Source organism: Pinus tabuliformis, chromosome 3_2 (genome assembly GCF_031772625.1).
Source record: "Pinus tabuliformis cultivar Carrire ecotype Pingquan chromosome 3_2, CPIR1, whole genome shotgun sequence".
In the NCBI taxonomy this organism is placed as follows: domain Eukaryota; kingdom Viridiplantae; phylum Streptophyta; class Pinopsida; order Pinales; family Pinaceae; genus Pinus; species Pinus tabuliformis.
In genome coordinates, this window is record NC_142302.1 from 363,376,135 (window position 1) to 363,448,223 (window position 72,089).

The window sequence follows — 72,089 nt, forward strand, 5'->3', positions numbered from 1 at the left end:
ATAAATAGACATTACCAACCCTTAATGAGCCAATAGGGGGTCATTGTTCAAACAATAAACCCAAGCTCTAGCAGATTAAATGTTGGGTTTATGAAGGAGATCATAGATTCAGGGATTTTCCTCAAATAATGGGAAAGATGAGAGTTGTGCACAACATACAATCAACTAAGACAATGGAATATGTGGATAGAAGCATATGAAAAATATATGTAACACTAGATAACAGGTAGGCTAAGCACCAAGAACATGTGTTTGAAATTAAAGGTAAGCTAAACAATCAACCTATTACTATTTTAATTTATTCTTTAGCTAGTCATAATTACATTGATCCAAAATTGGTTGAGAAATTTAGTTTAAAGAAAACCTAGCATCATAAGGAATGGTTGGTTCAATTAGAAATATGTGCAAAGAGAAAAATAACAAAGTTGGTGAAGGGATGTCTCATTATCATGAATGGGTTGGACACAAGCATGGAATTAAATGTCATATCCTTGGGTTCTTATGACCTCCTAATTGGCATGGAATGGCTGGAAAAGGATCATGTAGTTTTGGACTTCTAAAGAAAATTCTTCATTTGTCTCAATGTTGAGGGATAATAGAGACAATTCTAGGGGATACAAAGGTTGATATCCATTAGGAAAATATCAGTTATGTAGTTGAAGAAAAATTTAGAAAGGGGTTTTAAATATTTCTAGCTCACTTAGAGGAACAAAATATGGATCAACATTCAAGTTTGGAGAATTACCTATTATTAAAGGAATTTGCAGATATGTTTGATGAGATTTTGGGATTACCTCCACGATGAGATATAGATTTCACCATTGATTTGGCACCAAGAACTATTATTGGGTCCCTCATTTTTTAGTCAATTTTGAGTAGAAAGAAGTCATGGAAAAAATAAATGGAGAGATTGAATAAGAATGTTTAAATTGATTAGAAATCAATGATGAAAAGAAGAAAGGAGGAAGAAAAAAATGATAGATGGACCAAGTGGTTATTTCGGAAATTGTCAAGTGAGTGTGAAAGAAGGATTCAAAACATCAAGGGGATATGAGTTATAACTAATCAAGTCAAAGACTAATTAAAAAAAATCATGCCAAGATGTGGGAGTTAAATCTAACCACATTAAGGGAGTGGATTGGTTGATAATATCAAACCAGCCAAAGTTATATAAGAAGATACAAGGAAAGTTGCACATGAGTGAGTTGTTGAAAAAGGGGCCAACATGCTATCAAAACACATACTGAGGTTCTGACCTTGTATTCTTGTATCTTTAATTGAGGCTTTAGTGGATGATCTATGAAATATCTAGTCATATTACTACAAATTTTTCATTGTAATACTTGTTTGGCCTGATATTAATAAAATGAGGCTATTTGCAGGGATATTCATTATGTAATGTATGTGTTTATGTGAGGTTACGCACTTATCTCAAATATTTACGCCGTAAGGCATTTCCTTTTGAAATGAATAGCCCCAGCCGCCACCGTGTCCTATTGTTCACTGTAGATTGGTGGTGTTAGACGATTGAACAAATTTTGATCGTTGATCGAAAACTGTAATAAAACTGAAATAAAAAAACGGGGAGAGAAGGGGCAGGTAAAGCGGTTCGGTATGACTCTGAGTCCCTTCATTGTGCGGGTTTGCATAGCTCTTACTAGGTATCGATTACCAGTTCGTGGAAGAGAATCTCAGAGCTAAGAGTGAGCTGCTCCTGAAATCGAACACTCTTCATTGTGCGGGTTCACATAGCTCTTGCTAGGTATCGATTACCAGTTCGCGGAAGAGAATCTCAGAGCTAAGAGCGAGCTACTCCTGAAATCGAACCCTGTTCGCAAGAATTCTCAAAGATCCATATGACTGAGCCATTGCTCGTTTCTGGGGTACCTTTGTAGACGATAAGGTAATTTAGTTCATTCTTAGTAATCGCCTGCATTCGTATCTCATCGATCCTTTCCTTATCTGCTATTCGTGTCTTGGAAAGTTAAAAATATTATTTTTCTATTCAATAACCAGTGCTTCGCAGGAAAACCGTATTTTGGAGGGGATCAGATCGGCTTGCTTGACATCGCATTGGGTGGTTTGTCAGCGATTATCAAAGGCCCAACCAGATCAGACCCAATTAGAAGTGAATAATATAGCTAAACTGAATTATTCACAAATTTTCAAATTTTTTGGCTTGTATTGCAACCAGATCAGATCCAATTAGAACTGAATAATACAACACTGAATTATTCACAAATTTTCAAATTTTTTGGCCTGTCGCAGCCAAAAATGTTAGCTATGCTTTAAAGTTTAACCCAAGCAGGATAACTATACCAGCAAACTTTGTTAAGCAATTACCCTTTTGATAAGCCTTCTCCATGGATGCCTTTGACCACCCAGGCTTGTAGGGCACCTACCTTACCCGGGAAGAAACAATTAGGATGAGTAGGTTAATGATAACAGAAACCCTCGTTAAGTGATCACCCTTTCAACTAGTTGATACAAATCTAATCGGGCCAAGCCTTATAGAAAGAGCAACATAACCGTTTATCTTCTGTGCAATAACACATGATCAGTTAATGATGTGGAAGTAAGTCATTGTAAAACATCTGGTTAACTGCAACTCCCATTCTGTACAAACTGTGTTTTTGATGGTTGATATAATAATATTTCTCTAGATTGTGTTGGTTGTTGATTTCAGACAGGAGTTGTTTATTTCCAGGGATGCAGTCTAGTCTTCCTTTCTTACTTCGTCATTAGGTTCTGTGAGTTGCATCTTTTATAGTTGGGGACTTTAATTAGTACAGGAATGATAATGCTGCTCAGATGACAAGAATATAAGCAAACATCAAAATATGCTTACCAGGATGACCTGTGTAAAATGGCCACAATACAGATTCCATTTTGTATAAGCAGCTTACTTTGAACATGATTCCTGCATGTTTTTGGTAATAATCAAGATGATAAAGAAATTACAAATGGTAATATTCCAGACATATGAAACAGTGGCAAGGCAACTCTCATTTTGCATGAGGTTCACCGTTCAGGAAATCCATCATCCCCACTGAAACCAGAAAGCCAATCCACAAATGCAACCATCACTATCAACCAGGAAGCATAGGAGAATCGAAAGAACTCCTTATTGAATGAATGGTTTGCAGTCTTCATCAACTCTACCCATAGCCTCTAATATTGAAGAATATGTAATAAAATTATATGAAAATCCTTTAGAAGTCATTTCCTTCATTAATTTGACTGCTTCATCAAACATGCCCGCATTGCTAAGTGCACTAAGAACTGCGTTGTAAGATACAGCATCTGGCTGAATCTCCAAATTTTTCATTTTCTCGAACATCTTAAAGGCCTCTGTTGGTCTACCTGCCTTAGACAAACGATTCAAAACTATATTATGGCTACTAATATCAGGTTTACATCCTCGATCCTGCAATTTTTTAAGCCATGAATGAGCTTCATCAACCATGCCTGCTCTTACCAGGCCAGACATTAATGCATTGTAGGAATACACATGAGGAATACATCCCTCACTTTGCATTTCTTCAAATAGTTTAATGGTTGCATCAATACGCCCTGCTTTACTAAGGTGTTTAATCATCACTGCATAGAGCCTTGAGCTGGAAGGAGTGTTGTTTTCTTTCATTTCCTTAAATAATTCCACTGTTGCATCATAACGGCGTGCCTTACCAAGTGCATCAATCAAACTACAATAGGCAGCAGGGCAAGGCGGAAAGCCCTTCTCGTCCATCTCTTCAAGAAGCATCAATGCCTTTTCCAATCTGTTCGCCTTGCATAAACCAGCAATTAGAATGGAATATGTAAACGAACTTGGAGCAATGCCTTTTCCATTCATTCTCTCAAACCAATGCAACGCCTCTGATGGATTGTTAGATTTGAAAAGAGCTTCCATGACACTGTTATATGTTACCACAGTAGGATTGCATCCTACAGTTTCCATCTGTCCAAATAGCTTCAGAGCATCATCAAGTAGGCCTGCATCACCCATCATATCGATCAGTTTTTTGAACATGACCACATCGGGAGAGCAACCATCTTTCTGCATATCTTGAAATATTCTGTATGCCTCTTGGAATCTCCCTGCTTTGCCTAGCCCATTTATTACTTCAGTGTATGTAAACACATTCGGTGTACAACGTGTATCCTTCATTTCCTCGAACAACTTCAAGGCCTCTATGCATCTGTTTGATTTAAACAAGCTTCCAACTAGGATCGTATAGATCTTCGCACTAGGTTGCAGACCATTCTCCTTCATTTCTTCAAAAAGCTTAATCGCAGAGTCCACATCTCCAAGTTTCCCAAAGTTGGAGATGAGCATAGTATAAGTTACCGTATCGGGAAAACATTTCCCTTCATTGCACATTTCCCTGTAAAGCTCTTGCACCTTATCATGACAATTTGCCTTCATCAGCACACTAAACATGCAATTATAAGCATAAACATTGGGTTTGCACTTCTTGCCTAGTATCCTAATAATTTCAGACAATATGCTAGGATTGATGCCACGGTCACTTTTCACCATCTTTTGCACTGTCTCCCACATTTCCCCCACTAGTCCCGCATGCGCTAAGCAACGGATGAGGGGCATATATGTGGTGGAATCATGCTTGAAATTCTTTTTCGTGGTAGCCCACTTGAAAAACTATAACTTTACACCAATTTCTACATCAAGCTTCAAAACCTCCCTAACCAATTTGTGATCCACCTTCAGCAGTAGGACTTCTATGGCCTTTTCAGCATCAGGTCCCCACTTGAAAATCTTCAGTATTTTCAAAAACCTCTCATCTAGGTCCCTCGTTGAAGGGTTTTTTCTGTTCATTCTAGCGATCCCCAGACCTAGTTTTAAGAGATGGATCTCTAAACATCTCCACTATCCCATCTTGGCTAGGGGCATCATTGCTGTTGTTGGATGCCGAGGTAATGAATCCACAAGTACCTGAGAAATTGTAAATGCCTGAATTTAGTAAATTTATTTACATGGGTTTTGCTCTACTACTCATCAGAATCGATTCTAAATATCCGCGAAGAAAGAAAAGAGGAAACGGGAAGATCCCCAATCTCTGATAAAATTCTTTCGTTCGCATAATTTTTAAGTTTGTTTATAGGTATCCAGGGTTTAAATTCTTTTCAAACAATGGAGAAAATGGTTACATCGTTTTAAGAAAGAGTTCATGGTGAGGTTTTAGTTATGACTGAGTGCCTCTGGATTATCTGTGGGAAGAAGAAATTACACAAATCTTTTCTATATGCAGGGGAAGTAGGAAGATTTCACAAAATTTTCCCCCAAAAATATATAGAGTTAAAAATTAATAGATTGGATCTCTGAAATTGCAGGTAAAGGTAGCAATCCCGAGTGGAATGAGCAATTTGTTTTCACTATAGCCGACGGAGTTACTGAACCCACCTTAAAAATAATGGACAGCGATAGTGGAAACGCGGATGACTTCGTTGGGGAAGCAAGGTGCAGATGAGTCTCCAGCATTATGATCTGGGTCATTTTTTCAGATCCTGCAGTCTTTCATCGTTTCTCAATATTTCTGTTTTCTGATCATATATCTTTATATTTCTGATTGTGGTGCACAACATTCCCCTAGAGGGAGTATTCATGGAAGGAAGCCTACCCCGACTTCCTACAATGTTGTCCTTCCTGACCAGAACAACTGTGGGGAGATAAAAGTTGGCCTCACATTCACTATTAAGGTAGATTCTATATATGCAGAGGCTCTTTATATCAGAAATGTTTTTTTGAATGGTAATAGGATGGATTCATATTAGCTCTGGATATTGACCAATCACTGTGAATTTCATTTTCAAATTTTGTTTTACAGATGTAAGAAGATAATTTCAATAAAAAGTTTAAACTTATTCCTTCTAGATCTTTTAAAGTTAAATATCTTTTTAGAATTTAATGGATTTAAGGATATAAAGGATGATGTATTGTAGATTTTGAGAATATTCAAGATATATGAATATAGAATTTGAGAATCTTAGGGAGCAATACAAAGTTTAAACTTTAAAGTTAAATACTTTTCTAGAATTTCATGGATCCATGAATATGGTAGGTTTTGAGTATATTCAAGATCCATGAATATTGTAGAATATGAGAATCTTAGAGAGATTACAAATAAGATTAAGGTGAAACAGGTCAAACAAATTGACCAGGCAGATTCTATCATATTCTCAAATTCTAAAATATTCCCAGAATTTTTGACCAGGCAGATTCTATCATATTCTCAAATTCTAAAATATTCCCAGAATTTATTATCAAATTAATTTCGATTCCATAACCCTAACATGTAATTGTGTTTTTTCATATAAATTCCCATCAAATTACTTCAATTCTATGAACTTAAATATGTTTTTTTTATATTATGGTGATTGGAAATTGCAGGAAGAAGAAGATTGCTGTGAGGAAGTAGCAACGGAGGAGGTCGGAGGGTGGAAAGAAAGCTCCTACTGGCCATTCCTTTCAATTGTTATGTTCAGTAGGTCAGATAACATAGAAAGCCTTCAAAGAAATCGAATGTACTGTCGCATCAAACGCAAGAAATTCTGAAATAGTGTTTATTGGGAGCATATATTTCTGAAATAATGTTTATTGTGAATAAATCTGCATCTTTCCTCGACTATGACTCTCTTTTAGTGTCGCATATAACACATAAATTCTGAAATATGTTTATTTGGAGTGTATCCACATCGTTCCTGGACTATGACTCTTTTTGTGTGGTTTGATGTTTATCTTTTCTACCAATTATTGAAACTCTTCATGGAAACGTTGTGATTTCTCTAGAAACTATACATAATGGATTTCCGCACTTTATGCCTTACGGCGTTTTCTTTGCAACATCTGGTGCAAATGCTAGTTTAAATTCCTATTAAGTTCATTCATGATGTCTCTTTGATTCGCTCTATAATAGTTTAATGGTTAGTGCTTTATATAACTAGAAAATGCATTCACTCACCTTCTAAAAACCCCAACAATACACTTAATTCCTGCCAACACGTAAGGTGAGACCTTCTTGCCTTGTGGAGGATGGAAAATGTTAGCAAAAGCTAGACTATAGTGGAACCATTTTGATGAACCCTAAAACAGAACCCTCATCTCTATAATATTTTTTACCAACAAATGGTCCCATTGCCAAGATTTCAAATTTAATTTGGACTTTGTGATAATGGCTAGTAGGATTTTAAAGAGGAGTATTCAGAGGTTTTGGGAGGAAAAGTGCAATACTTTTTTATGAGCCCTAGTATTGCATAAAGGATATTGAAATTCCTAAGGCTACCAACTTAAATTATCAACCCAGTGTTCATACAAACTTAGAGGTGACTGTGTTATATGCACAGTAGGTTAAGTTCTACTCATGTCACCCTTAGTCATTGGATCAGATAAAAGCATATATATACCACTCCTTAAGCTAAATACAAAGAGAATTTACATGAAAACATATCATAATTGCAAGGATATGAACATTATTCTAATTGTAGAAATGAAAGTACCATTCATTAAATGTAGAGGCTACTTGTAACTACAAGAAAGGAAAAGGATACACTAGTTGCAAAAATAAGCAATGCTACTTTATTTGAAAACTAATCAAATCAATTTTCTATTTATCTAAATCATTAAACTAATTTAAAATTGCTTGAGAGGAAGAAATTCAGTCTACAACGCATGACTATGGGCTTCAAAAAACTAATTCTAATCTACTTATTGTTTTGTGTTTGCAAGGGGGGAAGGATGGGCCTAGAGTGGCCCTAGAGTCTCCCTAATCATTGAATCAAAGCCTAGGGGGAATTATTCAAATTCAAAATGAAAAGTTCAAGATCATAGAGTAAATCTAGTTGAATTCAGATAGTACTACAAGAGTGCTACAAGGTGCTACAGGAGGATTTGTTTTGCTACAAGAGTGCATTGTTCTGCTACAAGAGTGGGTATGAAAGATTTCTAAGGGGAAAGAAGGTATTCTAAGGGTCAAGGAAGGTGGATGAGGATGAATGAAGGATGTTTGTGGTATTTTTCCAAACTTAGCACCCCTAGGAGGCCTATCTTGCACAAATGTTCATGGCCATGGTGTCTCTCTTTGGCCTTGAAAATATGATGTCAGCGGCATAGCTTGATAGAACTATGAGGTGTTCAAGGGGATAATGGAGATGCCTAAGTGGATTTGGATGAGTGTTCCAACCCCTTCAATACACTAGCAGACCCTGTAGACTAGCAATCAAGAACACACATCTACTAATAATTATTGCAATAAAATTAATCAAAGTGGAAAGGATGAGTTCAATTTTATTTCTTCAAGATCTATTCCATCCTACAAGATCCATCTAATATAATTTCCAAATAATTATACTAACTCATAATGTGTAGAAACCAAGACTTAAAATAATTTCAATCCAACCTTGCAATTTCCAAGAAATAATAAACACATATTTTTTCCTTGTTTTTGTAGAATTTTCAACCACACTTCCCACAAGATAGGTGGTGATCGAATCTACAACTACATTTTTTGCAATATAATGCCTACTTAAAAAAGGAAAGAAATATAATGAATTGAACAAGAACATGGAAGAATACAAGGGAGATACTAAAGCCTCTGGGTTGGGCCCTAACCCAAGGGTTCCAACCCTCTTAAGCTAACTTAGATGCAAATCTTTCATTAAAAGAAAATAGAGTGTAAATACATAGTCTCAAAATGAACATAACAATCTCAAGTACTCGACATCCAATAACTCTTCCTAGATCTAAAATTTTGAATGCTAATGAGCCCTTGGGCTTATTTATTTAAAAAAAAACGTTGATGAGCGGCAGCTCCCTTGAAAGGAGGGTGGATTCACTCCAAAATCTCAAAATTGGTGGATCTAGTTCCCTTGGGTCTTCACATGTACTTGATTTCGTTAGATGCCAGTGAACTTTGAGCTATTGGTGAGGAATCTTGGGACTCAAGTCAAGTTGGAGAGTTAATTTAGTGGACATGCATCCTATATTCTCTCTAGATGCCTCCAACGTGCCTCTACATAGTATATATATCCAAAATTGTTTCTTTTTTCTACATATTAACCACATTAGGACATGAAATATGACAAAAAATCTTTATTCTTCCTACTAAGCACATTATGGATATGAAATTTAAATTAATATTAGAAAAAAAGAGTTTAATGGCTATAGGATAGTATAATGGGCCTCAAATATACCAGTTGATGGGACCCATCACCACCCCCTATTGAAGGTGTTGTTCATCCTTTGAGCAACTCACTCATTGATATGAAGTTCATTCATGGCCCTGGTGGCCTCTACGAAATCCGAAGGAACATTAGATGGTTTCCTTTCCTATGGACAGAACCTTGCAGTTGCCTCTATGTTTGCCCACTCTTTTCTTTCTTCTGCCTAGTCTCTTCTCTCCTGTAGGCCCAACAGTAAGGGAGGACTAATTTTGTGCCTTATCTAGTTGATATTTAAATCTTTGAATGATCCTTTTTTAAAGTGGGTTTTTCTCAAGGGCATTCCTTAGTATTTTAGGAGAGTGATATTCTCTGATTTACAAACTATGAGGCAAAGCATGCCATATCCTTTGGAAACACTGTAGGCTCTCAATCGCCAACAACCTAAAGGTTTCCTTGAAATGGAGGATAACTTGTTCTTGTGTTGCCATGTATTAAGGAGCCAATTTGAGATCAATGGAGATGAGGCTATGGTTATTGATGAAATCCTTAGGGTCCACTAACTCTATTCTAATGTATAAAGTTTCACTTTCCTCCTTGGTCATTACCCTTTTCACTTATTTAGACCTTTTTCTACATGGGCCAACCAAGAGGCTAATGGAACCAATTCCATGTTCCCCAATATTGAGTTAGGGCCCCAAAGTTCATGTCTATGAGGATCATATTATGCATATAGAACTCAGGCATTTTGGCTTTATCCTCATTACTAACCTTCTAAATAAACTCAATGAACTTCTTGTAATCTTGGAATGGTAGAGAGACAAATTGTGATAATGTAGTATTTGATTTTCTAATTGTATTTGTTCTCTAATTCTTGACTCCCTCAAGTTTAGGTCATCCATTTCTCTACCCATTTGTTCCAATTTCTCCTCCATAAGACCCACATCCTCTACCTTCTTTGATTTTTCAATAAGCATCCATCTGTGAGTTCTGCCCCTCTCTTTTTCCAATTCGAATAAGAGGGGGACTACAAATTTCTTAGCCTCCCTCAATAAATTTATAGTGGGATCCAAGGTTAGCTTTTGGTTCAAGCTCTCATAGTTCTTGGAGACCTTCTTCTTCCCTTTTTGATGTGGCTTCCCTCTCCTATAACATTCCCTATTGCTCCTATAGCAGATCCATTCCTTCCTATAGGAACCTTTTTTTTGCCAATAGATCCTTTGCTTTGTGCTGTAGCTCCTATTCCTTCTCATGTATCTCCTCTACCTTCTCCTATATCTAGATAGCTTGTGCTTTTAGCTTCATAGATGTGACTACTCTAGTGGTGGGCCTCCTTATTGGTGGGAAAGGCTATTTACCCTTGACTTTAGCGGAGGTGACCTCCTCAATTTTCCCTTCAACAGGTCCCAATTCTCCTAGCCAGCCTCATCAATTTTGATTAGAACAATTGAAGGAGGTTTAGGTTTCCCTTTCTTTATCCTAGTTCTATTTCTCTTCTTAAATTACAAGGGTCCTTGCTTGGGTTTCCTTTTCTTGGGCTTGATAGTGTTGCTAAGTGTGGCCAAGGTAGAAACCACCTATTGTTATGTGTTCCCTAATGATAGGATTATTTGTTACCTCTCTTTTCTAACCTTTTGGGATATAAAGCGATCCTCAGGGGTCTCGTCTCTCATTTTTTTGTTCTCATCCTTCTTCCTCCTCTATCTTTTCTCTTCCCTTTTTCTCTTCTCCCTCCTCTTCCCCTTCTTTCCTACCTCCAACACTGGATTTTGGTGTCTCTTCTTGCTGTATTGAGGTAAGGGCTTGTGTATCAATGAAGGCCTCGCTATCCATGTCCATAAAGTCAACCCACAACACAAGGTTCTTCATGTGGCTTAAGGCATCCATGATAATGAGGTTGATGAGGCCATGATGGGAAATGTGTTGGTGCTTCCCTTCCCTCACTTTCTAGCTCATTTTAATGATGGATTGTAAGAGGAAATGTGGAACACTGAGCTTGTTTGGAATTGGCAACTCTATCTGGAACCTTAGCTCATAGAGCAACCTAAATTAATAAGAATGCACAATGCTCAAGCTCCCCTCACAATATATGTACTTGAGGATGTGATAGGCTACTTCATCCCAAGGGTAAGGGAGGCTCTCTCTTCTCACTCCATTTTTGTCTTCAACAAGCTTCTCTTTATGGAGGAAGAAGTTTTTCTTGGTTGTGACATTTATTGTCTTATCCTCTTTGCCCCATCGAACTCCTAAGGGTATGGTGGTCACTCTGCTAATGAGTTATGCGTTTATATGGATGGAAATTCCCCTAACAATAGTGGTAGCATTATCTTCTCCCTGAGAATTGAGGGCCATGGAAAACTCATGGGATACCTCATCATCATACCCCTTTAACTGCTCAAAGAACCCCATCCACTGATGTCTCAAAAAAATATCTCTAACAGGAGGATGCTGATGGATTCTTTTAGTGTCTGAGGGCTCTCTTCGATTGAAACCTCCCCCCATGGCTCCTACTACTCCTTCCTTGAATTATTCGAAGGGAATTATTCAAATTTTCTCTCTGAGTAGTCTAGGGTGTAGGGGTAGAGATAGGGTGGTTGATGCTTTTTTGATGAGAGAAGGAGAAAGATGATACCCTTTTACTTTAGTGAAAAACTCCCTCTTCTCTTTCCTTGCCTTTCTGATGTGAGAAAATGAATTTTTCAAAGGAATTGACTCTTACAAGGGTTTGCTACAAGATTCCTGTAGAAAGCAGAATTCTTTATGAAATTGTATGGAAAGTGAGGAGGGAGGATGCCACTTACCATTTTTAGGATGAATCCTTCATGTTCATGGGGGTTTGATGAAAATTCTTAGTGTTTTGGGCTCCTTTTCTCCCCTTAGTTCAATCCCATAGTACCTCCTCTGCATTCCTGTAGCAATTCTACCACTCCTATAACAGTGGTCTCCAATCCTATACCTCTTGTAGACCAAGTATATGGCTCTTCTGTATCACCTTAGGCAGCCTTTGGTAGCATCTAGCTCAACCTCTGATGTTTTGGTGGGATCTTCTAATTGTTTTCGGGAATGAGCATTGGTACGAGTGAAATTGAGCCTTGTCCTTTTATTCTTTTTGTGGTAATGATTCGACACACTTGGTTACTTGGAATTTTCCCATATTTTTCTCTTTTAGCTGTTGTCCCAGCTCCTCATAATTACCACTCCCCATTATTTGACTTTTCCATGTCGCATGGATGGTTAAGTAGACTGAAGTTTACTAATCGAATGTGGCAATTTTATTGGCCATCTCCTGCCCCTAAAAGCTCTATTCTCTCTCATTAAACACACTTTTTACCATTATGGGCATAGGGAAGAGGTGGAGGGTGTCATACTTGAGCCTACCTATGATGTCAAGTTGTTGGAGATGCATGCATGTTGTTGTTGTACTGATGGTCGATCAACTATCCTCTGGAGGTGTTTTCATCCATTTTCTTGCTTATGCACAAGTCATTATTAAATAAAACAATGTGATGATGTATCTGACTAAAACAATATATCTTTTATGCAGGTATTTTCCAGTGTTTGATCTACCACATGGAGTGGATTGATGACCTTACAGTTTCTCCTCGAGGATTGTGTGACTTCTCTAAGCCTTAGTGATGGCCTCTTAGTATTTTGGGGTGGCTAAATATTCATTTTGCAACTGCAACAATCCTTTGCTCATGATTTGGTTGGATATGTGCAGGCTACTACAAGAGTGATCTCTTTCCTGTAGTAGTCACACAGTTCTTCCCCAAAACCTCTTACTGCATGCATGGCCTTTGATAAACCATGGTGAGCCTAAGGAAAGTCACAAAAGTTTATGATGGTGGTGAAAGTGTGAAAAAGAGTCCTTTTTTTGTTTTTTTCCATGGTTAGAGGTGGAATATTGAGTATGGTATTAGCTAAATGGAGTGGAGGAGAGGTGAAGTAAGTTGAGTGGACCCCTCCTAACATTTTCCTAAGGAAAAACATGAATTTTTGTCCCATTTTCTATGTGGATCTCAATCCTATAGAATTTTGGGTTGATATTGTACCAATTTAGGGCAGTCTTATATCATTACAAGGTTGAGGCAAAATAGGGCGTAGTTCCTCATGAAGTGATGGAGATATGTAGGGAGGTGGAAAAATGATTTTGAAAATGTAGTGGTTGGGCTAAGGAGATGGAGAAATGGATTGTGGACTCTATTCCTTCAATTACTTCTTTCTTGATTGTTTGGAGCCTTACAAAGGGAAAAGATTAGAAGAATTTATGTATGGACTCCTCCTTGTAATTTTTTGTTTTCTTGAGACATGCATACTACCTTTGGAGAGGTTTTTAACTTGTATTCCTACCCTAGGCGCCTTATAGAAGGTTTTCACGTGGGGATATTTTCATCTTATTTCTCTTTTTGTTTTTCTCTTGGGTTACCTCATATAGGTTTTTAACCCTAGAGTTGGCCTTAGATGCCTCATGGAGGTTTTCATCTAAGCCCTTTATTTACTTTTTAATTTTTCAGAAGCTTGGTGGATTAACGATTGTGAGCCTCCCAATCACATTTAAATCCTTTCTAATTGAACTAAAAAAAAACTTCTTTGAACAAAGGTATCTTGTACAACCTCAACTTGTAACGATTAAAAGAAACGAGATAGCTTCCTCATCAATTGTTCTAATTTGGACAAACCCATTCCCATGAAGTGTTTCCACTAGGTATGGCCCCAATCATCTTGTCACTAATTTTCCTTTGAAATCCTTGAATCTTGAATCATATAGAAGGGCCCAATCACCTTCTTGAAAATTTGTCTCCCTAATATGTTTGTCATGGGAAATATTCCTCTATAGATGGACTACCTTAGTGTGTAGGAGAGCCTACAATTTGAATTCATATAAACCATTGAGTTGTAGAAATATCTCTTGATGTGTTGTAGTGAGGTCCAAGTCTAAGTAAGTCACCATTCTTAGGGAATTGTATTCAAATTCAATGGACAACAATGCCTTCTTCCCATAGCCTAATTCAAATGGAGTAAATCTAGTGCTAGCTTTCCAAGGGGTATTGTAGGCCCAAGTGGCTTCTATAAGTTTGTTTTCCTAATCCTTTCTACTACTACTAATAACCTTGGTCAGAATGTTCTCGAAGGCTCCATTTGTGACCTCCACTTGCCCATTTTCTTGAGGGTGATAGGTAATGGATGTCCTTTGCCTGATTTGGTGTTGCTTCATGATGTACTCGATCATATTTGAGGTGAATTGTGTCCCTTGGTTAGTGACTAACTCCCTGGGAAAGCCAAACTTGTAGAAAATATTCTCCCTTAGAAACTCAACCACCATCTACTCAGTTGTTTCCTTGACTGCCTTTGTTTCATCCCATTTAGTCAGGTAACCAATGAACATAATGATATACTTCTTTTGTCCTAATGGGGGATCAATGGGCCTAATGAAGTCCATGCCCCATTTCTCAAATAGCTCTAGAGTCACTTGAGGTTGCAAGGGAATTTCATCCTTAGGTGTGCGCTTACCCATCCTTTGGCATTGATCACACCTAGTGGTGTACCTTCTTGCATATTGATGTAGAGTGGGCTAGTAATAACCAACTTCTAGAAATTTGAAGGTTGTTTTCTCAACAGTAAAATGGCCTCCATAACTGATCTGAAAATGGAGGAGGAGGTCAATTTCCTCTTCCTAAAAACATGGATCATTCTCCAACACTTTGCAAAGAAAAATGGGTCTTAACACAAAATAGGTTTCCTAAAACGTCTCTTTAAATTATGAGTTAGTTTTCACATGTAAAATTAAGCATAAGAAGCACATCATCACATAACCCATACAAGCATTTATGAAGAGTAGGAAAAAGGATTTTGTGAGAGAGTTCACCCCTCTTGGGCTACATCTTTGGACATCCCAACATTGCTAGACCACTCCATATATTCATTGGAAAAGGAGTACATAAAAGTTTGCTGATAAAACATGTGGCTATTTCCCCTTCAAGGAAATACTCTCCTACAAAAAACTCTCGCATAAACATCATGACAACTTACAACTAGTCATGAAAACATTAGCAACATGAGGTGTCTCCTACAAAGACCCTGTACTCCATTTGAAAATGAGCATACATGAGCATATAAGCACTTTACTTCCACATTGAAGGAAAACTAGAAAACTTTCCTCAAAAAGACATAGTGATAAAAGTATAGAAGAGATCAACCATGCAAGTAACAACTATTGCATTAAAATTATGAAGTAATAAAACCCCTAAAAGGCCTTCTCCGTGCTCAAACACCTTCAAAAACTACTCCAAAAAAACTGATTGATCCATACACCCATGAACTTGAACCTACAAAGAGTTCCTTTAAATGTGCTCAATTCAGCATATAAAGGGCACGATTAGATCTAGAATGTTCAAAAACCCCTAGGTAGACTCTTCTTGATTTGCAAAAGGATAGAAACTCACAAAGATATGGCTCTAAAAGCTCTCCATGTAGTTTCATTGTTATCTGTCCTACAAATCGGACTAATAGTCTAACTATCCTATAAATTCACCCTCTGATAGTGCAATTTGTTAGAGAATTAAATTTCCCAATAGCTCCTATGCGAGAAAAACCTAGCCACATGGACCATGTGGCCGCGGGATTGGCCTTAACGCCCACCCCTGCCAACATAACACCTTGAATTCCAGCTCGTGGTCATACTAACCTCCACAAGGTCAAGGGTTAGGCCAATGACCCACCATTTCTATTGGAGCTCTTCACACCAATCCGTCGTGGTCACATTGAAGGCCATATGACCTGGGGTTGGTCCCCACATGGATCTCCTTCCAGTGAATGCCTTCGCCACGGTTATATGGAGTTGCATACGACCGAGACTTGGAGCTTACTGTGAAAAAATACTGTGTAACAGATAGATTCATGTCTTGATCTTAGATATGTATATGTATATGCATCCTTGATTTTTAGGTCTCCTCACGCTGATTTTCCTCATCCTTGTAAAATCTCGTAAAGCATCTCAACCATCACTCCTTGTTCTGCCTTCGTGCTTTAGGGGGCATTTGTTACACAATATTTTGTCACAGCTACTGCACTTCCCTTTGACATACCTCAAAATTCCCAAAATATGACCATCATGTAGTGTACTCATTCATATATGCATTTCAAATCCTCCTTTAGACATTGATTAGAAAATGCCTTGAGCTTTCCTTGAAGAAAATATCTCTAAAACCCTAATTTGAGGATCATCGCTCTTATGAGGCCAAAAACAATGATGATCGCCTGTCGCACTATACCAGACCCATGAATGCATTGCTCTGTTTGCTCATATACCCGCGATGATCCCAAAAAACAAATTTTCCCAAAGAGGATGAGAAGCTTCATGATCTAGAAGCTTCCAGAGTGGCGAGCTGGAGGTTGTTTGGCGTAGATGAGGTCAAATTCTCCCAACTTGGCTTGTTAGTATTATCCCTATGAACTACCTCCTTGAGATGAGGGCCTACTCCTATCTTTTGAGAGATCCTAACTCCCCTTCCTAGCCTATTTATTCATCCTCTCCCATTCCCAAATGGTTAGAAGTTGGGTTAGTCTATGCATATTTGCACCCTTATGATAAGATTGTTCCTATATGCTACTCATTCAACTTGGAGAAGGAGTGCTTGGAGAGCTTAGCTTGGACTTGGATATTCATTAAAGGAGAGCCTATCAACATCAAGGTTTGGTTTTATGCTTCCCCTTATTTTCTATTAATATACAACTACTGGTTCATTTTCCGTAAATGTGTATGCTAATGTATCATTTAGCTTAACATTCCTTGATCAGTTAAGTAGGTTTCTTTTGAATATTCTATTTGTATGTGCATGCCTTGTTGTGTCTTGATCTATTGTGATGGTGCATAAATGATGAGAGTAGCAAGAACGAGCCCGTGGTGCAAGTGATTCAAGGTCTTCAACAAAGGAGATCGAGATAGCATTAGAACAAGGTAGGCCATCTTCTTCATTTCTATTTTCAATTGCAACTTAGGAAAGTGTCTAGTAGATTCTCACTTCGATTGCTAGACCCACTCATTGGGCTAGAGGGATCGTCTCTATCCACAGAGAGGATTTACCTAGACAACACTTACACCAATCCCCCTTTATGGTAGTGCCTTTCCACCTTATTGTGTGGTCATGTGAGGGATTGGTCCCCGAGCCCCATCCTTTTGCACCGAGGACAAATGGTGGTGCATGAACGGGTGTCAAGTCTGATAGCCCCAACCCCTCCTCCCATATATGTGCCATGTAAAACTTAAAAGGTGCCAAAGACCTTAGGGGCTAGGAATCACCTATGGGCTTAATGGTAGAGCACTATGCTATTAGAGTTGAGGTTGGGGGTTCGATCCCGCTTGGGCCTCTCATTAACCAAACCAAAATTTTAGTGCTCTCTAGAGGTGCCACGTTGCAACCCATGATTGGGAAAAATCTACCCAAAACTAATGAACCATGATATGCCACTTGTCAGCACCTGAGTGGTCCATACCTGCACAGTCACCCTAGATGATGTCAGCTATACGAAGCCCAGTCAGCAACCCTACTCATTTTTTACTTTTTGCGCCAAATTATTAGAACATGATAACTTGAGAATACAATAACGTATTGAGGTGAAATAAACATCATTAGATTCAAAACGATGAGCACTTTGACTTGACACTAGTTTGAATACATTCTAGGCACTTTCATTTTTGAGCTAAAATTTGATCACCTGATCACACCTCCCCACTAGGAAACTTTGGACACCAAAAGTTTACTTCTCCTAGCAAATAAGATGAGGTTGAACCTCAAACTCACCCAAAAATTCAATCCATATGCTATATTCTTAATTGGTTCCCTTCAACCTCCAATCGAGGAACTTCACCTATCGTCTTTGTGAAGACCCACTATCATGTTAAGAATCCAGCCAAAAATTCTTATCGCTAATGGAGGAACAAAAACACTAATGAGTGGAATCTAAACATTCTCTTTAATCTCATCTTTGCACGGTTCAAAACAACTTCATCTTGAAGTTCAATTGTCGAACAAAATCTTGACTCCATCTTGGAAATAAGAAGCAATATTAACTTTCTTTACTGTCCTCAAACTGAGCTTGTAGAGAAAAGCACACTGCTGTAAAAATTCAATGACATAATTGGCTTTGCCTACAAAAACATAGTCATCTTGTACAATATTAAACAAATATTTTATTCACAACAAGTTTCATCTTGAATACTTGCATCGGTGAGTACATGAAAAGCTTGTAGACATACTTGGATGACAACTTTTATATTCCAAAAGTCCTTACACATATGGACTTATAAACAAGCCAATAACATAATGTCAATGAAACATAATTGTTGCACATAGTGACTACTATTGTTCACTTTACAAAAGTACCCAAACAGGTAAACAACAAGAAGTAATTACAATTTTACAAAGCATGTTTAAAAACAATCTACCCAATATGTGCATCTCCAAGGCTTATGGGTTCTCTTTTAGCATCAACTTTTCCTTGAAGGTTTCTATATGATTGTTGCAAGCCCTCTTTGCCACCTATTGGTTCCCTTGCATTAGGTTGCAAAATATCTTTTCCCTTCTTGGAAAGAAGCTATGGATGTAATTCCAACATCATTCATTTCTATGCCCATTCATCTTTCAATGGGTACACAAAAACTTTCTCTTGCTTGCTGACAAGGAAGTCCACTCATGTGAAGGATATTCATCTTGCTTGATGCCTAGAATCTGATCCATCCCTTTAACCATTACCATGCATTTCTCATAGACAACCACACAATGGTCATATGCATTACATAAAGTACAAAGATACATATTGCACAAATAGACAAAATTACAAGCATTTTAAAAACACCAATGATATGTATACGTGTCCCTTGGGCTGCAGCTTTGACGATGTGGACCAAATGATGACATGCAAGGTACTTTGAAGCATTCATCTCACTTGAGAGACAAATTAACATTGTCACCACCACCTTGGTGTGACATATCATCCTCAAATGATTGTTGTGCCTCAAAATCTTTAGAGTATTCTCAAAACTCCCTTTTACCATATCCAAATCCTTGATACTTTATTCTCTCATGTACCATGAATGGGTTGGTGATCCCTTCGCCATTGATGCTAGGGCCTTCTCCTTCATAACCCATTTTAGAAATAAGCTTCACACCAGTGCCTTTGGTATGTTTCTCAAATGTTGCAAAAGAGGTGTTATGAACAAAAACAGAAGGAATTTTACTTGAAATGCTTATTACCTCCTTGAACTTGGCATTCATCTTTTCTTCTTATAATAATGATGATGACATTGCAGATGACTCTAGCCACCCACTTTTACCAACTGGCATATGGTTAGAATCTTGGAGATGATTGCAAAATGCACATGCATCATTTTCCTCATATGGTCCATAACTTCTATGTGAACCATACCCACATATTAGTTTCATTTTGGAGGTGTCTTTTGCTGTCACAAGAGTGAAACTTTAAGAAACTTTAAGACAGAGTAAGAAAAGTATAGAAGAGTTGAACCCTGCAATTAACAGCTACTGTAGGATACTTTTGAAGGTAAGAAAACCCCTACAAGGACTTCTCCAAGCTCAAACACCTTCAAGAACTGCTCCAAAAACACTGATCTATCCATACACCCATGAACTTGAACCTGAAAAAGTTCATTTAGATGTGTTCAAATCAGCAAATAGAGGTCACCATTGGATCCACAGTTTCCAAAAACCCCTAGGTAGACTCTTATTGAGCTCCAAAAGGACAAAAAATAAAAAATATGTGCCTCTACGATCTCTCCATGTAGTTTTCTTGTTATCTGTCCTACAAATTGGGCTAACAGTCTAACTGTCCTAATAATTCACCCTATTTTCTGCTGTGAAGGCGACAAATTCACCCTGTTTTTTGTTCCAAAGGTGAAAAATTCACCGTCCAATGGTGCAATTTATTGGAAAATTAAATTTCCCAATATCCTCTGTCTGCAAAAATTCAGGCCACATGGGCCATGTGGATGCGGGCTGAGCCTTAACGCTTGCCTCTACTAGCTTAGCACCTTGAATTCTGGCGCGTGGTCATATTAGCCTCCACGGGGCTGAGCGCCATGCCAATGGATCACCCTTTCTGCCAGAGCCCTTTGTTTTGATCCTTCGTGGTCATAATAAAGGCCATATGGCCTTGGGCTAGCCCCCACAGAGAGCTCCTTCCACCGAACATATTCGCCATGGCTATGTGGAGTTGCATGTGACCGAGACTTGGAGCTTATATCGAGACCCCTCTTTGTTGGCAAATTTCTGACTTATGCTATGGCCATGTGAGGGTCTTGTGACCAGGGGTTGGGAATAGTCTCTCAACACCATCCTTTTGCACCGAGGACGTATGGTGGTGCAGTGACCAGGGGCTGGGGCTGACACCCCGACCCCTCCTCCCATATATGCACCTCGTAAACCTTAAAAGGTGTTAAATACCTTAGGGTTTAAGAATCACCTATGAACTTAATGGTAGAGTGCTACTCTATTATAGATGAGGTTAGGGGTTTGATCATGCCCAAACTTCTGTTCAACCAAACTAAAATTTTATCGTGCTCTGGAGGTGCCACATGGTAGCCCATGATTGGGCCACACAAAACCAATCAAATTCGACCCCAAATTAACGAACCAAGAGATGCCACTTGTGATCATCCAATTGGCCCATACCTTCATAGTCACCCTGGATTATGTTAGTTATACAGAAGCCTAGTCAGTTGCCTAGTCAACAACCCTATGCATTTTTATCTTTCTGTCCGAACTATCAAAGTGCAATAACTTCATAATATGGTTTCAAATTGAGATGAAATGAATGTCGCTGGATTCATAATGATGAGAACTTGGACTTGACATTGGTTTCAAGACTTTTTGGGAACTTTCATATTTGAGCTAAAATTTGATCACTTGATCAATAGGGTCCATCATGGCATGTTGAGAGAATGTGTAATAACTCCTCTTCCCTCACACATCTTCTCAAAATATGATTTGGTCACAACTTGAAAATATTTCCCCCAATCAAATTGAATGGTGCACTTTTCCTAATAATCTTTCTTTTTTGCATGGAGGATAGATTAGGACAGAACCTATGAGCAACCAAGTAGATTGTTATATCAGCAAACCAAGTATATAGCATTGATAAGGAAAGAGGTGTTGATATGGGAGCTGATAATCTATCATCTCCTTATTCTTTGTAGGTAAGATCAGTCTTGAAAAGAAATCTGCAACTACATTTTCTTCCCTAGTTTGTCAATAATAGTCAAATCAAATTGATGCAATAATAACAACCATCTAATTATCCTAGAATTAACATCAGGTTTATTCACTAAATACTTAATGGCTACATGATCATTGTGGACAAAATTTTGATATCCAATGTTGTAGTGCCTAAACTTGTTCAAAGAGTGTACCACAACTAGGATTTCTTTCTTAGTGATTGTATAATTTAGCTTAGCTATAGAAAGGTTCTTACTAATGAAATATATAACATAGGGAAATTTATCTTCCACTTGTCCTAAGGCTGCCCCTACAACTTTATCTAATGCATCTGTGTGTATATGGAAAGGTAATTCCCAATTGGGACCCCTAAGGATGGGTGTAGTGGTCAACTTTTCTTTTAGCACTTCAAAGGCCTCTTGACATTTGTTTGTCCAACATAAGTTTGAATATTTATCCAATAGTCCAAACAAGGGTGAAGCCAATTTACTGAAGTCTTTAATGAACCTTCTATAATACCCAACCAATCCAAGGAAGCTCTTGACATCTCTTTTCTTTTGAGCGATAGGGACCCTTTTAATAATGGCAATTTTATTGGGGTGAACCGCTATCCCTTCCTTGGATATGGAATGGCCTTGGACAATCCCCGCATTCATAAAAAATCACATTTTTTGGGACTTAACAAAAGGTTCATACCAATGCATTTATTTAATACTTTACACAGATTGGAAATATCTTCCTGGAAGTCACATCGATAAGGAGTGAATTCATCCATGTATATCTCAACATTGTCATGAACAAGGTTAGCAACGATAATCAAAAATGCCCTTTGGAAGGTTGCAAGGGAATTACACAAACAAAATGGAAGGACCCTAGAGGAAAAGGTACTCCAAGGACATGTGAATTTTTAGTATTTTATTGGTCCTCGGGGTTGATCTATAGTTGGTTGTACCCACTAAATCTATCTAGGAAGGAAAATAATCTCTTCCCTACAAGGCCATCCAGGACTTGGTCAATAAAGGAAAAGGGAAGTGGTCCTTTTTGGCAGCCTTATTAAGTTCTCAATAATAAATACATATCATCCAGTTCCCATTTTTCTTGGGGACTATAGCGAGGGGGGAGACAATCTCATTATCTAAAATTGGGTATATGAACCCTCCATCTGGTATCATTGTAATTCCTCTTTCACAATTTCCTTAAGATCTAGGTTCATCCTATTTTGGGCTTGGTGCACAAGCCTGCATCCCTCTTTGATGTAGATATGATGAGTACAAAGTGAGGGATGCACGCCTTTCATATCTTTGTAGTACCAAGCATAATTATCCAGGTGTTTCCTCATCACACTGCATAATTGTTCTTCCTGCTCAGCTAAGAGAGAGGGGTGGATATTTAGAGTTGTATATGAGCTAATCTCTACAACCTTGGGATGTTCTAGGTTAGGCTATATAGAGCATAAATTAGTCCTAGGGTTACTCTTAGATTCCTTCATTAATTCATCAATTGTCATGGTAGTGGGAGGCTAATTCTATAAGATATGGTCAATAAGGACATATTCATCAAGTACCCCACCCCCCCCACCCCCACCCCCCCCCCATAATAGTGTCTAGTGTGTAGACTAGGTAGAGGGATGCCTAATAAAAGTATTCCTCTCCCTCATCCTATAACCACAAGGGAAATTTATGCTCACTAGAAGGTTGAGAGGGAGGGTACAACATAAGTTGTTTTTATAGATTTCCATTCTTGATGGTCATGTTCCTAGCCCTCCACTTAATGTAGGCATCAACAATGGCCAACCAAGGTCTTCCTAGGATGAGAGGGTAGCCATTAAAGATGGTTTTGGGTTGGAGGACAAGTAAATTAGTGGGGTAATTCCATGAGTCAATGGAGACCATTACATCCTCGATAAATCCCTTTGGTGCCATTATGGATCTTTCTACAAGCTATAGTACCATAGTGGTCTTCCTCAAGGCCCCTTGGAGCTTGAGCTTGAGCATGGTTTCATTGGTCATCACATTGATTGCAGCCTGAATGTTGGGTCCCTATAATACTAGTGATTACCCCATTACTATTGTAGTTATACCCCTTATTTATATTGTTGTGCCCTTATTACCCCCATATTGTTATTTCTGTGCCCCATAGAATCCCTCTATTGTTATTTTTGTGGCTTTATATTATTATTGTTAGGTTGGCTGGATTATATTGTGACTCCTTAGACTCCTATATATAGAAAGGAGGTTTTATCATTTGTATCATCCAAGAATTGTTCATTTATGTAATGTAAATGAGGTTTCCCCCTCGAAGAGGCTGAATTCTAAGGCGTTGATCTTTCTTTTCTATCTTTTCTTGAGCTGGTTTCATAACATTTGGTATCAGAGCTTTGGATTCTAGGGTTTCGCTGCACCAAACAGGTCATCGTGGAATTTTCACTATAACTTGTTTTCTGTGACGTTTCAGAAGTCGCAAAAAAAACCCATTTGAGAAGAAATCGTTCTGAACCTTGGGTCCGAATTTTAGATCTTTTCACGCTATATTTGCGGAGATATGCTCTGAGGAAGTTGGTCTTTTTGCAGACTCCTGAATTACATTCAAAACAGGTGACCTATGGAAAATCGTCATAACTTTCTCTCTAGGGATCGGATTGAAATTTCGTAAGAAGGTACAGAAAGAGGACGGACTGTAGTTTCTTTTGTATCTATTTCAGAACCAAAGGTTGAAAATTGTACACGTGGCACTTCATACAAGTTCACTCTTCTGGAAAGGTCTATAATCAGGTCATCTTGGAAGATTGTGCATAACTCTTTCTTGGAGAATCCAATTTGGATCAGACTGGTGGCATTGGAAAGAGCACACAGAGAGGTACTACTGTCACAATTTCAGAACTAGATGATTGGAAAGTACAGAGATATATCAGAGGCAATATCAAGCTCCTACAAAGTGATAAAAGGTGTGTAGATTTTTTTAAATTTTTGCTTAAGCTTGGTTTGAAAATTTATTTTGAAGGAATTCAAAGGGCATAGTAGAGCATTATTATTGGTAACTGATGCCCCGAGGAAAGAAAATGCAAACACCTAGTAAGGAACCTAAAAGCTCTAGCATGACTCATGAAGAAGAGGAAGAAATGCAACATGATATATCAAAATTACAAGACCAAGTGCAACAACTGTCCCTTGCACAAAAAGGAACAGAATCTAAGATGGATGGTTTAAAGAAAGATGTAGAGGCTAAGATGGATGGTTTAAATAAAGGTGTAGAAGCTAAGATGGATTGTTTAAAGAAAGGCATAGAAGCTAAGATGGATGGCATGAAAGCTAAGGTGAATGGCATGGACGCTAAAATTGATGGCATGGATGATAAGATGGAAGAATTGAAGATAAATATGAATAAGTTGCTACAAGAAATGGTCACTAAGGGTGAAAGAGTACTAAAGGAAACTCATGATGAGAACAAAAGAAATGTTAATCATGATTCCATAGACTCTAATGTTGGATCGAAGACTCACCATGTTCCAAAAATCGATATGAGGAAGTTTGATGGCAAGGATCCTGCCACATGGATATTACAGATGGAGCAATTCTTCGATCTCAATAATGTGCAAAACACACAAAAGGTACGTATGGAAACTTTATATTTGGAACCAAATCAGTTTGTATGGTATCAATGGCTTTGTTCTCGTAAACAATTTATCACTTGGGCAATTTTTACGGAAGAATTGATAGCACATTATGAGGATACAAAAAGCAACACTTTTTTTAGCCAATTGATAAGTCTCAAACAAAAGGGTTCAATAATGGAGCACATTGAGGAGTTCCAAAAATTGAACATAAGGGTAAAAGATATTCCAGAGGAGCATAGGATTGATGTGTTCATAGGGTCTTTAAAGGATAATATCCAACATGATGTTCGCCTTTGGGAACCTGATTCATTAGAGAAGGCATTCAGGTTAGCAAGAAAAATGGAAAGCAAAATTATGGCAACTAGGAAGCATACCATTCACAACTATAAAGACGGAAGTGTTGTTGCCCATAGTCTTCCACAACCTACAAGGTTGACACCACAACAATTGGAAGAAAAAAGAGCAAAAGGGCTTTGTTACAATTGTGATAGCAAATACACAAAAGGTCATAAGTGTGCTGAGAAGAAATTATTCTACATAGATTGTGAAGAGGAAGAAGAAAAGGAGCAAGAAAGGTCAAAAGAAGAGGATATATTCCAGGAACAAAGCCTAGATGAAGAACAAATAAATCCGACCATATCTTGTAATGCATTGGTAGGAATTACCACTCCTCAAACCATCAAGATAGAAGGACAAATCAAGAAGAAAAAGGTAATAGTGTTGATTGATTCAGGAAGCACCCACAATTTTATTCATTGTAGGGTAGCAAAAGAATTGAATTGCTTCCTATATCCAGCACCAGAGTGTCAAGTGATGATTGCAAATGGAGGAACAATAAATTGTTCTGGAAAGTGCCATAATATCAAGCTATCCATGGGAGAATATGTATTGACTAGCCCAATGCTTTCCATTCCAATGGGAGGTGCTGATGTTGTACTAGGAGTCCAATGGCTACAATCCTTGGGTACAATAGCTTTTAATTTTCAAGAACTTTTCATGAAATTTTCTGTGGAAGGAAAGGAAGTTGAATTAAGGGGTATTGCAGGGAAACCAGGAAAGATAATCAGCTCTAATGGCATGACAAAGCTTCTAAAAAAGGAGCAAAGAGGTGTAATTGCACAATTATGTTCGCTAGATGTTTCCACATTGGAATCATCTATTTCTCCAGATCTCCAAAAAGTCCTGGACAATCATTCCAAGGTATTTGAGACTCCCAAAGGTCTCCCACCTATGCGTGATCATGATCATGCTATTCATCTGATTCCAGGAAGTGTTCCTCCAAACATCAGGCCGTACAGATATCCCTATGTCCAAAAAAGTGAAATTGAACGTATGGTTGCAGAAATGCTAGAGGCTGGTATAATTCAACTGAGTCAAAGTTCTTTCTCAGCTCCAGTAGTATTGGTGCACAAGAAGGATGGATCATGGCGCATGTGTCCAGATTATAGGGAGCTCAACAAGCTCACTATTAAAGATAAGTTCCCCATTCCTGTCATTGATGAATTACTGGATGAATTGCATGGATCAATTTACTTCACCAAGTTGGATCTTCGTTCGGGATATCATCAAATCAGAATGAAGATTGAAGACATTCTGAAAAAAACATTTAGAACTCATGAGGGTCATTATGAATTTTTGGTCATGCCTTTTGGCCTTACCAATGCACCTTCAACATTTCAAGGTTTGATGAATTCAATTTTCAAACCATTCCTTAGAAAATTTGTGTTAGTATTTTTTGATGATATACTAATCTACAGCAAGTCTTGGAAGGATCATGTTGAACATGTTGACAGGGTGCTACAACTATTGGAGGAGAAACAATTATATGCAAAAAGATCCAAATGTTTCTTTGGAGTCCAGGAGGTGGAATATTTGGGTCATATTGTATCTCATGAAGGAGTTAAGGTAGACCCTAGCAAAATTAAAGCCATTAAGGAATGGAAAATCCCCACATCCATAAAGCATCTGCGAGGATTTCTTGGGTTGACAGGGTATTATCGCAAGTTTGTTAAGAATTATGGGAGAATAGCAGCACCTCTAACAACATTATTGAAGAAAGATTCATTTTCATGGACTCCGGAAGCAACAAAGGCCTTTAAACATCTTAAAGAGGCAATGTGCCAAGCACCGGTCTTAGCTACACCGAACTTCACAAAAACCTTTATTGTGGAATGTGATGCTTCAGGAAATGGAATTGGTGTTGTTCTAATGCAAGATGAAAGACCCATTGCTTTTGAAAGTCGTCCAATCAAGGGAAAGTTTTTAAGCAAAGCTATTTATGAGAAGGAAATGTTGGCAATACTCCATGCACTTAAGAAATGGCGACCCTACCTAATGGGAAGACACTTCAAGGTAAAAACAGATCATGATAGCCTTAAATACTTTTTAGAACAAAGATTATCCTCTGAAGAGCAACAAAAGTGGGTCACAAAGATGTTGGGTTATGACTTTGAAATCATCTACAAAAAAGGGAAGAAAATGTGGTGGCAGATGCACTCTCAAGAAAGGATGAGGATGTGGAAGCATTGTTGTGTGCCATTTCTATTATCCAACCAGATTGGATAAACGAAGCAAAGGAGGAATGGAAGAATGACGAAGAAGTGTGGGCACTTATTCGAAAGCTACAACAAGATTCCAGTACTTCTGATACATTTAGCTGGCAAAATGATTCGTTATGGTACAAAGATCGCTTATACCTCTGTAAGAATTCCCAGCTAAAACAAAAGATTCTTATGGAATTGCACACTTCTCCCTTAGGAGGGCACTCAGGATTTTTAAAAACTTACCACAGGGTTAAGAAGGAATTTTTTTGGGATGGCCTTAAATCAGATATTCAAAATTTTGTGGCGGAATGTTTGGTTTGCCAACAAAATAAAGTTGAAACAATTAAGACACCGGGTCTATTACAACCTTTATCCATTCCAAGCCAACGTTGGGAGGAGGTTTCAATGGATTTTATCACAGGTTTACCCAAGTCTGAGGGAAAGAGTGTCATCATGGTGGTAGTTGACAGACTTACCAAGTATGCACACTTTTGTGCATTATCACATCCATTTAAAGCCAGTACAGTTTCTACTGCATTTATGGAAACAGTTCAAAAGCTACATGGAAACCCAAAGATTATTGTAAGTGACAGAGATCCCATTTTCACTGGAAATTTTTGGACAAAATTATTTTCTTGTCTTGGTACTCAGTTAGCTCATAGCTCATCTTATCATCCTCAATCTGATGGGCAAACTGAGATAGTAAACAAATGTTTGGAAGGATATCTTCGTTGCTTTGTATCTGATAAACAGACACAATGGGTCAAATGGTTGCCTCTGGCTGAATGGTGGTATAACACTTCCTTCCATACAGCAACAAAAATGACCCCATTTATGGCACTTTATGGGTACCAACCACCATCCATCACATCATATTTAAGAGAAAATTCTAAGGTTCAGGCAGTGGAACATCACATCGAACATCAACAACAAGTCCTCCAACTCTTAAAGGATAACCTCGTGTTGGCACAAAATAGAATGAAACAACAAGAAGATCAACATCGCAGTGAAAGAAGTTTTGATGTAGGTGATTGGGTATTCCTACGACTACAACCATATAAGAAAATGTCCCTAAAGCAAGCTAAGAAGGATAATAAATTATCACCAAAGTATTATGGTCCGTACAAGGTGTTGTAAAAGATTGGTACTATGGCATACAAATTGGAGCTTCCTGTAGCTTCTCGATTGCACCCAGTTTTCCATGTTTCATGTTTAAAGAAGGTTATAGGCGACAAGCTCCCAGTTCAAACAATATTGCCAGAACTTGATGAGGAAGGAAAAATTATATTGGAACCGGAAGCAGTCACAGAAACAAGAACTTGACAGCTACGAAATCGATCAATTTCAGAGTATCTTATCAAGTGGAAGAACTTATCTGCTGAAGATTCCACATGGGAGGATGAAAATTTTATGCAGAAGTATCCAGAACTACTCAAGCATTGAGGACAACACTTTTTTGAAGGAGAGGGGCATGTTGGGTCCCTATAATACTAGTGATTACCCCATTACTATTGTAGTTATACCCCTTATTTATATTGTTGTGCCCCTATTACCCCCATATTGTTATTTCTGTGCCCCATAGAATCCCTCTATTGTTATTTTTGTGGCTTTATATTATTATTGTTAGGTCGGTTGGATTATATTGTGACTCCTTAGACTCCTATATATAGAAAGGAGGTTTTGTCATTTGTATCATCCAAGAATTGTTCATTTATGTAATGTAAAGGAGGTTGCCCCCTCGAAGAGGCTGAATTCTAAGGCGTTGATCTTTCTTTTCTATCTTTTCTTGAGCTGGTTTCATAACACTGAAGGTCAATTAAGGTATTAAGGACCATAATGATATCTATGTTCAAATCTACTATTGGGCTACCAAGGTCCAAATACTTTTGGGAGATCACCCTCTTGAGAATTAGATCAGACAATTGCCCAATTTTTTTATAATGGGGGTATCTCATCTTATTATCCTAGTCCTTTTGAAACACTCTTCCTTGATTAGCTTGTTGTAAATGGGGACCTCTTTGATGGCCTAGAGAAGGGGTATTTTGACACACAAATTATTCAATTCTCCCATAATTTCTACCTCTTTAGTGTTGTGTTTTTAAGGTTAGATCAACCTCTTAGGGTAAGGAGGTGCATTGGCTTGAGGGGCACTTTCTTCCTTCTCTTCTTCAAGATCTTTAGGTGGAGAAGGTGGTTGAGAATTTGGAAGTACCTTCCCAAACCGAAGGTTGATCTCTTGGATTTCCACAGCATAAGAAGGATAGGATGTCTACCCACTGTTGAAGAAAATGTAACCAGGTTCAATATTTACAAATGTAATTTTGATCTTTATACTTGTCAAGGAAAAGAAATAATATTTTCGTAAATAATAAGAATGAGTTTCTTCTTCATTTCACTGGTCTAGCAAAGTTAAAGAGTAAAATTCATGTATAAGAAGATCTTCTTAAGCCTATGTGTAAATATATACTAGTCTAAAAGGCCCTGTGGCGCAAGTAAATTCTTAGTGCAGACATAAACAATTCCTCTAGCATGAGAGAGCAGGTCTAGCCACAAACAAAAAATCTATGGAAAATATCATTAGGCTAGAATCACATAAGAGGGCCTACCTCTTAGAACGCTATTTCGCTTGCTGATGATCTTGCTTCCTTACTCCAACTAATTTTTGTTTCCTTCAAATACCTAAAACAAGAAAACAAACAACAACAACAAACATGATAGCATACAATATTTCATTCAGCCTACTTAACAGGTTAACGAACATTAACCCATTGAATGTAAGATAACACTTCAATGTAGGAAATCAATCAATAGTTGTATTCATGTAAGTTTAGAAAGAGATTACAACGAATTCCTTGACGTTGCTGGTCTCCTTTGACATATCCAGGTTCCCACACTTCTGCTAGCATCTAATGGATAGCCCCAAAAATGGAAGTTTTAAGGCCTCTTCCCTTTAGTCTCAAACCATACCAAACACATTATTCTCCCTCAAGCATACACTAGAAAGCTACAATCTATATATGTCTTGTTGATTATTCAAGCTCCCAAAATACCAATGCTGAAACTAGTGAAGCTTGTAAAAGGAGGGGTTTATATAGCTTAGATAGAGGGGAGATGGTTCCTCTTATCATGGGAGAAGGCTTTTATCTCTTCGGTTGGTTCCATCCTGATAGGGGAAAGGAGACCAAACTGACTTCCTCGTCGCCATCCAACCCAACCATTTACCAAAATTCCGTTACGAAGCTTCTAGACCTGGAATCTTTGACTCCATATTTAAGAAACTTTCTAAAAGAGGATCGACGTGACTGAGAAAAGGCTTAGTGGTGCCATACAAAGCTAGTCCTAGTTTTAATCTCTAGGAGGAAATTGGTCAGTAGTGCCGGTCTTGCAAACTAGGGTAAAATGATGATTCTTGGCAAATGATGCAAAGGGGAATTATTATGCTCATGAAGAGGGACATCCTAGGGGTTTCTTCATGATGGGAAAGCATGTAGGGTTCACCGTAGAGGTTCTGTAGGATCGTGGAATGGGGAGTACATGGACAGTGAAAAAATGATGCGTAACATATGACCCCTAAAGAATGAAGGCCGAACTAAAGTGGGGTGAAATTCTTTACAAGTGGATGCAGGGAACCAGAGTCTGTCATCGGAAAACATGCACGCAAGCATAGATACATATAAATCACTAAAAACTATGAAAAATGATACATGGACCATGGTATGGACGCAGCCATATAGAGAATGATCATGTAAATGGACCCAAGGTATGGGCATAGCCATCCAATAGAAAGGATCATAACGAAACAAAGGTATGGCCGCAGATATCCAATAATGAGAAGGATCACATATAATAGCTCATGGTATGGTCACAACCATCCATTTGAAAGAGACATGTATATCAACATCATCATGTCACATCGCCAGCTTCCTGGATAATTTTCTGAAGTCAATAGCAAGCGACCATGTCGAAGGAGGGCGATGATGTATCCCACATCATTGACATGAGACAAAGGGATGCAAATGATTTCGTATGATACAGAGAATTAGGAGTAAGTGTAACTATATAGGGACTAACTCTTGAACATATCGGCAACATGATTCTGGAGTTTGGCAGCTTTTGGGTCCATAGGATCGGTGGTCATGATGACATAACATAGATCAAATGGAAAGAAAAAATGAACAGCCCAACCCAAGAAGGTCAACAATGAAAAGGAGGATATCCCAACCCAACACAAAGTAGAAAGTGTCATGTTCAAGAGTGAGCTACTGACACGACTGATAGAATTTTCCCCCACCATTTCTACCATGTACCCCAATTATTTTTTATTGCAAGCTTGAGGGGGATAGCATGTGCTTGCACTTTAATTTCATCATTCAGATGAATCCGACCTAGTAATTTTAATGAGCCCTAGGAAGGAGAAGCTCATGTTCGTCATGGTCACGAATCCAATGTTGTTTAATGTTTTAATGAGTCCGACAAAGGTGTAATTTGGTATTCTTTTCATATTTAGAGAGATTGAAAAATACATAGAAAATAAAAACTCTACATGGTCCCTTTTTGTACATTTTTTGTCTCTCGAGCTCGAAAAGGTAGAAAATGATACTTGAGAGAACCGCTTGACCATTTCAGTCAAGGAGTACCTTTTTCATAAATAATTTATCCCAACCCGAAAAAGGGGTAAACCTATACTAGGTAAATGATGTTTCACATCCTTTAATGAGTTCAAGACGAAAAGAGCTCGACAATCTTTTCATGTTTAAATAGTTGGAAAAGAGCTTGAAAGTAGACCATCCATTTTTATTCTCTTTTATGAGTCAAAAAGGGAAAAATACTCGGAGATCTTTTCACTCGAGTTTTACGAGTTGAGAAAAGATCTTAAACGCGACTCCAGTTCCATCATCAGTAATTTTTCACCTGTCACTACACAAAAGTTAAATGCATTATCCAATTTCTTAGGCAAAATAGGTAAAAAAATACATTTAAAAACCTAACATTTCATGAAAAATCAATAAAAAGAGGAAAAAAAGTTATTTTTTACCATTTTACCATTTACCTTGTGTGAAGAACTTTTCACCCATTTGTGCCCTAGTTCTCCAGGAGTAGATTGCGAGAGATACAAGAGGCCATTTGATGATCTGTTAGTTGTAGGTAAGAACCAAGACCTTTAGCTTCATTTTCATGCTCATTTTTCCTATTTTTAACCTTTTTTTGGATTTCTTGAGGAGTTTTTAGCAAAAAAATCGCCCTTGGTTTGTGTAATTTTCGGGCATGGAATCACAATGATTGGGGGCTATGAACACTATCAAATGCATCGTCAGTGTTACTATTTTTAAAATAGTCGCGTCGTTGTCATGAACATAAAATTTTCAAGTTTTTCCCAAAGTTCCCTAATTTAATCCAAATTTCTCTAGCCAAGAACGATTACTAACCTGATTTTATGGTTTTTGCAGGGAAAACATCACGAAAAATGGTGAATTGGCAGTAATGTGAGCATGAGGACATTGACACACAAGCAATGGTAGACCCAAATTGCTTGAATGCCCTAAGGAACTATGGGCTCCTCAAATTCTTCCCCATTGCAGGTCTACAGGCTCAATCCAAATTGCTACGGTATCTGATCAGTCTCTAGAATTTCAATCGGGAAGTTTTTATGGTCAGGGACCAAGAACTAGAGTTGGAAACTTTCGACATTTATTTCATCAAAGGACTGTCCTGAAGAGGGGAACCAGTCAATCTGTATGGGTCAAGGCCTATTGGGGCAAGTGTGAACATGTTTCTCGCAGAACACTGCCCGGAAGCACTAAAATCAAAAAGAGGCAAGATAGAGATCATGAGTGTTCAAGATCTTGTGTTGAAAGTGTTGTTGTTGACCATCAACAAAGTGGTTGGGACTCAAGCACAACATGAGTCCAACAAGTGGAAGTTTCAGTATGCTATCGACTACACAACGTTGACTATCTTCAATTGGGCGGAAGCCATGAAGTTAAACATGAAATGCCAACTATGTAAAGCCAAGGAAGGAAACCCGAAGCCGTTCTGCTATGGTTATGTTCTAGTGACCTTCTTTCTGGAGAAGGTATTTTTATTTTACTACCAGCTTGCTGAGGTGGAACTGCCATTTCCATGAGACCCACAGATGGTCTGTTGGAGTGCATTGATGCCTAGGATTACTGGGGGCCAATAGATGTCCTATAAGTCTGCCTTCTTCTCATGGCTACAGCGACAGTTGATCGTAGTAGAGGATTGGCCATAAAGCAACACCGACTTCTGCAGTGATCTGAATATGCTACTCCCGGAGGGAGAGGATTATGACGATGGAGGTAAAAACAAACAATTTTAGATTTTGATTTTTTTGTTGTCTGTTTGAAATACATCCATTCATGACATTTCGATTTTGTAAATGCAAATTTGGGACCAGAGCATCCTTTTGGGATGTCTCGGATTCCTAGGGGAATTGCTTAGCAGTTAGATATTTCTCCTTATCTAAAAGAAAGTGATAATGAGGAGGATATCACGTGAAACCTCGAGGGATTGACCCATGGTATCCTAGAGTACACTAGGTTGGGTGACATCCCATGCCAGTATCAGAGGCACACAGTGGGGATATCAGACAGGATCCACCAACGACTGACTCGTGTAGTATGATAAGTTACATGCTTCCATGAGAACCATGCCGATTAGTTCATAGGTCTAGCATTCCACATTTTAGATGCCTGCAAGCCACGGATGTATTTGAACACACATATTATTTTTTGGGGTTTGATGTATGACAAACATTATCGACATATATATATATATATATATATATATATATATATATATATATATATATATATATATATATATATATATATAGATATATATATATATATATATATATATATTTCCTTTCTTACTATGGTACAAATGTTTTGTTTTTTATTTTCACATGTTTCGCAAATGTCTATCCAACACATAATTAGATAATGCATCTGTCAAAGTATTCATATGTCTAGGAATATGATGATATGTAATGTAATCAAAATTTCTTTCCAATAGACGAATACATAGATACATTCTCAATATCTAAGGGTTTCTAATGGAATATTACCTATTGAGTTGAAGAACAACAAGTTCTGAATCAAGGTTGACAACCAATTCCTGGATGTCAAGAGTGATAGCTTCCGACAACAACTTGATAACTGTGCTATACTCATCGATATTATTAGTTGTTCGACCTAGACAAATACCTTGAAGATCAATCAACTCACCATGGAGGTCATAAATGGCCCATGTCACGGATGATAGATTTTGGGTACTATGGCAAGCACCATTAGTGAAACCAAAGTGAGGAGACACCGACATCTACAAAGAAGGTAGAAACATAATAAGCAGGAAATCTACTTGAAAAACAACACACCAAATTGCACTGCACAAAAATAAATAAAACACTGTTGTACAAAAGTAGCCATGCAAGATGACCTAGGCATAGTCTAAGGGATTTCCCTCATAGTCAATTAGCTCCTAAGACCCTTTCTATAACACATGTTTAACAATTTATGGCCCATGCCACATGGGTTTGAACTTGCCTTCCCCAAGCTTATCATTAGCATGATCATACAGAAGAACCAAATCACCCTCAGAAAAGCTCAAGGAGAGACGGACTGATCAAAATGGGACTTGACCCACTTTTTCTATGCTTCGATGACCAAAGCAACAAGATGGAAATTCTCATCCAGTCATTCTAAACACAAGAGGCGCTCTTCCTGAGGTGAGGTCTCGGAGAGAAGTTCGACAGCCAACTTAAGGGATGGAATTTCGCATTCAATCGGTAAAGTTGCTTCTAGACTATAGACTAGTTGTAATGGTGCGAATCTAGTTGCATCGTTGGTCGAGGTTCGGTAAACCCATAGAGCTGAAAAGAGCATGAGATTCCAATTTGACTTAGCCATCCCAATGGTGCACTAAAGCATCGTAACCAAGACTTTGTTCACAACTTCAACTTGGCCATTGGCCTAAGGGTAATATAGGTTTGAGCCATTGTGGCACAAAGCTAACGTAGAAGTCATCTCAGCCATCATGTAATCTTCAAAGTGGGAGCTATGGTCGGTGACAATGGCCTGAGGCACTCCAAACCTAGAAATAATGTGATTGAATAGAAATTGAGTTGTCGTTTTACCGTCTGCATAGTATGTAGGATTCCCTTCAGCCCATTTGGTGAAATAATCCACAACAATGACAATATACCCATGCCCCCCAGTTGAACAAGGGTTACAGGTCATATAGTTGATGCCCCATTTGGAAAAAGGACCAATGGTAATAACAGGGTGTGGGTGAGCGGGTGGGGTGTACATTTTTTGCTGATAAATTTGGCACTCATGGCACTTTCAAACAACAAGGATGCAATCCTTGAGGATGGAGGGCAAAAAATAACCAGTGTGAAGGATTTTTTGAGCAGTAGCATATCCAAACAAATGACCACCACATGTGCTAGAATGGTAGTCATTCAAGACTATCTTAGCCTCCTCAAAAGTAAGACATCTGTGAAGAATTGAATTGACACCGATGTGGTATAAAGAATCTCCAATGATATGGTAAGGTTGATATTGATGCTGAATGCATCAGTGGTCATTCTTTCTCAACACAGACTAGAAGATGGATTTCTGGAGATAAACGATGATATCACCATACCAAGGGTCGAGAGTGCTAATCAAGAAAAGAGTCTCGTCCAAGAGCTACTCATCAGCACCAACAGGAAGAGAAGCAGAGGGAAGAGAGAAAATCAACTCAGAGAAGACCAGTTATTTCTTAGATTTTGCAGTAGTGAACACCAAATCGAATTCTTGGAGGATGACAATCCAATTCGAATACTTGCCCCCCAACAACTAACGAGTCAGGATGTAGGTCATGGGGTTGCACTGGGAAATCACAATGGTAGTGTGGAGGAGAATGTAATGCCAAAAGTGTTGAACAGCCTATACAGCAACCAAAGCCAACTTCTCAACATGATCATAATGCGTCTCAGTGTCGAGGAGGTTGCGACTAAGGTAATAAATAACATGTTCATTGCCTTCGTCATTGTCTTGGATTAGCACAATAGCAATGGTACTAGAGGCTATAGTTACATAAAGGAAGTAATCGTGATGAGAGTTCGAAGAGTGCAACAAAGCAGAATTGATGAGGACAACTTTTAGGCCATCGGAATACTTTTGGGTGACCTCATCTGAAACAAATGGGGTTTCTTGCTTGAGCAGGCGAGTGAACGCTGAAGCTAGTTCACCATAGTTCAGTACGAAATGATGAAGGACATTTTCTTTTCCCTGCAGACTCTACAGTTGATGCAACAAAGATGGAGGGGGTAAATTAACTATGGCCTCAACTTTAAGAGGATCAAGGAAAATGCCCTCTTTTGAAATGATAGAGTCAAGGAGTCATCTGGATTCGATGTAGAAGACACATTTATGCGGATCTAGCCGAATGTTGTAGTGTCTACAGCAAAGAAAAAATTGCAGGAGATGATTAGGATGATCATAGCATTTATGAGAATGAGCGGGGAGATCATCCAAGTAAGGTTGAATGATGTTTCTAATTTCATGGAACGCATAAGACATCACTCTTTGAAGTGTAGCCCCGGCATTCTTAAGGCCAAAAGGGAGCTTTTTATACATGAAGGTCCCCCATGGACAGATAAATGTTGTCTTATCTTGATCAGCCAACGCAATGTTTATCTGGTTGTAACCAGAAAAAACCATCCATAAAGAAAAAGAATTCACTCCCAACACATTCATCAATGATTTGGTTAATGAAGGGAGTGGGGTAATTATCCTTAGGATAAGCACGATTGAGATCACGGAAAGTGATGGAAATGTGAATAGTGCCTTGTTTCTTTTTCACTGGTACAATATTCGACACCCAATTTGTAAGAGTGATTGGATAAATAAATCCACCTTTTAGAAGTTTTTCAACTTCACCCTTGATGGCGGTTGCTTTTCTAGGGTGCACTAGGCGAAGCTGTTAGTGAACGAGCTTTACATGAGGGTAAGTTGGAATCTCGTGCATGAATATACTTGGGTCAATGCCAGTCATTTCTTTATATGACCACGTAAAAACATCTTGGAACTCTTGGAACAGATGAGTATAATGATTGATATCATTTGGAGAACAAATTACCTTGATATGGACATTTTCAATGACACCAGGCTTGACAGAAATATCAATTGGCATCATTTGGGTAATGTTACCCATGTTCCTTCTGACCAAATTTCATGAGTTTTGATCAGTGTCTAAAGTGGTAGGGTCAGGAAATGAGAAGAGAACTTCTCGAGACAAGTAGACATGACCACCGGGCTAGGCAAGAATGAGGAACGATGATGAGTGTCATTCCAAGGTACTTCCTCCAGAGACATTACTTCCATGATATTGTCGTCAGAAAGAAAATTCTCGACTAATGGATTAGGAGATTCCGAAGAACCAAGCCATAGGGATTGAGAATACGCATAGAGAGAGGTTCTCGAAACAGAAAAATCAGAGGATACTAAAGGCAAAGTTGAAAAAATCGCCACATAATTAATTTCAGCAGGACTTAGTGACATAACCTTGCCCCATGTATCAACAAGATTAGGTGAGGGAATGACCCAAGGATCAGACTTGGCCAAAATCATGTTGACAGGGGCAACATGAGGAGGTGGGAGTGGAAAAATACCCATCAAGGTAAGATAGTTAAAGAGTCCTGCCCCCACACTCTCATAAGGAGCACCGATGTCCTTGACATAAGGAACATTACCATCTGAGGAGGAAAAGGCAAAGAAGGATAGTTGGTTGAATGTGACTGTCTTCCCTTGATGGGGAAAACAAATCACATGGAAAAGGGAGGAGGCTACATCATGCATGGCATGGGTCCAACTTCGTCCGAGTAGAAGATTGTAGTTAATATTAGCGTCAATGATCTCTACTTCGACGTGTACTATCTTGCCCTCGAAATTAATTGCAAGGTTCAGAAGGAAATCGAATGGTCATGAATCACACCCGTCAAAAGCTTCCAAAGTCTTAGAGGAATGGCTCAGAGTAGGAGAACCAATTTCCTTCCAACAAGCAACAGACATGATGTGTTGGGTGTGGAGCTTGATTATCTTCTTGATTCAGAGGTATCGCTGCATTGGACCCCAGTTCATAATGGGGCAGCAAAGCTACCCATAATATTTATGCTATCGGGGGGGTCCTGGGGAGGCGACTACAACCTTTGGGAGCCCCCCTTGGCAGGGGATCAAGGGCAGCACCCCCAAACCTAAAAATAGATGTAAAATTTCCTTGTAAAATGTTGTAATTTCGTAGCCAATCTAGGTTTTTCATTAGGTGAAGATATGATGGTAGAAGTTATGTTTAATTTAGGGTTTTTCGCCCTAGAAGGCAACCCCTCGCTATATTTGAGGGCATTGTATTGCATCTATGTAGATCGGTATTCTGAGTGAGAAAGAGAGAGGAGATTGTGTGAGATTGAAGAGGGAATTACAATGTATCTATTGTAGTTTGTATCTCTTCAGTTTGCTGGATAATATAAAATGAAGGACTGGCTGCTTCTCTATGGACATAGCCCAAATTGGGTGAAACACGTATATCTGTGTCTCTCTTGTTTTATGTATTTTCTATGTTTATATTTCTACAATATTTATGTGTTCCATTGCTCTGTAATATATAATTTTCTAACATGATGCAGGTAGATGCACCTTCATCGATGATGGTCCTATGAATGGTTTTCTCATTTATGATCACTTGAATGAGAAAGGAAATTTGATGAGGTAAATGTGGAATGTGGTTTTCTAGGTCAATACAAATGAGATTGGAGTCAGTTGGATCAATACCCCTAATAGCTTATAGTAATGACTTCTGCTGAGAAGGACAACTTTAAAGGACCTTGAGAGCAGACATAGTTGATGGCGCTTGAGCCAAATCTTCAAAAATGTCATAATGTTGAGCGGCTTGAGCATTGGGATTGTAAAAGGACTTTCGTAGCACACCTAGAGAAGGTGGTCGAATGGTAGAATTAGGATTAGGTCGCTCAATATGGAGAGGACCAAAACTAGACAGGGTAGAAGAAGAAGGGGTACCTTATTTCTTTTTCCCTACTGTCGGGGTAGGAGTTTGATAATCTTTGGACCTGGTAACCATGTTAATCGGTGTATTCATCATGAACACTTATGAACCTGTGGAAGTGGATGACTGAGGTTGGTCTACCATTTTGGTCTGCTAGGATGGAAAGGGCTCTTTCAAGATAGCTAGGGTCCCTTTGAGCAAACGACTAACTTTGGATCGTCTGGGACAATCCTTAGTATAGTGATCCTCCTCACAAATGAGGCATGGATATTTGGGCTTCCATTGGGAAGTATCACTAGCAAACGACTTGGGAGGGCCCTGTTTTGGGGCATCAGCTTTTCCCTTGCCTTTACCTTTCTTCTTACCTTTAGAGTATTTGTTCGTTGCAATAGATTGGACAACGTGAACCTCTGAGGTTTTGTTAGGGCATGATGAATTGTGAGAGGAATCATTGGAAGCAGTGTTGGAGACCAAATTCTGTCTGGAAGAAGATTTTGTAGGGGTTTGAGTCACTAAACCAATTACTCCATAAACAGGAGGTGTAGCCAGAGACTTAGATGTCGTCAGATCAGATGATGGTCTAGGTGCATTGGATAACACATCATATAATGTGCCAGACTGTGAATAGACGAGGTCTGGATACTGGGCACACGCGATGACTTGTTCCTCAGTGACGCATCCACCCATAGCAATGTCCTCAACAATTTTGTTGATGAATGATTTGGTGAACCGCTCGGTCAACAACTAATCAGCAATCTTAAACTTAATCATACGACACCTGCGTCTCCATCCATGGATGTGATCAGATATGTGGGTCGTTGTGTCTTGCTTGAGCGACATTAGCAGATGGGTTCTAGTTTCATAGCAGATCGGCAACTAGAAATGTGTGAGAAAGGCCATGGCAAGAGTGTGAAAGTCATGATAGGTATTTTTAGGTAGCTCGATATACCACTTGGCTGCAACACATGTAAGAGTTGATTGGAAAAGTTGAAGACGAATGGAATCATCAATGTAGGAATTTGAGGAGCACCAGAGGTGATATGTCATCACGTGGGCTTGTGGATCCTCTTTTGTTTTTCCTTTAAACATTGTACAATCGCTCGAGATATTGGATGGAACTAGAGACCAGTATGGTGAATGAAGAATCAGGTCATTCATGAGTCTAGACACATCTGGCAATTTCAGTGTAGCCAGGAATGGAAATTGTGTATTGAAAGGCATTTGAGGTCGATAGGGAGACCCAACTAGAAGGACCCATCCCTACTGGTAAGGATTTTGTCCCCATAGTGGAGGGTTTTTTCCATACGGCATTTGATTTTTCCCCCACTATAGGTTACCTTGCCTATACGGAGAATTATGACCTTGAAAGCCTCGAAAATGTCTAGCCAGAGGCTGTTGATAAGCAACATATGGGTTAAAAGGTTTTTGACACTACTGGTCTTGGACATATGGATTTTGCACCTGATGTCCGTGAGCATAAGGGTTTTGAACTTGTTTCCGTTGGACAAAAGGGGTCTGAACCTACTTCCCTTGGACGTAAGGATTTTGCACTTGCTGCCCTTGGACATAAGGATTTTGTACCTGCTACCCTTGGACAAAAGGATGTTGAACCTGTTTCCCTTGGACATAAGGATTTTGCGCCTGGACCTTGACCTTGCCCTTGCAAAGGTTGACCCTGTTGATATGAGTATAAGGGTTGCTGCTACTCGGGTTCACCTTATTGCTGCACGCGCTGACCTTGAGGATGTAAAGTTTGTCCTTGTGGCTGTAGAGGTTGACCTTGCGAAGGCATAGGGTGGGAATATTGCAGTGCATAATGCACTTGCAGCTGCAAGGTTTGTTGCAATAGTTACAAGGGTTTCCCCTACGGTTGTTGCAGCTGTCATTGCTGCAACATCATCTTGCCTTGCTACAACATGGATGGCCCTTGCTGCAATGAAGATTGCCCTTACTGCTGCAGAAGTTGTCCTTGCTACTACAAGGCTACTTGAATAGTTCCCGGAATGACACCTTGAAGGTTCCTGAATTGTATCTGGCCATACCCGCTAGGTGCAACAGACCGACCAAGCTGGACATAAGGTCCAGGCTGAGGGATGTAGGGCAGATTAACCATCGCTTGTGAACCATATGGAACATAAGGAGGTTGGTACTGAGCCTGAGCCATATTGGGCTGTTGGTACTGGATGTTACTTAACTGAGACGGACCAACATGGTTTGGCTATTTGTATTAGACATTACTCGATCCAGCAGGAACAACAGGGTTTTGAATGGCACCCGAAGAGGGTTGATTCATTCCAACCATGTGAGATTGTGAGCCACTGACATTGGTTGTACCAGACATCATAGAAACATTCATACTTTTCCCCCCAGGCCAGTGACACAACCTGTCCACTTACTAGAGGGATCGATGAACTGACAGAGACATGACTCGAGACCATCGGTTGAACTGGATGGGTTACCTGGACCGACGAAACAAGACGATTAAGAACGATGGGTTGCAATGGAACTGAAGTAACTGCAAAATGCACCATAGGTTGGGAGGTCAGGTTCTAAATGAATTGACATGAGGTAGGCATAGCACCAGATACCTAGATAGGGTTGCGATGTTACGATGAGGCAGTAGTCGTACCTGAAACCAACTAAGCTAAAGTCATGCAATTACACAGTAACTCGGGATGAACACTAGTCAAAATTCTTCCCATGTAAGGGAAACCTTCTGGAGGGAAATGATATTCCTTCTCCTCGACTATCCATGGAGTGAAAACCTCCAAGTGACCTAGAGAGGAGACTAGGATTTCGCCTTATGATTCCATGGGTGAAAACAGGTGACGACGGACTACCGAAGATGTTCAAGGGGATAATTCCAAAGGAATACCCAGTTGATTGTATGGATTGTACGGACACTATGGTGATATCACAACAGGATCAAAAAAAGGACTCAAAGGATAAAAAACCAGTCCAATCTGACCTTCAGAAGTCAACGGACTCTTGGGGAGACTGGATAGAATTATCCAGAGATTCTGGACCAGTGTCATAAGATTACCCAGTATCTGATGGAGGGGGAGGACAAGATGACAAAGTTTGAATGCTCAGAACAAATACAAGTTCAACACCTTGGTCCTCAAGTGAGAATAGAAATTCTTGAAAAGGCTCCTCAGACGATCTTTCAAACAGAGGAGAGGAAGAGGAACTAGGCAAACCTAATGGTTCAACCACAATGATTTTGTCTCAATTAAGCAGAAGAGAGAGATCGATTTCTAGGCTTTAAAATGTATTTAAAGGTGTACTCACGATGTGGTCTGGAAAAGACTAATAGTAATGTTATATGATCGTGGGAAGCAATTTTTTAAGACGCAAAAACAAATCAGTGCTCTTTCATGTTTTAAGAGTTGAGAAAGATGCAATGGTGACCCTATCACTTTCTATTTGAAACGAGCTCGAAAAGACAAGCGCTCAAGTGATATTTTATATTTAGGGAGTCAAAAAGATCAAAATTACTACTCAGGATGATCTAGGAAAAAGGGATTACCAGGTAACCATGAACTGCATAATACCTCTCGGCGAATCGAGAAGTACGGGCAGGCGATCTCCTAGACAGTTTTGTTTGGTGTATCACATTTACAAGGTGGAAGACTCAACTTCCTATGCATAAAGGATTGCAACCTAGTGGGGTCTCCATTTATATATGCGATGGTATAGGGAGTACAAGTCCGTACTAACATTGTCTAGTGCTAAAGCGAATGACATCTACTAGGTTTAAAGACGTTGGAAGATGTCTCTAGCCTAGACCTTCTAAATGTGATCATTAGGTTTCAAATGTGCCTTAGGTTAATTGAATACATTTTAGATTTTACCTTAAAATTATGTCTCGGTTTTTCAGGCCTTATCGATGCAACTCGAAAAACTCCTATATGCAACTAAATGTGACAAGACCCTTTCAATTTGATGAATTGTTTACACTAATGAGAGTATAAAAAAAACTCAATGCAACAAAAATAGCAATCGAAAGAAAAAATGACCTTTTCACTACTTCGCTTTTTGAAAACAAAATGATGAAAAACTCTTTCCAATTCCTATCTTTCCTATCAAATGCACTTCAAGTAGTCCTTTCACTAGTAAAAAGAATTCATTTCTTTTCCAATGCAAATGACGATGCAACTCTAGTCTTCAATGATGCTAACTAATGTAACATATTGATTCAAAAAACTAGAATTATGTATTTTTCAACGAAATGAGAAAACAAATATTTCATAAACACTTCAATGAAAACCTTTTGAAACAATCAACTTCAAGTAAATGCAAAGTGAAAAATAAATTCCTTCCAAACTAATGATTCCAAGACACAACAAAAACAAAATGAGCAATGTGATCTATGCCCGAAAAGAGATGCTAAATCAACAAATGAAACTTTTCAAACTTGTTAAATGGAAATCAAAGCAACATAAGGACTAACAAACAAAATGCAAGGAGCAACTCGACTTACTGAGTACAAAAACAGGTGAATGAATGATGAGCTAGATTCCCTAGGGCCACAAATCATCCAAGAACTCAAGAAACCAAGTCAAGAAAAGGAAAACCAAACAAACATATAAACCAAGCTAATAGAGTTTTCCAATCAGGGAGAACATAGTCAAAACAAGCTAAGAGACAAAAATCAAAAGAGCAAGACACACTGGTTATGATCTGGGGGAAACCCTAATTTTCACCTACAAGAATCAATTCAACTTCCTAATTGAAAACAAGTGCCAGAAAGGGGTCGTCGTGACTGTTTTTGAGAAACTCACACTGATTAGCGCGACTGTCAGAAAAATAAACGCGCTGATTGAGGATTCAAGGAGAAAAATCAAAAATCTCAAAGGCTAAAGCTAGACTTGACACTGTAAATTTCAGACTCAGAGTAGTAAACCAGACAAAGCAAAGAACACTAAAGGGAAATGGTGATACTAGAAAAGTTCACACAAAACCATAAGATGAAAATCAATTAAAGAGAAGGATTGGCTCCCCAGTGGAGTCACCAATTTGTGGTGCAGGTAAATTCTCAGTGCAGACAAAAACAATTCCTCTAGCCCCAAAGAGCAAGTCTAGCCACAAAAAAACAATCTATAGAAAATCTCCTTAATCTAGAATCAAATAAGAGGGCCTACCTCTTAGAAAGCTACTTCGCTTGGTGATGATCCTGCTTCCTTACTCCAACTACTTTTCGTTTCCTTCCTTCAAATACCTGAAACAAGCAAACAAACAACAACAACAAACATGATAGCATACAATATTTCATTCAACCTACTTAATAGGTCAAGGAACATGAAGCCATCGAATGTAGGATAACACTTCAATGTAGGAAATCAATCAATAGTTGTATTCATATATGTTCAGAAAGAGATTACAACCAATGCCTTGACATTGTTGGTCTCCTCTGACGTATCCAGGTTCGCACACTTATGCTAACATCTCATGGATAGCCCCAAAAATGGAAGTTTTAAGGCCTTTTCCCTTTAGTCTCAAACCAAACCAAACCCACTATTCTCCCTCAAACATACACTAGAAAGCTACAAGCTATAGATGCCTTACCGATTATTCAAGCCCCAAAAATACCAATACTGAAACTAGTGAAGCTTGTAAAAGGAGGGGTTTATATAGCTTGGATAGAGGGGAGATGGTTCCTCTTATCATGGGAGAAGGCTTTATCTCTTGTGTTGGTTCCATCCTAATAGGGGAAAGGAGCCCAAACTTAATTCCTCGACTCCATCCAACCCAACCATTTACCAGACTTCCGTTATGAAGCTTCTAGACCTAGAATATTCGACTCCATACTTGAAAAACTTTCCAAAAGAGGATTGGCCTGACTGAGAAAAGGATCAGTGGTGTTGTATGACGCTAGTCCTGGTTTTAATCTCTACAAATTGGCATGAGGAGTAAATTGTTCAGTAGTGTCGGTGTTGTAAACTAGGGTAAAAGGATGATTCTTGGGAAATGATGCAACGGGGAATTATTCTGCTCATGAAGAGGGACATACTGGGAGTTTCATCATGATGGGAAAGCATGTAGGGTTCACTGTAGAGGTCCCTTAGGATCGTGGAACAGGGAGTATAGGGATAGTGACAAAATTCTGTGTAACAGGCCCTCCAAGACAACCACTCTCCTCCAAGACAAGCTCAAAGAGGTCTGCAACAAAAATGTTGAAAGAAGGCAGTCATGGAAACCTCAAATAACATAATAATGACACACTAGCTCATATGTAGAGACACAATAGTTCAAGATGACATGTCGGCTTATTTATGGAGACACAAGAACTATATATACCCATCTAGGGTCACCATAGAAGCTAATATTTTCAGACAAGTCTAAAATCTCGGATGGGTACGGGAAGGAACATAATTTTGGTGATAAGATCAGTGATCTCCTCGCATACTTCACTACAGTTTTGGTCTAGCTGAAGGGTCACTGTGATATAGGCTTGGCATAATTTCAGTGGACCTTGGCAGAAGAAGAATAGGGCTACAATATCGGTGAAGGTTACACTGCAAAAGAAGATGTGATCATCACCTCGCCATTCATGATAGAGGAAGGATCTCGGTGCCATATATATATCCTAGACACAGTCATCATTATGATTATGGCAATAGTCATGATATTAATGAAGATGAAGATTTCGATACATCTGTATATATATATATAAATGAAGATGTCATTGATGAGATAAGGTTCTTGGTGAAGGTAAAGAATTGCTGCATAAAGGTCTCAATGAAGGTGTAGCATGGATACAATAGTAAGAAAGATCTCAATGCAGGAGTAGTCATAGTGCAACAATGATCTAGATGAAGAAGAAATCATGGTACAATAATGATGATGATGATCTTAGCAGTGACAAAGAACAAGATTGGCATCTTCATCTTGGAGTGGCCTTGTAGGTCAGGAATCACAGTCTTGGTATTTGTCAATTGAAATGTCTATAAGAAGAATTTTGTGTGGTTTTTCCTCTGCAAGAGGAAGAGGTTTTTCCCTTGGTAGGATGCCAACATCTTATGTTCTTGTCTCTTTATTTTGGTAGCTATTTTATGAACTAAAGAAGACACACTCTAATAATACTAAGTGAAGATTGTTATAATAAGAAAAATTGAAAACACCTCACAAATAGTTATCATGCTAAGCAGAATCTAATCAACTCTAACTGCCCTAGATTCTTCAACATGGTATCTAAGCTAAGGTACTAAAGTCAAAAGGAATGGAAACAAAATATACATAAAAGGATCATTTTGCAAGAAGGGAATCAAAGAAAGTTAAAGAATTATATCAATATGGAAGTATCAAGTCTACAACAACAAGAACCTTATCAAGACGTCTACAAAGGAATATAACCCAAAGAACCTCAAAGTCAAAAAATCATCATCTTCAAGAAAGTCGAAAATCCAAGAAATAGTCCTAATCTCCGACAAAAGGAAAAAATAGCACCTTTCGCGGTCTCAGTGCTAGCCTCAAGGATGGGTGTCATTACATCCTCTGTCATACCATAAAAATCTGAATAACTTATAGTCTGAAGCAGTTTTAGTGCTTGGTATTGAAGGTTTCAAAGGAAATCTTGGTTCATACTAGTCAAGTCAAGAAAGGATCTACAAGATTCTACTCTAGCAAGGAACACTACAGGAAGGTTACAAGGATACATAATCACATCGTACATTAAAAAAATATCACTACACTAGGAGAACATAATCCTAGATCTCAGATGGGCATCATGACAGTACTCTCAAATTCTTGATTTTGATTTCATACGCTCACAAGGAATCAAGTAATCTCAACATATTATAAAAACAATAGTGCTTGGTGTTGAACAAGGCAGGGAAGTCTCAAGAAAAATCTTGGAACTCAATCGTACCAGGCATCTCAAGAAACAATCTCATTAAAGGAGATCATTCAAGAAAGCATCAAGGTGAATATTTCATCTTCACATGACAACTAAGTATATTTTCCTTCTATATTCAAGTTTGGGTAAAATGACTTCATCATTGGAAGGAAATCTATGAATTGGATGTGTAATCAAGATTCTTTCATGAAGAAGGAGGATAGTCACAGTCCTCTATGTAGTTGAAGTCATCGAAAGGTATCCTAATAGTTTAGAAAAAGGGATATTTATGAAAGATCGCTCACATAGCCCATGGGGCTTTGGATTGACGGTGAATGGGTGTACTGTTAAGGCACTCCTTGCGATAGGTTACTGGTTCAAATCCCCCATGGGTGCTTACCTACCAAAAAAAAGAAAGATCTCCTCACATAGAAAAATTGGACACATGAAAGTGATATAGATGATAAACTCATTCTTGAAATTGCAATCTGATCTACAAGAACGTAAAGGGTATCAAAGAATGTAGGATATCTTCCATCTATCAGACCTAAAATGGAAGATAACGATAATAGACAATCAAGGTAAAAAATATCCATGGGATAATAAGGTTACCTCATTCGACAACTTATGATCTCTATGATAAATAGAGAAAGACAAGTTGATGACAAAAGTATTGAATGGGTAAAGAACTAAATAATGTGTAGAAAGGAAATGGAAGTTTGGTCCTTAATAAAGGCAGAATATGTATAGCTAAAATGATGGAAGCTCATATCACCGGACATATGGAGGAAGTTGAAGGAAAGGGCCATGGAAAGAGGGAGTAACAAATATCTCATGAGGAATATGGTATACCTCACAAAAGGGTCCTATCATAAGCTTTTGCTATAAGATATGAAAATGATGATAAGATGCATCGTGGCATCATGGAAGCATTATCAACAAGAACTCGTGACATCTCCATGGGAATCATGCAGGACAAAATCCATGATAGACAAAACATGAAGGATATAGCTCTTAGGAATGTTAGTGGACATTGAGGAAAAGGAAGAAGTCATCTAGGACAAGGATCATCATACATCAAAAGGGAAACATCTACCAGTTGAGGATATACATGATCCTCAAATTTCTCTAATGGAATCCTCATCATAGGGTTCAGTAATCTAGAGAGGAAGAAAGTGTTTCAACAAGAACTCGAATTTATGAAATCCATGAGATGATGATATGATGGCATGACGCATATCAACGGATTGAAGATCTATTCAATCAAGGAAGCTGTTGGAAGAAACCTCGGTGACCTAAAGGTAAAAATAAGGTATGTATTCTTGTGTTTAATATTATAATGACATGTCATATGGTTGCAAGGAAAATAGATCATCACTTCTATCTTGAGAAACATGATCAAGAGAAAAGGGATCTCCTCCTCTGAAAGCATGCAAGAAGACATAAGGCACACTAGATGAAATCAAAATAATATGTCCTCATATGAAGTATGAGGTGATTGATCACAAATAATAAACTCTGTTTAAAATTCACCTAAGGAAGGAAGATATTGTGAGATATGCAACCCTGATGAAGGAAATCAACATCCAAAAGATCAACAAGACTTGACAAGAAAATCTGATCTGAATTTGAAACTACTTGAAATTTGTTTGCAAGGTATTCAATTCAGAATTAAACATGTTTAAAAGATTTCCATGTCTTGCAGAAAGAAAACACATGAAATTTGTAGCTGTTCATGACCCATTTAAGCATAGCAGAGTTATTTCATTTTACTGTTTAAAACATTAAAATGAATTTGATCTGCAAAATAAATCAACCACAAATGCAAAAGAAGTTGATAAAGCAGTTCACCCCCTCCAGGGCTACGTCTGCTGGGTCCAAAGCTCCCAACTGGGCTTGTCCTTGTTTTTATTAAATGATAAAATTGAAAATATAGCTGAATAGAAGCATCTACAGGAGAAATAGATGGTAAAAATGGATTCAGAACACTTGAATCCTTCAGGATTGACTATTGGATCACCTCCAATGGATACCTGCAACCCTATACAGTCTTCACAAAACTGGGCCCTAGTGGCTCCTAGAACTTTCACGGCTCCAAATCCTCTGCAAATGACCTCAGATGGCTATAAGACCTGCACCAATGGCTTTAGAAGGTCGAAAATACCAAAAATATAAAAAAAAATCGTCCAAAACCGACTTTCCTAGCCAAAGTTATGGCCATTTAAAGTTTCTCCAGTTTGCCCCTAGAAAAACTCTAGCTAACTTTAGTTAACTCCAGTTAGCTCCGCCAATTGTGGCGGGTCTGCCAAATTTGGCACTCCTGCCAAAATTCCGCCAACTTAACTACAGTTACATTTAATGTTTATGGTTGTCTCGGATTTCGTGCCCGGCGGAATATTCCTTTTTTAATTTTTTTTTGAAAAATTAAAATTTCTAATGTTATGGACAAATTCTTCTTTTTGCCATAACTTCTTCATACGGCAACCGTTTTTTGAACCGTTTGCGGTACCGAAATCGGGAAGATGAGCACTTTCCAGTCATTCAACTTTGAACCAGTTCTAAGCACTTTAAATTTTGAGCATTTTACGACACTTAGGACATGAGCACTTGATCACGCCTCCCCATTGGGAAGCTTTTGGACCCAAAAAGCCTTCAACTACCTGTTAAAGAGGTGAGGGTACAGCTCCCTCACTCTGTCCACCTCCATCCACTTTGCCTTGTTCGGTTTGCTGCCTTTGAAACCAACCCGAACATAATCTACACTGCCCCTTCTTGAAGTGCGTGTCCTTCTGTCAAGGATTGTATCTTCTTTCAGCTCATCTAAGAATTCTAGCGAGAAATCTTCTATAGATGGCAGCTAAACAGCACTTTCATGATCAGCAATCAAAGGAGGTTCATACAAACGTAAGTTCTCCACATTGACAGCAGAATACATTTGCATGTAGGAAGGCAAATCTAATTGAAAAGCATTATTTCCAACCTTCTTGAGGATTTTGAATGGACCATAACGAATAGGCTTCAGCCTTTTACCTTCTCCTTGCATCCTTTCCTTACTAATGTATAGCCATGCCTCATCTCCTTCTTGAAACTTGTGATCGACTCTATGCTTGTCGTGTCTTTCCTTCTACTTGCCTTGACTCTTCTCAAGCTGTTCTTGAATTTGCTGATGTATTTGCTGAATCCTTTCAATGAATGAACGAGCTTTGTCAATGTCACTATGTCCCTCAATGGAAACATCTTTCTCAAGAATGAAATCAAGAGGTGATTTTGGCAAATAACCAAAACAAGCTTCAAATGGTGAGGTGTTTGTGGAAGAGTGCTTGGCACGATTGTAAGCATGCTGTATGTAGTGCAAATTTTCATCCCAAAGCTTGGGATTCTTGCTACAATAACCTCTCAAGAGGTGCACAATGGTTCTGTTCACAACTTCGGTTTGTCCATCTGTTTGCGGATGAAAAGCAGTACTTTTCTTCAACTTTGTGTCCATCATCTCCCATAGGTTGGACCAAAAATTCCCCACAAATCTGGAATCCCTGTCACTAATAATGGAAGTAGGCAAACCAAAGTGAATCCATACATGATGAAAAAATAATTCAGCAGTTTTTTCAACAGTTATAGTTTTCTTACAAGGCATAAGTATACACATTTTGCTGAAACGATCAACTACTACATATAAATAATCATGCTGCTTTCGAGATTTTGGCAAACCTCCTACAAAATCCATAGAGATTCTCTCCCATGGTCTAGAAGGTACTGACAAAGGAGTGTACAAACCAAGCTTCCTATTGCTAGGCTTGATTGTAGCACATAATGAACAACCTCTTATGGACCTTGAAACAGAATCTACCATGCGAGGCCAATAGCAATACCTTTGTAGATGTGCAACTGTTTTGCTCACACCAAAAAGGCCAACAATAAGAGAAGAATGAGCTCTTCTTATGACATTTATCCTCTCCCCCTATGGTATAAACAACTTGCCTAAATGAAACAGCAAATTGTTATGCATGTGATAGTCATTTTCCTCTACATGATTTCCTTTACTCAAGTTAGCATACACATCTTTAAAGTCATCATCAGATGCATATTGTTCTATGTAACTATCATGTACAATGGAATCATTCTTAAGTAAAGTAACAGCACCAATAATAGGCCTTGAAAGCATATCAGCAACCTTATTCAAAGTACCTTTCTTATACCTTATTACCAAATGGAACTGTTGCAAGAAGCCCATCCATCTGAAGTGTCGTGACTGTTGTAACTTGCTTTGTGATTGCAAGTACTGTAAGGGCTGATGATCGGTATGTATAACAGTTTCTTTGCCCACCAAGTAGTGTTTCCACTTTTTGACGCTTTGTACCAACGCATACAACTCCTTATCATATGTAGGATAATTTACAACAGCACCATTAAAAGTTTCAGAATGAAAAGCAATAGGCTTACCATGCTGTAGAAGAACTGCACCCATAGCATAATCACTAGCATCAGTTTGTATCTCAAATGGCTGTCTCAAATCCGGTAATGCAAGGACTAGAACTGAACTAATCTTCTCTTTCAAAGATTCGAAAGCTTTTTGCTGCTTGCCTCCCTATTGGAAAGCATGCTTCACACTTGTCACTGCATGCATAGGAGCTGCTATAGAAGAGAAGTTAGAGATAAACTTTCTCCAATATTGAGCTGCACCCAAAAAACTTCTTACCTCTGTTATGGATTTGGGAGTAGTCCACTTCACAATAGCCTCAATCTTAGCAGGATCAATTCTCAAAGCACCTCCTCCTACTATCTGTCCCAAATAAACCAAAGAAGTCTTTCCAAATTCACACTTTGACATTTTAAGAAATAACTGATTCTTCTTCAAAAAATCAAGTACTTTTCTAACATGCATGACATGATCTTCTCTAGACTTGCTGAAAATTAAGATGTCATCTAAGTAGACAATAATGAAATCATCAAGAAAAGGATGCAAGACATCATCCATTACCCGCATGAAAGTTGCAGGTGCATTGCACAAACCAAACGGCATCACAAGCCACTCAAAGAGTCCTTGTTTGGTTTTAAAGGCTATCTTCCAAATGTCACTTTCTTCAATTCTTACTTGATGATATCCACTGCGCAAGTCTAGCTTAGTGAAATATCGAGCATCTTTCAGCTGGTCTAGCAAATCATCTATCCTTGGGAGTGGGTAACGATTCTTTGTTGTTATCTTGTTCAAGGCCCTGAAATCAACACACATACACCAAGTGCCATCTTTCTTTGGAATCAATACAATCGGTGACCCACATGGCGAAGTACTTGGCCTTATGAAACCCTTGTCCAGCAAGTCCTTGATTTACTTCTTTATTTCAGCATTCTCCATAATAGACATGTGGTACATGCCTATGTTTGGAAGAGGACAATCTGGATGCAAATGGATTTCATGTTGAATCTCCCTCTTAGGAGGCAAACTTGTTGGCTCCTTAAACATCTCATGATATGCATCAACTGTCCTGCATTCATCATCGCTATATTTGTCTTCTTGCGATGAGCTCTAACAATGAACTCCTTGCCATCTTTGAACAAATGATATTTGTTTTCATGGCGATGAAAGATAGCTTTCCTGTCAAACAAGTAAGGACTTCCCAAAACAATTCCTGCTATATCAAAAGGTACCACATCAAGTTCAACTGTGTCAATAAAATGTGCAGTAATTGCAAAGCGCAATGTGCACTTTCTTGAAACTTGTAAATTTGCATCCTTGCAAATCCATCCAAGTGGATATGGCTTCGGATGTGGAACGGTCTCAAGTTTAAGTTGCTTGACCAAGTCCTCTAATATAAGGTTTGCTTGTGACCCACTATCAAAAAGTGTGTCAATTTTAGTATGTTTTGAAATCACCCTCACATGAAACAATTCAACTCTTTCTTCCTCATTAGGAGCTTGTACATGGCAGTTTGAGGTACTAGTGCTGGCTTGAGTTTCAATTTCTTTTCCCTTCAAGTTTTTCAAACCCATGGCTACAATTTTGGTTTCATCACCTGAATCTTCCCCTAAATCTTGTGGTGTAGATGTAGTAGCAGCAGTTTTATGTTTCCCTTTGGATTTGTTAAATTGAGGTCTTTTTTCAGGATATAATTTCCAACAGTTTTTCTCCTCATGGCCTGGTTTAGAATAGTGTTTACAGATCACTTTCTCACTCTCCTGTTTGACAGATGCATTCTTTTTACTCTTTCCCTTGGATGTTTTCTCTTTGTTTTTCCCCTTGGGGGGCTTGTTTCTACCCTCTTCATATGTGTTTTTTTCCCTTGCCTCTAAATGGGTAGCTTGGACACAAACCTCGTCCAGGCTAGTAGGGTTAACATCAAGATGGTGTGTCTAAGGTAGCTATGCAAGCCACCAATGTATTTCAGCAAGGTTTCCTGAGTCTGCAAATCTACCCCTAACAAGAGAGCTCTTCTCCTAAATTCTTGGGTGTAGTCTTGGACACTCTGACCCTTAAGTTGTCTGAAATTTTGCCAATTCATAATGGCCTTCTGCATGTGAGCAAGAGGATAAAACTGTTTTTTAATGGCTAACAGAAATTCAGGCCATGTTAAGGTAACCTTACCAAATTTCTTTATCTCCTCTTTAGTCTTGGCCTCCCACTAGACCAATGCTGCTCCATCCATTCTCAAAGAAGCCAACTGAATCTTTGTGGCATCATCATGCATATTTTGGATCCTCAAGTAAACTTCCAACTGCCTAATCTAGTTGTCAAGCTTTTCTGCATTCACTTCACCATTAAACATAGGTAATTCGAATTTTACATCAAGCTTCAAAAAAGGACTTTTTCCAGAGGATCTATGCTTATGAACAGAAGAAGACGAGGATGAAGAGGAAGAAGGTGAAGATGGGGGTGGTGGATCACCATTTCCTCCATGTCCTTTCTTAGAATGATCATCATCCTTCTTACCTCCTGAAGAGCCCTCTCCTTCATGTGGATGTTTGGACCCTTCTCCAGCCAATTTCTCATTTCTTTCTTGGTACAATATCCTCACCATTTCAGTGAGGTCCAAGAAAGCTTTTCTGAAGACTCTTTCTTCTTCTCTTAGATCTGTCTCCGTAGGAATTTCTCCTTCCTGTTCAGACATCCTTGAAGCTTCTGCTGAGACTCTTGAGGGTGAAATTGAAGGTGGAGGTGATGGCTCTCTGGCCTTCCTTGACTGAGGATTCTCTCATTCTCTAGTCAACTGTCCTTCCCCTGTTTTAAGTTTCAACCTGGTAAGCATCAATACTTTGCAAGACAGTTAGAATATCTTTGCACAAAAAACTCTGAGCTCTGATACCAACTTGATCTGAATTTGAAACTACTTGAAATTTGTTTGCAAGGTATTCAATTCAGAATTAAACATGTTTAAGAGATTTCCATGTCTTGCAGAAAGAAAACACATGAAATTTGTAGCTGTTCATGACCCATTTAAGCATATCAGAGTTATTTCCTTTTACTGTTTAACACATTAAAATGAATTTGATCTGCAAAATAAATCAACCACAAATGCAAAAGAAGTTGATAAAGGAGTTCACCCCCTCCAGGGCTACGTCTGCTGGGTCCAAAGCTCCCAACCGGGCTTGTCCCTGTTTTTATTAAATGCTAAAATTGAAAATACAGCTGAATAGAAGCATCTATAGGAGAAATAGATGGTAAAAATGGATTCAAAACACTTGAATCCTTCAGGATTGACTATTGGATCACCTCCAATGGATACCTGCAACCCTATACAGTCTTCACAAAACTGGGCCCTAGTGGCTCCTAGAACTTTCACGGCTCCAAAACCTATACAAATGACCTCAGATGGCTGTAATACCTGCACCAATGGCTTCAGAAGGTTGAAAATACCCAAAAAAAAGAAAAAAAAATCGTCCAAAACCGACTTTCCTAGCCAAAGTTATGGCCATTTAAAGTTCCTCCCGTTTGCCCCTAGAAAAACTCCAGCTAACTTTAGTTAACTCTAGTTAGCTCCGCCAATTATGGCGGGTCCGCCAAATTTGGCGCTCCTGCCAAAATTCCGCCGATTTAACTGCAGTTACATTTAATGTTTGGTGGTTGCCTCGAATTTCGTAATTTTATGGACAAACTCTTCTTTTTGCCATAACTTCCTCATACAGCGACCGTTTTTCGAACCGTTTACGGCACCAGAATTGGGAAGATGAGAAATTTCCAGTCATTCAAATTTGAATCAGTTCTAAGCATTTTAAATTTTGAGCATTTTACGACACTTAGGACATGAGCAGCTGATCAAAATCTCCCATAAAGATATGAAGACTTTGATGGAAAAGATGTAGACCCTTGACAATGGATAACTTTGGGAGATGTGTCAACATGAATGCAGGATGATGATACCTATAGAAATATGTCATGATGAAGAGTCACCTACTAAGGTACGATTTGATTTAATGATATATTTAGATTTTTTGAATAATATCTGGATAAGTTCATGGATGGCTACTTACAAGTATGACTAGAATTCATGTGATGAATGGAAGAAGCATGATGAGAAAGAAGTATTCATATGATAAAGGTTCTAGATAAGAAGAAATCCACTTTCCATGAATAAAGGAATGCCATGATGAACTAAGGAGGAAAGTGATTGATGGTTGTTGCCCTACAAGAAAGAAACACAATTAATTTAATGACATCAAGGAGAGAATTTGATCAAGCAGCTGAAGGACCCACGAAGAAGAATTTGTTGATGTATAGAAGTGTCCCTAGCTAAGAGGGAGTTTTGATAGGTCCCTAATCAAGAGCGAGCTTGGATTATATCTCCCCTGATTAAAAAGGAGTGACAATTGCGTTCTTCTATTTCATGTGTCATGCGCTAGATAAGGACTAACAACCGTATGCCTAGGTGAAGGCCATGAACGGAAATGTAGACACATGATAGACACAACATTCTTGTCCTCACCTGGGAAGAAATATTGGAGGATTGGGTAATCATCTAGCATATGATGTTCTTTGAGGATGTGTAGGGAATCCAAGATAAGAGTAGGAAAGAGGATCAATATTCCTTGAGGGTTGGGAACCCAAGATAAGAATAGTCCTAGAAGGTCATACTCAATGAACACCTGGGTGGGTATGCAACTTTAGAGATAATGATAAAGGTGTTTATAAGTCATTGGTATCGCCAATATTGTGCTTTGATCTGATAAGAGATAGAGTTGTTAGTCAATTCCTTGATATAAACAATGTTGGTTACTATGATGCTATTACAGATGGGTTACCAATCTGATTCTTCTTATGAGAAAATATTCAGATTGAGAATGAGCAACTACCAATATAAATACCTCATAGTTAAGAGGGAGTGTTGAAGAAAATGTAACTAGGTTCGGTATTTACAAATGTAATTTTTTTCTTTGTATTTGTCAAGATAAAGAAATATTATTTTTGTAAATAATAATAATTAGTTTCTTGCTAATTTCATAGGTCTAGGAAAGTCAAAGAGTCAAATTCATGTATAATAATCTCTTCTTGAGCATATGTGTAAATATATACTAGTCTAAAAGGCCCTCCAAGACAACCACAGTCCTCCAAGACAAGCTCAAATAATTCTGCAAGAAAAATGTTGAAAGAAGGCATTCATCTCAGCCTCAAAGAATATATTTAATGACACGTCGGCTCATATGTGGATACACAATAGTTCAAGATGACATTTCAGCTTATTTATGGAGATGCAACAACTATATATATCCAGCCAGGGTCATCGCAGAAGCTCATATTTTTAGACAAGTCTGCAATCTTGGAAGGGTAGAGGAAGGAACAAAATTTCGGTGACAAGCTCAGTAATATCCTCACACACTTCACTACAGTTTCAGCCACTGTGATATAGCCTCGACATAATTTCAGTGGACCTCAGTACAAGAAGAATAAGTCTACAATATCAGTGAAGGTTACAATGCAGAAGAAGATGTGATCATGACCTCGACATTCATGATAGAGGAAGGATCTCAGTGTAGTATAAATATCCCAGACACAATCACGATTATGATTACGACAACAGTCATGAATATTTTGGTACAGTAATATATATATATATATATAAATGTCTCATTAATGAGATAAGGTTCTTGGTGAAGGTAAAGCAATGGTGCATCAAGGTCTCAATGAAGGTGTAGCATGGATACATCAGTGAAAAGGATCTTAATGTAGGAGCACTCATGGTACAACAATGATACAAATGAAGAATAAATCATGGTACAAAGATGATGATGATGATCTCAGTAGTGACAAAGAAGAGGATTGGTGTCTTGGTTTCAGAGTGGCCTAGTAGGTCAAGAATCACTGTCTTGGTATTCATCAGTTGAAATATCTATAAGAATAATTTTGCTCGGGTTTTCCTCTCCAAGAGGGAGATTTTTTGGCCCCGGTAGGATGCAAACATTTGTTTTTTTCTCTTTGTTTCGGTAGCTATTTGATGAACTAAAGAAGAAACACTATAATAATAATAAGTGAACATTGGTATAAGAAGAAAAATTGAAAACACCTCACAAATAGTTATCATGCTAAGAAGAATCTAATAAACTCTAACTTCCTAGATTCTTCAACACCCACTGTACATGTTTTTTGCATGCTTATTATTTGGGTTCATACCAGGTTGAGTAGGTAGTTGAGGTTGCTTAGGCAAGTTATGGTGAGGAAGTTGTGGTGAGGATTTGGTGGAGGCATTAAAGTAAGAGTTTGGGTTGTTTGAGGCCTCACCCTTGTGAGAAGTTTCCCCATTGAGGAGATTGAGGTGGAGATGGATGGAAAGGAGGGTTGATAGGTTGAGGAGGATATTGAGGAGGATAATACCAAGGAGAGGGGATAAGACATGATGGATGAGGGGAATGGTATCAAGGCCAGAAAGGTGCATTCTGATTTGGATGGTAAGGGAGATAATGTGCACCTTGCATGCCCTATTGATATGGTCGAGGGCCTTGGGGCCTCCTTTCGTTAATGAAGTATATTTTCTGTTAAACACCATGTGACCCTTGGTATATAGCTTTTAGGTGTGACAGAGAGGGAAATTTGTCTGTTGCATGGTTTTTTTCACAAACAAAGTAGACTTCCATAACATTTAGTGGACAATCATTTATAGGATGTCTCTTAGTGTATATAGGGAAAAATATAGCTAACGCTATTTTTCTTCCTGTTGCTTCCATTTGATCTGCATAGTATCCATCTATAGGGAAAAGATATGAAACATTTCACTCTTGAAGTCCTCCAACATACTTCTCATCTGATGTTTGATGGTTGATGTAGAGGAAGATGAACAAACCAAACCTTGGCTAGACCTACCATTTTTCTTAGCAGTCTTAGAGTGATTTTTGAATATTGTCTTGATGTCAAGATAAGAAAATAGGTAGATGTCCCCTCCAAACAACATGTTGAGGGTATCCATTACATCCTCCCTGATCCCTCAGAGAAGAACTTGCATGAGTGACTCAGGGTAAATGGTATAGTTAGCCCTTCTACAATTGAGCTAGAATCTCTCCTGATAGTCCTCTAAGGATTAATATGGTCTTGAGGTCATCCTAAAGATTTCTTCCTTTTTCTATTTCGACCTACAGTAATCCCTATACTTCTGATTAAAGGCTTGCTTCATTTGGGCCAAATTAGTGTTGCTTCCTCTAGGTAAGCCCATAAACCCATGCAAAGCTACATCTTTAATGGTGGATGGAAACAACTTCATCTTCTGTTCATCAGAGGTATTGTCATAGGTTATATAGACAACAAAAAATTAAAACATGAAGGTGTCAGGGTCTTCAGAGGTTAGGCCACGGAAATGTAGAAGGGCAACATAACTTATATTCTTCATTTTGGCCTCCACATTGGTTTCTCGGATAGGAAAAAACTCACTTTATCTATTTTCATCCATGGTATGGGTAAGAAAAGTTGGCTCTACTTATCCTATTGGTTCCTCAAAAGATATAGGTTCATCACCTAGAGGGTTTTCTAACTCCCTTGCAATCAAAGAGGAAAGTTTACAATCACCATAGAAGAATGATGGTTGGTTTCTGGAAGGGGTGGGTGTTTTTGGTAGGAATTTCGCTTAACTATCCCTACTCCTATGAGGCATGAGAGAACTAACTCTATTATTTAGAATTTTTTTTCTCTTTTCTCCTTTTTTTGTGAAGCTTGCAAGCCAAGAGTATTGATGCAAAACAAAAACAAAATAATAGGCAAATAACACTTACTTGTACACCTCCCCGAAATTGACACCAAAACATGATGTTCCTTGATATTGCACCAAGGATGTTACAACTCCGAAGGCTCTCAACTTAAATTATCAACCTGGGGTTTGTACAAACATAGATGTGACAATGTCATATGAACAGTAGGTTAAGCTCTACTCATGTCACCCTCAGTCATTGGATCAGACCAAGGCATTCAAAGATCACTTGTTCAACCAACTACAAAGAGAATTTGTATGAAAACATATCATAATTGCAAGGAAATTAACATTATTCTAATTCCAGAAATGAAAATACCATTCATTAAATGTAGAGGCTACTTGTAACTGCAATAAAGGAAAAGGCTACACTAGTTTCATAAATAAGAAATGCTACTCTATTTTCAAACTAATTAAATCAATGTTCTACTTGCATGAATCATTAATATAATTGAAAGTTGCTTGAGAAGAAGTAATTCACTTTATAACACATGAATAGGGGACTAAAAAAACTAGGTTTAATCTACTTATTGTTTTGTGTTTACAGGGGAGGTAGGATAGGTTTGGAGAGGTCTTGGAGTCTCCCTAACCATTGAATCAAAGCCTCGAGGCCATTATTCAACTTTAAAATGAAAAAATTAAGATCCTAGGAAAAATCTAGCTTAATTCAGATAGTGCTACAGAATTGCTATAGGGTGTTATAGGAGGCTCTGTTTTGTAATAAGAGTGCTTTGTTCCACTACAAGAGTGACTTTGATAGCTTTATTAGGGAACAAAATGTGTTCTGAAGGTGAAGGAAGATGGATGAGGATGAATGAAGGATGGGAGCTCTTTTTCCAAGCTTAGTGCCCCTGAGTGCCCTATCTTGCACAAAAGTTCATGCCCACAATGTCCTTCATTGGGATTGAAAAGATGATCTCGGTGACAACGCTTGATAGTAGTATGAGGCATCCAAGGGGGGAAATGAAGATGTATAAGTGGATGTGGATGAGTGTGCCAACTGCTGCAAGCCACTAATAGCCTCTGGAGACTAGAAATAAATAACATACATCTACTAATCAATATTGTAGTAAAATTAATCAAAGTGGAAAGGATGAGTTGAATTTTATTTCTTCAAGATCTATTATATCCTAAAACATGCATATAATATAATTGCCAAATCATGCTTCTAACTCCTAAGGTGCAGAAACCAAGAATGCAAAAGAATTTCAATCCAAACTTGAAATTTCAATAAATCATAAACACACATTTTTTCCTTGTTGTTGTAGACTTTTCAACAACACTTCCCACAAGAGAGGTGGTGATCAAACCTAGAACTACAATTTTTGCAATATAATGCCTACTTAAAAAAGGAAAGAAATACAATGACTTGAACAAGAACAAGGAAATAATACATGAGAAGGACTAAAGCCTCTAGTTTGGGCCCTAACCCAAGGGTTCCCTCCCTCTTAAGCTAAATCATATGCAGGAAAACAAAGGACCTCTCATAAACAAAAAAAAGAGTGCAAATACATAGTCTGAAAATGAAGATAAGATTCTCAAGTACTCAGCCTTCAATATCTATTCCTAGATCAAAAATTTCGAATCCGAATGAGCCCTTATGCTTGTTTATATATACAAAAATTGACTTAGGGGGATCTCCCTTGAGAGGAGGACTGCTTCCCTCCACAATATTGAAATTGATGGATCTAGTTCCCTTGGATCTTCACATGCACTTGAGTTTCTCGACAGCCAGTGGACTTCAAGTTGTTGGTGATGAATATTGGGATTCAAGTCGAGTTAAAGAGTTAATGTAGTGGAAACTTATCATGTATTCTCTCTATATGTGTCCAACGTGCCCTTGCATAGTAAATATCTCCAAAAATGATTCTTTTTCCTGCATTTTAACCGCATTAGGCCATGAAATATGACAAGCACCCTTTAGTATCCATACTAAGTATATTATGGCTACAAAATGTAAATTAAAGTGATAAAGGAAGAGTTTAAGGGTTGGAGGATGACACAATGGGCCTCAAAATATACATATTGATGGGAGCCGTCACTTTTATTCTTCAACAAGTGGGACTATGACAAAATAACCCTTACTAGCTTCATGAACAGACATTTTTTCTGATCTTGCCAGTGACTAGTATGAGGTATTTTGGGTTGAGTTCCATGAAAAATTGTATTAGTGGTTAAGGCAGTTGGGGTATTCCTTAATAGATAAGAGTTTTTTTCAGATCTATAGAATCTGAACTACATCAAATCTTGTTGAATTTCACCACTTGGATCGCAATTTTACAAGAGCTAGTGATTTATGGGTGCAAGCTACCTTGGTGGGATACGTTATTGAATTTGATATAGAGAACCATTAGTCCTTTTTGAAAAGTAGAAGAAGTCCTTAAATTTATATTAATAGGATGATTTTTAAAGGAAATCTCATTGTGAATCAAGATATTACTGTTGGAAGAAATATTTATACCACTCCCCTCAAATAATGTGGAAGCTTAAAACCCTCGTGTTTGTGGGAGTACCTTGGGGGAGGGGATGAATTCTTGTGGAATATAAGAAAAAATTGGAATGGAAGAGGAAGATAGATGGGATGAAAGATATTTTAAGGAAATGAAAAGGGTATGTATAGCTGAAGAATGGATGGAGATAAATATGTGGGAGATTTGAAGGAGACAAGAAGATTTGAGGAAGATAGAAGAAGTGTTATCTAGCTCAGAGTTTTGGATTAAATGATCTAGAGGAGATGAGAGATTTAATAGAGTAGAGTCGAGGTGATGATATCCACTAGGAATCAGGTTAAGCCCAAAAACCAGACCCAAAGATTGTGGTGAAGATCATAGTGCCCCTGTAGATGAAGATATGAATTTTTTCATGCACAGTTTGTTCCAAGAGAAAAACCCTTCCCTTGAATTAAATGTTTGGCAAGGTAGAAACATTGTTGGTCCTCATCCATCCCTTCCCCTTGTGATTTATTAAAAATTGGTAAGGTTCTTTTCCAAGATTAATAAAACTTTAAATTTTCACAAAGTAGATATAGTTAGAAGTTGTTTTAGTAGCAGTCATTATAATTTGGGGAACATTTCTCAACTTTGTCTAAGAGAATTTATTTTAGTTTTCCGTAGTTCTACTCCAATGGCTAGCAATGTAGCGTGTTTTTTCACATAGTACCTTGAGTTTTTGGGTTGAGGGGATGAATATGTTGAGCAACATTAGTATTTATGTGAGGAAATCTAGAGGTGAAGAGAAACCTTGGATTTAACTAAGCTAGTTGAATTTCAAACTACATTGAGGGGAAGAGCTATTAAATGGTACATGAAATTTACAACAATAATTCCAAATTTAACTATGGATATACTAAGAGAGTAGTTTAATAATTAATTCAAAATGTCTCAGATTGATCATCAGGGTTTGGCATAGTTGTGGGGTATTAATTAGAAAGAAGAAGAATCTACTTGCGAGTGCATGTATATGTTTAAAACTTTTGTGGGGAAATTAACTCATCTTATCCATCCAGATCATCAAAAATAATGGTTTGTCCAAGATTTATTTCCATTAACAAGAATTCCATTGATGCAAAAAAAGATTAATTCCTTTCTAGAAGCTTCAGAGAAAGCGATGAAAAATGAGTCCAAGGTAGGATATCCTGGCCATTTCAAATCATGATCTACTTCTGGTGATCATATGCTTACCGATTTTCATAATCAAATTGTTATTATGAGTCAAAGATTGAAGGAGATGAATTACTACAAAACCTACTTATCCTTGGGTTTGGAGCATAGTTTGCTACACAAAAGGCCATCATGTTACATAATTGTGAAGGTTGTAGGGTGCAACAGCCTCCAATGTTCCGTTATGACCCCCTCATCCATAGATAAGGCCTTTAGGAGGAGTTTCACAAGTATTGTCAATTGTTCATTTTCAAGGACATACTCAGTATTATGGTTTTCCAAACCAACAAGGTGTGTCCTCCAATGAATATTGTGATATTGTTAATTCTTAAGGTCATTCGTCTCAGTTATGTCCTATATTGCAAAAGTATTCCCATTTACCTAAATCCATTTTTTATAAGTTTTGAGGGTCTCCCACATAAAATACGAACCAATGTAGAGCTATGGATGCTTTGGTTGATCAAATGGATCTTTTTCACATCCAAGTGAATGAATCCACTCGCAGAAGAGGAGGTTCAAGGTATAGAGGAGGAAGAACTGACAAAAGAGGGACAATTAGATGTTATAATTGTGAGGAGTAAGGACATGTAGCCATGGATTGTCCACTCCCAAAAATACCATGGTGTTCACACTCTCGTGTTAATACTCATGCAACCAAAAGACTGTCCTGAAATGATAGCACGATGGGAGGAGTAGAATTAACAAACAAGTGGAAATATAATTAATTCACAATCTTGGAAACCAAAATCAACTCAGTAGCAAATTTTTAATGTTTTATCTAATGAAGCACTTGGATTGGTGTTGATAAGGGTGCTTCCAAACAACCTATCACTGAAAGGGCTAAACCTTTATCGGCCAAATATGATCATCTTCAATAGAGGGGATACTATAAATATGTTATTGATATCTTTAGGGAAAGAACTTCTTCTTCTTATATCCCTTGAGTTTCAAGATCAGAAAAAGGCCAAGGTTTGTTCATTAAAAGAAGACCAAAAGCTAGTCCTCAGTTTTTTTTAGAATACTCGAAACTAGCTACAATGTGGTTTCAACTATTTCTTGATATTTTGAGTGATGAACAACTCTCTCATCAATTGTGGAAGAATTTAAAAGGTACCATGAGAGATGAAAATATATCTAAGTCACCTATTTTTGTAAACCTCTTAGAATTTCATAGTTGGAGTGTCGGGTGCAACAAGCAGAGAAATAGGAGAAAATTCTAAATAGATGCTCAAATTGTAGGTTATGAAAATAAGGACACTATGTTGGACCTTGGGTGTGATGTTAATGATTTTCCTAAGAAGACTTGCGAGGCACTTCACCTAGTTCATGAAAATATTATAAATATAATGTATTGTATTGTATCTTATTATAAGTCACCTTCTAGTGTGAAAAACCTCGGATCCTCATTATAAATCATTTCACCTAACATCAAAAGATTTATGACCTCATGCTTTAGGGGGCAACTTTTATAGTCATATTTTGGCACTGCAACCCCAATCACATATGTCCATATACCAAGGGCTTCTAAGTCCCTAAAAGTGTTGTTTCATACCCTAACGGAGAAAGGTCAGCTGATTACATCATCTTCCGGAAGTTCTCCATGAAAAGCTACTCAGAACTGGTCAAAGCAGGACCATACAGACTGCCCAGTGCTAAAGGTGTGATGCATCCCACTTGCCACATGTAAAAAGTGCGATGCATACTAGAAAGCCCTTTCATAGGGTGCGATGAGCAAGAGCAGACAAATGGCACAAGCAGTTTGCTAGGTGGAAACCCAGAGAATCTTCTAGAAATTGCTCATTTGACACTTGCCTCTCTGAGTTCACCTAGGGATGAGTAAGAGATCTAAAATCTTCATGTGGAACTAAGAACTATCAGAGAGATGACACTAATAAAAATCCCAGAAGCTGACTCACCCCCTGCAAATATCTATAAATGGATCCCTCATCCAAGAGATCCAAAGGTTGGAATTTGGAAATTTGCAAAGAGGTGTTGCTCGTTTCTCTTTGAAGACATTGTTGGGTGATATTGCTTTGTGTGAGGTGAAGAGGGCTTTCAAGCTAGGAGGGTGGCGCTGGGTCAGACCAAGTGGTTGAAATCCTCTCTTCTATGACTTTTACTAATAAAGCTATTTGAGTTTTCCTCCATATTCTTGTGTATCTCTGAATATTGTGTTGTTATATGCATTTGTATGGTCAATATATATCTGATCCTATATTGTTTATAGTGAAGGATCTCTATGCTTTGATGGTATTATGTTGCTGGAATCTATAGGTGCTCTTTGAAGCTGGACAAATAAGGAAGCAGTGGTGAGATTCTGTCAAAGGGGGAAGGAAGCAAGCAAGGAGCCAAGCGGAAGACTGAGGTTGGTACTCTCTGCTTCTTTCCCATCTCTCTCTTGTAAAGGAAAAAAAATGACTTTAATCTATTTGTTTCTAAGATAGCTACCCGTCTTAGTGGGACTAGCAGCTTTGAATAGACACTAGATTTCCTGATAACAATTAGGATCAAGCTATTGACGTAGTTAGTGTTTTGCAACCAACCTGCACTATCATTCATGAAGAGTATGACTGGAAGCCTGAGAATCAACCCACAACAAAGGATGATTCCCTTTTGTCTGTTCCTCCTCCGTTTTTTGTTGACATCTTTGGTGTTTCTGCCATCCCTGATTTTGCATGTGTACCCCTGTCTATGTATGCACCCATTGTTGGTAATTCACAGAACACACTGGATGTAAGTCCATCATCCAACAATGGAGATGAAAAATCATTATTTGAAAATTCACTTGATTTTTCATCTACCTTTTTCGGAAACACAGTGGGTGAATTTTTTCGCTTCTCATCTACCCCTCTGTTTGATTCATCAGATCATGAGGATGTCGATGAAATCATTGATTTTGTTGACCGTAGCTGTCATGATCTATTTACCCCCATATTCTATCACAATGATGATTCTATCAGAGTTGAGTTTTCAAAGTTGCCTATTTATGATGATCTATTTGTCGATGAAGTTGAAACCCTACATACTATTGAGGCACTTCAGCCTGAGATGATGGTTATGGTAGGTCCTCGCATTCGTGAGGTTGGTTTCACTTACAATCAAGAAATTGTTGAAACAACCAAGTCTCCTCATCACTCATATGTATGCATTGAAGATCAATATCAGACACAGATTATGCTTCCTCCACTTGGATTACATGATCCCATCACCAATGCATTGGAGGAGTCTTACACAACAAACACATGAGTGCGACACAATTTGTCTTTGTTTCTTTCGTTTGCTTGCATATCACAGTCAAGAGTATCTGTATGCTTAACATCTACATGTATTGTCACACAGCATCATGGTAAGTCCACGGATTTCATGTCATGCACTTGCACTCACTTATGTTCTGTGGATGCATTTAAACTCAAAGTGTGTTTGTCTTCATTGTTATATCTTTCATGCTTGCTAGTTCACACAATTTCTTTGCTCATGAAACATGCCTTCACCAACATGGGTCGACCAATGCATCGGTGGCTGTGTTGGAAGTATCACTTCATGTGAGTAGACCCATGCACCATTAGCTTAGGAGTAGGAGTAGTGTTTGCTTTTGGTTTGTATTCTTATTACTTTTTCAGTTTTCTTGATTGTTTCTTACTCACTTTACTTACACATTTACTTCTGCTTTTGCTTTATTTTGTTGTTTTTTTGCTTTTTTACGTTTGTAGGTTAGTTTCACATGAAACCATTTGCTTCGCTTGAAACAAGTTAAGTAAATTACAAGAGGACTTGTGCAGTTATAAATACTTGGTTATCTGCCGTCCTGCCTCTGTATCAAGAACTTTTTGTCTTCATTCCATGACACATAAATGGGAAATATGTTATGTTCGCAGTGAATCTTGGTGAAAACACAATGCTTGCATGCCACCTAGTATCACCTACTCTAGTCAGTTGTTTTTGGGTTAATCCTTGTCAGCTCAGTCATGTAGAGTAATGTAAGGAGGAAAACCTTAACAAGCACATCAGAGGTATATACAAACTATTTATCTAAAGGAACAACCTATTTTGCTCTCAATAAGTCTGGATCCCTCTCCCACCTCTGAAATGAATAAGTGTTATGCACGGTTACGAAAATGAAAATGAAAAAAATGAAAATGTAAAAAAAAAAAAATCCAAAAAAGTGGAAATGAATAAGGCCAAATAAGAGAAAGGCTTCCTGTGAAGGTAGACGATGCAAGTAACTCCACCGAGGTACTAACCAAGTTCTTTGGCAACGGAGCGATACTTGTCTTCCTGCGTGACTCCGTCGGGGTACTGTCCATGCCTACTAGCAGCCGAGAAACACCAGAGATGAAACTAAAACTCAACGACCATATGGCTTGTGCACCAATATACCCCTCATCCCTAATTTAAACAACTATGTTGGCTTGGCTTGGAATGTGTGCCCACTGACCAAGAGCTTGGTAGATGCTACATCTTACAATCAAGCAAGCTTGGAAACTAAGATGAACAAAGAACTAAACAATACTTCTGGAGGTGTTAGACTTTCTTTTCACGAAAAAGGTCCATTCAGAGAGCTGGAGTTCTACCAGTGTGTTGCCAAGGGTTGTAGCGGCTACAACACCTTCCAAAATTTTACCTTAGCTTCATTTTGGAACCTCCCTATCGACCATCCTTAGTAGCATGTCTTGCACTATCAAGTACATAGGCTTCATTTGTTTTTCAGTGGCTTGCCAGCTTGTGCATGTCAGCTTGCTTCACTCCGTTCATAGGCTGCCATTCCAAACTTAAGCTATTTGCTTGCTGAGTAGCTTCCCCAGAAAATTGTGCAATTCTGGAGGGGAACCAACCTTCCCTCCATAAATTGCACAAAACTATTGGGATCTGAAATTGTGAAGAACAGTCAAATAGGCTTCTAAGAGAAAACTGTGCAATCTTTCTCGACATTGCAGTTCAACCCAGAAATTGCGCAATTATAGAGAGTAGTCACCTGCTGACCCTAGAAATTGCGCAATCCCTCAGGGCCAACTAGCCCATCTCAACCCAAAAACTACACAAATCCCTCTCCCAGCCTTGCAAGCTATTGCATGTGCCTTCAGGTTGACTAATTCCCTCCAAGACCAAGCAAACTTGATTTGCATGCATGGGATGCTTTTCTTGAAATAGAAAAAAGAAACATGCAAAAAGAATCCATAAATTTTAGGGATTTATTTTTAGTAGCTGGAGGTTACACGTAAATATCATTTTAGAAACTTCCCTCCAAGTTTCTCTTTTTCCTACATTTGTGGCATGCATGTAAGAATCCTTAAAATTATTTATTCGATGTTGGAGAGCTCATTCTTCACATTAATCGTGGAGCTCTAACAACCCACAACACATCTAGGAGTCTTCGGCACATTCAACTCAGCTATTTCTGGGTAAGTCCACTTTATATGTCTTTTGCAGCATTTCTGTCGCTTTTTGTATTTTAGCTCATGTAAGTGTTGTCTTCTTGACTTCTGTGAATGCTTGTTGTCGTTTACATGGATGTCAGGATGTACAAGAATTGTTTCGCTTTTCGATTGCATCTTACTGTTGTCGCATGCATGACATTGTTTTGAACTAACAGTCATTGATTCAGCAATCGTTTCACACGCATGCATGTTTTCTCATTTTCTGAATCTTTCATTCGTTGTTTGCATGCATGATCATTCACTCTTGTTTACACTAAGTTTCAGCATGCATTCAGATCTTCATATCTTTTCAGTCATCGATGGGTCTTGGCAACATTGGCTAGGCCCTTCCTTGCCGAGACAACGTTGCTCATTTATGAGAGGGATAGCTCTGCCTTCCTCCTAGAAAATGCACAAAGTTGGCTAGACATTGTCATCCAGGCTTGCTTTCTGCAATGCTGAGAGGCAGTGCTCTGCTGGCCCAGAAAATTATGCAATGCAGTCCCTGGGCTTACATGCCTTTCTGACAGAGATTGTGCATTGTGGAATCTCAGCACCAAACATGTTAGCCTATATTTCCCATTGCACAATTATAGAAATCATCCAACCTCCTATTAGTCTAGACTACCTTTTGCATAGTTTCAGAAGTTAGTCTCCCAGCCTCCCAGTGAGAATTGCACAATCCCCTCCATTAGTCTCCTAGGTATGTTGTAGGTCAGTCCTCAAGTCTGCTCTGGTTTTGAATTGACAGTTTTATTTGCATGCATGTCGCCATGTCTCTAGGTATTGAATGTGTTTGTCTGTCTCTCAGCAGTTTATGTTCAATGGCCTCTAAGAGACCATGGTCAAAGGACACTGACGGAAGCACAACTGAAGATGTAATTGAGCAAGTTTCTATGAGTTTACTATTTTACGATGAAACCAAGTTCCTCGTAGACAAAAAAATCAAGTTGAAATGGCAAGATATCAATGATACGTTCTCAGCAACATTTGTGAAAGATCTTGAAAACCGAAAGGTCTATGTGAATATCCAGAAGTCCGGCTTGTAATGGATTGCATGCAAGTATCCCGCGTTTCCATGTGCAAACATGATACATTGGATCGCCTCACACACTGATCCCAAGACGATGGTGTTAAGCAGTGACAATGGGACAGATATTGCTACCTTTAGTGATCCAAAATGGATCCAGTTTTGCCTCCAGATCAAAATCTAAAAATGCATATGAAAGTGGGATCAAATCAAAGTGCTCGTTAACATGATTCCAACGGTGTGAACAGTGTGTAAATCTGAGTCTGGATAGCGCCAGTCAAATTTTATGGAGAATTAGGGAAAAAAGTAAAAAAAAATTCAACTGGCAACAGTCAACCAAGTCAATGCCTACGTCAGCAGGGACACATGTCACCCTGCGAATGAGTAACGGGTCTTGGATGATGTTAGCAGAGGAGGTGACATGGTAGATTGTGATTGGTTGATATGGCCAATCTAATGCTGACACATGGCAGCCTGGATTCTGTAATACCTTTTTCATTAATGGATCAAGTGGTATCAGAGCTCAAAGGTTTTTAAGGTTTGACAAGTTTGTGTGAAGATTTGAATGCTTACTAGGTTGAAACTCGGACGAGGTGAAGGTGAATTTTTTGAGGTGAATCTAGAGATTGGAAGGGTCTTTTCACAAAGAAGGATGGCAAATGAAACTCCACTTGGGTCAGAATCTCAATTCCTGGATAGTTTCATGATGATACGTGTAATGGTGGAAGAGATGTATCACGAGTTGAAGAAGAACAAAGATGAAGGCACTTCCTCACCTAAATATCAAGAAGATAAGGGAAAGGGAGGAATGCTTCCTCCACCATCTCCTCCATCACCACCACCATCATCATCATCATCATCCTATTCTTTTCATAAATCTAGTCCTTCTAATAAGAAAAAGAAGAAATCCTCTTTGATCAAATTAGATGTAAAATTTGATTTTCCAATTTATGATGGAGATATTAACACTCAAAATCTTGATAATTGGATAAGACAAATTGAAGTGTATTGCAGGGTGTAGAAAGTTGTTTCAGAAAGGAAGAAGATCCAACTTGCTAGCCTCGGACTTAGGGGAACAACACTTGTATGGTGGGAAGGCAAGATATAAGCAGATCTCCAAAACCATGGTAAGATCATTCCAACATGGAATGAATTTGTTTATGCTATTAAAAAAAAAAATATATCCTTTGGCTTATATGCAACAAACAATGATGAGTTCACAAACACTACGTCAATTAAAAGGTCAAAGTGTTCAAAGTTATACTGAGGAATTCCATAAGAGAGCTTTAGCATTAGGCATATCATCGGACTCACCAGAGACATTGTTGAAATACATAGGTGGTCTTCGTAGTTATTTGAGGCATACCATACTTATGTTTAATCCAACTAGCTTAGATGATGTATCGGTTCAAGCAACTCATCTAGAAGCTAGAGGAAAAAATGTAACTCAAGATGTTGGAAAATCATCCAAACTTATTGAAAGCAAGAATAAAGGCAAGAAGAAACTTAAATGGCAGGAGAATAAAACAAACACTATGAAGAAAGATAAACCTTCATGCACTCATTGTAAGAAGGAAGGACATGGTAAGGCACATTGCTAGTCATTGCATATGGAATTGAAGCATAAGAAGTTTGGGAGTAAAGAGTGGAAGAATGTTGCTTCTATTCAAAAGGACTTTGAATCAAATTCAGGTGACGAGACAACAATTATAGCTAAAGGTATAAAAGGTAAACATTCTAAAGCATCTACAAGTACTTTTGTGCATTCTGTTGATAATGATAATAATGAGAGGAAAAGAAATGAGTATTTCACATTAGAGTTATATCCAAGCATACTAAATTCGATACATTATTTGATAGTGGGTCATAAGTTAATTTGATTTTTGAAGCAATTGTAAAGAAGTTGGGTCTAGAAACAAAACCTCATAAAAATCCATATCCATTAGGTTGGGTGTGTGATAATACTAAGCTACAAGTGACAAAACAATGTAAACTTTGTTTTTCTATTGGGTCAAAGTTTGTAGATGAGTTTGAGTTAGAAATAGTCCCATGGGACATATGTGGAATTGTATTCAGAAGTCCATATTTGTAAGATAGAAATGCTATCTTCTATCGAACTGAAAATAAGTATCAACTCACTAAGAATGGAATTGAATATGTTGTAAGGGCTCATAAACTCAAAGATAATTTCTCTCTCATACATTCAGGACAGATGAAAAGAATTGTAAATTCAAGTAAACTATTTTTACTTATGATTGTAAAAGCAAAGGATATTGATAAATCCGATGCCTTCTAGGGTTGTAATCTTAAACAGAAAGAAAATTTAGTTAAAGTTGTTTCTGATTATGATATTATGTTTCAAGAG

At 38.3% G+C, this 72,089-nt stretch overlaps 1 pseudogene; it reads right to left on the bottom strand.

Moving 5' to 3' along the window:
• Positions 1 to 3,124: 3,124 nt before the first annotated feature.
• LOC149180948 (uncharacterized) lies at positions 3,125 to 40,313 on the bottom strand (annotated as a pseudogene).
• Between the last annotated feature and the right edge of the window lie 31,776 nt (positions 40,314 to 72,089).